We start from the raw sequence: 72,089 nt of genomic DNA, 5'->3' as shown, positions 1-72,089 counted from the left end.
GGGGGGTCCTCCCGCCGGAGTAAAAAACCGTGCGTTAAGGGACTGTGCCCGATGCGGAGGCGAGTGAGGAGAACCTCATCCCACCTGCATGACTGGTAGGACGTACGCCATGGCCGCGTGGTGGCCTTGACCAGACGCAGCTTATTTTCACCGACTGCCAGCCACTCCTCTTCCCATTGACGCATAACACAAAAACGCAAAAGGGAGGTAACAGCATGGAGGGGGACGGCACATTCAACAACGTGAGGGAGGGAACATGCATCTTTGGCAGACACATCTGCCAATTCGTTTCTGCTAATTCCCACGTGCCCCGGCACCCAGCAGAAAGAAACCTCCTTCCCCTGCCGTTGCAGGTGAAGTAGGGCATCATGGATGTTCTGGACGACTGTATCCGCTGGGTACAAGTGTTGCATGGTCTGAAGGGCACTCAGGGAGTCAGAACAGATGAGAAACTTAAGACTGGGAACACATCTCATCTGCTCCAATGCCCGCAAGATCGCAAACAATTCGGCATCAAAGATGGTAAACGCTGCAGGAAGCCGTAACTTGACGACTCGATCAGGGAAAACAACAGCACAACCAACAGAGTCCTCCTGTTTAGAGCCATCCGTAAATACTGGTATATGGTCGGGATGCTGGTTTAAAATATCATGAAATAAGGAGGTAAAAACAAACGCAGGAGTGCAGCTCCTCCGGTACCCTGACAGGTCTAAAAGGACGCTGGGCCTCTGGAGCAACCAGGATGGCAGACGGGTAAAACCCTGGAGTTGGGGTGCCACACGCTCCACATCAAGGGACTCAAGCAAATGCTTGGCACGAATCCCAAATGGTCTCGTTGCCCTTGGGCGACTGGAAAAAAGAGACGTTCCATAGGCAGTCGGGCAACAGTAGGGTATGCAGGGGAGGTAGGACAGGCAAGGAATTGACACACCCGTCGCACCATGAGGAATTTCCGCCGGATGGCAAGCGGTGGTTCCCCTGCCTCAGCACACAGGCTGGGGATGGGACTGGTACGGAAGGCACCAGTAGCCAGCCTGATACCCTCATGGTGTACTGCGTCAAGAATCTTCAGATACGAAGGCCTCGCTGACCCATACACAGTGTATCCCCAGTCAAGACGCGACCGGACGAAAGCCCTATAAAACTGCAGCAAACGCGCCCGATCTGCTCCCCAGGACCGATGGCTCAGACACTTCAAAATATTCAGCGCCTTCAGGGCCCGCACCTTGAGGTCTTTAAGGTGCGGCAACCACGACAACTTGGAATCAGAAGTGAGGCCCAGGAACCTCACAGTGTCCCTAAAAGGAAGAATGGTGCCCCTCAGACGCAATTCAGGGGAGGTAAAAGCATGTCGAGAACGATTAAAATGAACACACACACATTTGTCTGCAGAAAAGGTAAAACCCGTCTTCGCAGTCCATGCCTCTAATCGCTTTATCGTAAGCTGCAGCTGCCGACTAGCAGTGACAAGACTGGAGGAAGAACAGAAAACAGCAAAATCGTCCACAAACAAGGAGCACTGGGCAGGACTCCGGATAGTGGACGTGATACTGTTAATGGCGACGGCAAAGAGGGTGACACTTAAAACGCTTCCCTGAGGAACACCATTCTCCTGCACGTACAAATCAGATAACACATTACCGACCCGGTATCGAAAGAGGCGGCGGGAAAGAAAGGACCGAATGAAGATGGGGAGATGGCCACGAAAGTCCCACTGATGGAGTTGATTGAGGATAAGGTGGTGCCAAGTAGTGTCATACGCCTTATTAATGTCAAAGAATACACCTAGACAATGCTGGTTACGTAGGAAGGCCTGCTGGATGGCCGCCTCAAGCAGGGTCAAGTTGTCTATAGTTGAACGACATCTCCGGAAGCCACACTGAGAGTGGCTAAGGAGCTGCCTGGTCTCGAGCAGCCAAACCAGGCGACGGTTGACCATGCGTTCCAATGTCTTCCCGACAGCTCGTCAAAGCAATACTCCGATAACTACTGGGATGCATTCGGTCTTTTCCCGGTTTGAGGAGGGGAATCAGAATCGCCTCCCTCCACGAGTCAGGGAATGTGCCGGATGACCATATCATATTAAAACAATTCAGGAGAACTTCCTTGGATGGCAGCACCAAGTGCTGCAGCATGCTGTACAGGATTTGATCATCACCTGGCGCAGTATCATGAGCCACAGACAGCGCTGAATTCAGTTCCCACATTGTGAAGGGGCAGTTGTAGGGTTCAGAATTTGGAGACCGGAAGTCCAAGTGATCCCTCTCGATGGCAGTGCGGTAGCGGCAGAAATCTGGATCACAGTTAATAGTGGCAGTAGATTCGGCAAAATACATGGCCAGTGTCTGGGCAATGTCTCTCGGCGCCGTGAGTAGACAACCCTGATGCAGCAATGCCGTGACAGGTAGTTGGCTGCGTTTCCCGGAAATCCTCCTGATGGCTTCCCATACTTTTGTAGAACTAGTGGAGCGGGAGATGGAGTTCAGGAACGATTGCCATGACCGTCGTTTACTCTCTTTAATCACTCGCCACGCTTTGGCTCTTGCCACCCGAAAGGCCGCAAGATTGTCAGCTGAGGGACGGCACTTGAAGCGGCGCAGAGCTGCATGGCGGGCTCGGATGGCTGAGCGGCACTCAGTGTTCCACCAAGGGACAGGGCGCCTCTTGGGAACTTGACTAGAAGAAGGGATCGGTTGGTAGGTCATGTTCTGAGACATAAAGGGATCACCAACTTAGTATTGGAGGGCAGGGTGGAGAGTAAAAATCGTAGAGGGAGACCAAGAGATGAATACACTAAGCAGATTCAGAAGGATGTAGGCTGCAGTAGGTATTGGGAGATGAAGAAGCTTGCACAGGATAGAATAGCATGGAGAGCTGCATCAAACCAGTCTCAGGACTGAAGACCACAACAACAACAACAACAACATCAACAACAACCAATCCTGTTCAAGAAGTGACCTGGTGAGCATGAGCACTTACATTTGTTTGCCACCTGGGTAGTGAGTGCTTGCGGTAAAATGTGCTGTCAGACATAAATACATATTGCAAGGGAAGTGCAAATTGTGTGCTGTCTTCAGAGGAATGACCGTGTGTTATGTCTGCCATAACCTCAACTGCAAGTGTGTGTACTTAATGGTGCAGTGCTGGAAGTGGAGGATAGCTCTTTTTAAATGGATGAAAAGCAGTACAGTGGGCAGGTTAGGAACTTCAAAAGACATATCAACGTCAATTTACAACAATCTGTGTAGGATGTCTAGCTACAGTGTGACAGGCAGATGCATGATATTTTTTCTAATAAAGTAAGTCCTGCAGATTCAAAGTAAATTTCCACAACTTCACGAATTCACAGCTGCATTTATGTCGATGTCTGGAACTACATAATTGTGAGAAACAAAACTTTTTCTCAGTGAAAAGAAAGAAATCTACCCACAGGAGCCTGCTCATAGATTGCAACTTAAAATTTTACCTTCAGATAAGCAGGGCTCAGAAAGAGGGTGCTGACACTGATGTTTTAGTAAAAAGCTAAATAAACAGAATTCACTGATAATGTTTTTATGATTAATATGCGAATAAAATAGTCATGAAGTAGAAGTTTATATCAATTTGAACTTTGTCCGAAAATGACACTCCATTATAAGGCTGCATTAGTAATAAGAAATATCATGTTTCCTACTTAGCTGCCCCATATACTTTGCTTCATCAATTAAAAGAAATATAAATTTCATTTTACTGTCATTTTTCAACTGTGTAACTGTCTTGGGAAATAAATTTGCTACAAAAGGCATTAATCAGCCACAGTGAAGTGATATCTCCACAGAACTAATAAAATGCCATAGAATAGACTCGTTGACAGTAGTTACTCGTGACAAGCTACCTTGTTTAGATTTCTTCTCCCCTCCCCGCCGTGTTCTCCCATCCACCACCACCACTACATGCCATGAACCAGTCAGTTGTTTATTTCTGAGGCCTGGGCATGAGCCAGCTTACGAAAGCAGATCAGTGAACAGGTTCAGTCTCTACTATCAATGGCTGGTATACTTTTCACACCTTCATGGGTATCAAATGTATCATCCAACCTTCAAACCTCCTAATCTTTAAAGGAATCCAGATGTCTAAATCAGCTCCATCTGCAAGAAAAGTAGGTTACCTAGGTGTTATGCAACTTCATGTATTTTAAAATAAGTCAAGCAATGCATTACAGCAGATTACTGTACAACACGATCATTTTCATCCCATATGATGGTCGAAGTAGAGAGGAAATAAAATGGAGACTGGCAATGGCAAGGAAAACATTTCCGAAGAAGAGAAATTTGTTAACATTGAGTATAGATTTAAGTGTCAGGAAGTTGTTTCTGAGAGTATTTGTATGGAGTGTAGCCATGTATGGAAGTGAAATGTGGACGATAAATAGTTTAGATACAAAGAGAACAGAAGCTGTCTAAATGTTGTGCTACAGAAGAATGCTGAAGATTATATGGGTAGATCACATAACTAATGAGGAGGTATTGAATAGAATTGGGGAGAAGGGAAGTTTGTGGCACAACTTGACTAGAAGAAGGGATTGGTTGGTGGGACATGTTCTGAGGCATCAAGGGATCATCAATTTAGTATTGGAGGGCAGCGTGGAGGGTAAAAATCATAGAGGGAGACCAAGAGAAGAATACACTAAGCAGATTCAGAAGGATGTAGGTTGCAGTAGGTACTGGGAGATGAAGAAGCTTGCACAGGATAGAGTAGCATGGAGAGCTGCATCTAACCAGTCTCAGGACTGAAGATAACAACAACAACGACATATTGACGCCCACCTTACAAGTTACAATGTGAATCTCTGGTAAGTGGCTCCACTTAGTGTAATCCACTGTCCTAGTGCCAGCAGTTCCTAAATGGAAGAGAATTATGCATTCTACTAATAATACAATGATGAAAGATGGGCTGTAGCTTTCTGGTCATTCATTAATTCACCACAATGAGACTACAAACTAGTTACATGGCTTTGCAATTTGGAGTAACATGCCACATTTGCCAACACAGTCCCTTTCCTACCACTGTTACATAGGTCAATGACAACTAGCCTTTATTTATAGGGACATATTTTACATAAATATTCACTTAATGACAACAAATAAAAATTCAGTGAACCAAAAATAACTTCATTATATAATCACGGGCTCAGTGGAGTTATTTTGTCTACCCATAGAAGAGGAGAACTGGACAAGAAATGCTGGGGTGGTATAGGCAGTCTGTGAACTGAAAAGTGTGCAGCACTTGTGGTGGCAGAAGTTACCTTTCTCACAAGAATGCTAAAACTGCCATACAGAATGACTATAAATGAATTTCCCAAGTAGAATTGTAGACCAAATTGTAGCTATTAACTCAGAATCAGTCCATGTTCATTTTTTGTGTTAGTGTTATTAGTAACTCGTAACTGTATTCCATGTAATGTTATTTAATGCACTTTGTGGAAAATAAACACCCTATGGGTATGTGTTCACACTGCATCTACAGTGATTCATAAGGCAAGCTGTAGGCAAGTCAGTATAATTTTGTGAACCATCATGTTGTTGCTTCTTGTGACATAGTGGGGCACAGAGAGCTGAGAAACACATACTCGCTCTTCAATTTGTAGACCTATGAAGGAGGGAAGTGCACAACCCGATCTGGTGACTACACCTCCTAACTCTCCATACTGTTACAACCACAATTTACACCATAATACAGCTCTACTGAGCTTAGACATAGCACACATATTTAATATTTGTCCTTAACCACTTGATTTACAAGAACAACATTTTAATCCTCTTAAAACACAATTTTTAATACTAGCTGTGACTGTTCCATCCCTGCAATTCAGAAGCTAGAGGAAAAATGAATAGGATCTTTCTTGTAGAAAATATAATGTACTTCAATTTTATACTTGGAAACATTTTTGCTACAAGCTGTGGTTTTTGACTTACGCAAGAAGAACCCCCATGCACCCACCCCACTGGTCAGGACTGGTTGTTGTTCATGGCACTATCTCCTACCACTGTACAAAAATTATGACTATTGAGTATCATAATTCTCAACTGGATTTTCCTTTGTTAGAAAAGTGCCATATAATGTAGATGCAAAGAAATAAAGATGACTTTCAGGTACCAGAAGTAGACATCAATAGGGGTAAACTACATGAGCCACACATGTCAAGATCCTAGACACATAATAAACTGGGGTGGTACGAGAATGCAGACAATGTAATGAAAAAATTCAGATCTTCCTGCTTTGCATTTAGAAATTCCTTTCACTGTGTCAACAACATTCAACAGGATTGCTACCAACCTTTTTTTCCATAATTTCACTTGATGCTTTCCTCTGTCAATCTTCTGGGAAAATGCAGCTAAGTTAAAAGACATATTTGTTCTACAAATGGGTACAAAGTGAACTTTGTATAAAGCTGATAACCATGTATGTTGTGGAAGCCTCTTTCAGGGAACTACAGATACTTACACATATGTGGCAATACATCATACAGTCCTATTCATAATTGTAATTAATAACAAGAGTTAATTCAGGATGAACTCTGCAACCTACAATCACAATACCAGGTATAACACAGCTTCAGTAGACTATGCATTGCTGTCTTGTAGTTTGAATAGTTGGTGTAAAACTTTTTTAACAGGCTGCCAGTAGATATCGAGCACAAAATTAAGTGAAAGATGCTGCATAACTTCACATTATACAAATTTTTAACTTAAGCAGTTGGGCCTCAGTAGACACCTGACAGTGATATGTGTAAATCTATGTAAATGCTTTGTCTCAAGTTTCAGATTAAAACAGCTGAGTAATATAAAGCAGTATAAGAGAAGGGGCAATAGCTTTTTTTAAAAAGTACATAAAGAAAATAATCAAGTCAGTCCCTTAATTGTCTGTATCAATAGGTTAGCACTAGTCATCTGTTGCCAGTATATTTTGCAGAAGTGGCCAGCAATAGGTGATTCTGTTTGGCACATTCCAGATTCTTGAAGTCTCTCCATTATGGCGGGATTTACAGAATGTGATGGGTGAATGTATGACTTGGCATAACACTGCTTGTATTTTTATCAAACATTCCCCACAATTGTAGAATTTAAACTCTCATGCATGAACTATGACCATTTACATTACAGCTAGGTAAGTGTACGCAGGCCTATTCTTATGTAACAATCTGGAATGTAAAATGCCACTTGACATTAAACCTTATATGCTAGAGGAAATGCCACGGTTCACGAGATTCAGCACAGCAACTCGGTAAAGGGCTGCTCAAGAAGTCACCCACAGTTACCAAAGACCTTTCATTGTGAATGATACCTTTAAAGCCTATAAATGCATTGGCAAATTAGAATACAAGGCTTCTGTAACAAATATTGGCCTCCAAAAACGAACTGAACTGACAATGTCATTTCCACCATATCCTTTGAAAACTGCAATTTAAAATGACACTTATTTTAGGAACTTTACAATACGTTTGTTTGCATGGCCATCTTCCGCAGCAGCTGTTAAAATCAGTTACTACTGATTATCTGCCTTGAACTTACTGCAATTTAATTAAAGAGAATTACACCAAATGTGTTTTGCTGTTATTTATAAAACATATTCCGTGGTTATTCTGCAAATTGGATACATATATTTGTACATTTTTGGTTTTTAGGTTAAAAACAAGGTTTTATTTATAAAGTTAGTGTGCAAGTTACTTACGGTGTTTCTTTACACATTCTGCTGTTTCTCTCCTTGCTAGCAGAGGTTTATGTCAAAAGACTGATTCACATATGCACTTGGCAGATTTTGCCACACATTTGACATATATTGAAAACTGACAACAACAGACACAATCACACATGAGACATCAACACCCCAGTTCTCAAAAGCAGGCAGCACGTAGATACATGCTCCATTGACTAAACACAGTACCATTTGAAACAGATAATTACAAAAAAAGAAATTAATACCACAAAACAAATAGCCATGAACAATGGATACAAAGAGAACTTAGGAACAAAACTGAACAAGAAAATTGAGAAACAAAAAAGAACAAACATCCAGTTGTCACCAATACAAGGATGAAATCTTACACAAACACACGCAAAATATAAGAACAACAGAAAGTGTGAAAGAAACAGAAATGGCACACAATGACATACAACCACAAAGACACAACAGAATATCGAATATTTCCAACACACAAGGTGTAAAAACAGCTCACCAAATCAACAACTCACTCAATCAACAACTCACCCAATCAACAACTCAATTCAGAAATACTTCCCAAACACAATAGGAAAAACTGATCTGTACCAGAAATTAGGGCTATACCAACTGAAATGAAATACATGTGATGGAAGATACATAGTTAAAACCAGGAGGGTATTTAACATCAGATACAAGGAACATGTAAGAGCAATCATTCAACTTTTGCAGAACACTTGCACCAACACCAACAAAAAATTACCACCAGAGACACAGACATGGAAATCACAAGGATAAACAACAACAAAAAATACGTCCTCACCTTACAAGGAAACTACCATATTCAAAAAACCATGGCAGGAAAAAAACAAACGATAAGACCAAATTGGCAAACCACACATTCTTTAAACTGGTTGACCCTTAATACAACATCAAATGTACACGTATTATCACAGGCTCCATTTACCACTACTATCTATCCTCCCAGATTCTTTCCTATAATCACCATCCAGGCCCATCCACTCCCCCCCCCCCCCCCCCACCAAAAAAAAAAATAAATAAATAAATCTCCCCTCCTATCTCTAACGTACAAGACGATTTCACTAATTTACACTACAGCACACACACACACACACACACACACACACACACACACACACACACACACACACACACCAACACAAACAAACAGCTTCACAGGTTGGCAACACTCACAGTGTGAATGAAAACAAATGAACAGACATAAACAATGTTACTGTGTAGAGTGATAAACCACACAACTTCAGTTCAGTTTACCAAAGTGAAGTGTAAATAATGCAGCACCAGAAATACTGCAGCATGGGAAAAACTGGCAAGTGATTACGTGAATCGAAGTCCTGTGATGTCAATCCACTGCTGGCAAGGAGTGAAGAAGCAGAATATGTAAGGAAACACCATAAGTAGTTTGCACACAACTCTACACAAAAAAAAAAAAAAAATAAAAAAATAAAAAAAAAAAATAAATAAATAAATAAATAAATAAATAAATAAATAAACTGTTTTTTAACCCAAAACAATAAAAATGTACAAATGTATGTAGCCTATCCAATTTGCAGGATAACCATTGAAGATGCTTTATAAAGAAAAGCAAAACATGTCTGATGTAATTCTCTTTAATTAAAAACTGCAGTTGGCTGAAGACAGATAACCAATAGTAACTGACTTGGGAATTTTGTTTACAGACTCCACACTTGTACGAACATGTATGTTATTCAGAGCGCTAATAGCAGTTTTACTTTTCTGTGATTAACACACAAGAAAATAGACTTAAGTGGTTGCAAAGAACACACTTCTTGTATTCGCCCACCTCCAAAATGACTTGATGCTGTCCTCTGATCTTGACCACACGTCAATCTCTGGATACACACTATGACTAATATTCTTGATCATGTTATTTCATCTGACCCTACAATTTAGACCCTTACTGCTCAGTCCAATTCCTGGTTAACAATTCCCAGAAGTGTTAGCAGATGTCCCATAAACAAGTATCTTTTTTACTAATGCAGAGATATTAAACAACAAATCACTTAAGAGACTGCTTAAAGTTCTCTTGCAAGATACTCTTACCGATAATCATTCACAGAATGAGAGTTTGATAGCAAAGGAGGACAAGTTATGGAGAACATGCTCTACATTTCTTTTTAATGTGCCAGGTATAATTTAGCTAAAGATGAGAACATCACAGAAATTGTTACTTCATAACCATGACCCAATATAATAATCAAAATGCAGCTACAAATACTATTCACACAATTCAACCTGAAGCAAAAGTTATGTACTTGAGCCCCCATAGCATTTTTCATTATAGTATGGACATAAACACTAAGACTTCAACATCGGTCAATATGTTACCGCAACCAAATTTTTTGCTTTCACATTTGGTTTCACCAACTCACAACTAAGCTGTCACCTTACAACCTAACTTAGACCTCAGGCTGCACTCTAGATCAGTCTGTCACCACAATCAAGATTGCAGGGAGGAGGGGAGGTAAGGTCCAATATGTAACTTTAGCCCAAGCAGACACTCGGCACATTAGCTGATGGGAGCAATTGTAAATGGGAAAAGCCTTTACGGTTGTTCCCATTGGCCACTGCTCCTGAACATCAACTTGGAGTTGCCAAGTACCATAAAATGCCCTTCCATTACATACAAAAAAATGTTTACATTGTTTTTACTACCAACTCACACACAAAATGAAACTAATGAAGAACAAATATTTAAAACCTTAAAAGATTCAGATAAAAATAAAAACCAAGCTTATTAGTTTTCTTTGTCCATTGCAGTAAAAATAGGGAAGTAATAACATGTTGCATTGGAACCATATGTTTCAAACACAATATTCTCTTCAGATGTAACCACAATGAGAAACATTGCATTATACAGTGGATCTCATTAACAAAATAACTAATATGTATGGCATTTAAGGAGTATTTGGGTAGCACAATAACACTGCCCCTGTTGAGATTAATACACACAAATGTAATTCTTCTTTTCCCAGTTTGTTATTAGTAATCCACTTGGTGTTATGCATCAAGTTACAAATTTTAATGTTTATCATACATGTGGAGCCAATCAGATGTAACTATTATGTTTGCAATATCTATTTTTTTCTTCCCTCTATTTGCAAACATAAACTCGGTGTAGTGGTGAAATAAATAAAACCTGTACAAAAACACATCAACATTTTTTTTTCCTAGAAGACGCAAGATGACTGACTTCAAACATATTCCGCATGTATGTGATGGAAACACATTCCCACTTTCTTTTAAGTGCCTATTTGTTTAAGAAGTTCTGGCCTCCAGAATAAAATGCAGGCTACACAAGAATAAATGCCTGGCTTATCAATGAAGTTTGTCTCTGTTAAATTACAATAAAATGGTCCATGTTCAACAAATTAACCAGAAATGATCACTATCATAGGCAGATTCTGATGGATACATTCCTGCCTTCCATAATAAACTCATAGTAATAATGTATCCAAGAAATCGAAAGAGTAAAAACTTTAATCACCTTAAGACAAAGACTTACACTACACACCATCAACACAGCAAATCTTATTTAAACAGACATCTTTCCAGAACATTTTTCCTTGTTTCTGTGACCAGTAACACTAAGATGTTACTTCACGTCCCTCACAGTTGTTCTGATTATTGGCATAATCTTCAATCATACAACAGTCTTGCGCTTTTCACACTACGAAACTAGCATGGTTAGCAAATCTAGTCACTCCTTACTTACCACAACCAATTACATCCCATACATGTACACACATTACATACATATTTAACTGTTTTCAAACTGCTGTGCAAAAGTGCTATTTGTTAGTACCAAGGCCCACATGCAATACATTCACTGGCATGCATATCACACATTGCTTGTTAAAACAAAGCTGGCCATCACAAGACCTGTCAATACAAATTACCTAATTCAGTCATATGGAAGAGTATTTTCTTTCAATCCAAAGATGGAAGCAACTGTGTTTGAGTGCATCAACCAAATAACCTCCACCCTACAAAATAATAATATTCGTTAATATTTCTGTCTATGATTACCCATGGTCAGAGGTATTCATGTTTCCTCTTCAGAATGTGTACAAGGGGTGGTGGTGGTGGTGGTGATGATGAAACGGTATCTGCAGTAACAGCACAGACAGATGCAAGATGCCTGGGTAATACATGAAAAATTACAGTGAATATTCACAAAGTCTGCCTGTGACTAAACAAGCATGAATTGTAATACGTCTTTAATGACGGAATTCAAAACAATGTGCTGGAGCTATCAAACCTAACGAATGTTTACATTAGCAAGACAAACAGCCTATACCGCAATGTACTTTCCAGTCCGCACAAAGCAAGTATTTTCTCATGCTCGTACTTAACAGAAAGCGACAGGACGGTAGGCTGACATAAGCTCGGTTTTTATTTAACAGACAAAAACATTCTTAAACAGGCATATCTTTACAAGAAGTCGCCTGCAATGACAGCTTATCGCTCATTACTTCATAATAAAAACATACGTCTTTTCCTAACTTCCACTTGTAACGGCAACACTTACTGTTAACAATGTATGTATAGTTGTACTAGTAACCACACTTCAAGGAAAACTTTTCACAGATCATTCCTCCGGTCTCAGCTGGTCTAACCACTAACCACATACACAAGATGGCAGTCACTCCCAGTGACGTAGTCCTAAACAACACACTGTGTGTATAGACATCTTAGCATGAAAGTATTTTACTACAGTTTTCAGCACAATGTGGCATTCAAAAATATGCGCCTACATTTATAACTGTAATACAAATTAAGACATTCGCAAATCCAATATTTCTGTTGACTAAAGTTGTCCTAACACTTTCAAGTGTGACCTATCTGCCACAGAAGCGTCTTACGTAGTATCAAGCGAAGGTGTGCGTAGCGCTTTTTCTGCATGGATGCAGGAAACTGTAGGTTTCAAAAATCGAATGTTTATATTAACATGACAAACAGCATGTAATGGGTTGTATTTTCAAGTCCGTACAGAGCAAGTGTTATCCCACGCTCGTAACGGTGCTTCAAAGAATGCGACCGGACGGTAGGCTGACATAAGCTCAAATTTTATTTAACAGATAAAAATATTTTTGAATGTCCACATGTTCCACGAGAAGTCGCCTGCAGTGACATCTTATCGAGGATGGGGAACAAGCCCTTGAAGCTGTTATACAATGCTAAAACAAAACAAAAATGACTATAATGGCTTGAACGGGAAGTCTGTAACGGAGCACTTCATACTATGTACCTGAAATGCAAAGCCTCCCGCGTCCGAAGTCAATACTAGTTCTTGACAAGAGGTATCTTACCTCCTGTTCAACTCCGGAGGTAGAATGCCAGGTTCCGTCTCGTAATACGCCCACATCACGAACTTCTTTCTTACACGCGCAGACTACATTGAATGAACTCCAGTGCTATTCCAACGTTTAGCAGATTACCGATTTATCGTCTATCGCTTATCAGTATACTCTTTTATCTCTGTTATCTACCTCACAGCTGAAACAGGTGTCCGTACAAGGTAGAAAGAAGAACGCAGGAATCGCGAAGTGCATTATGTTGTTCAATCGCATTGTGTCAACACATCGCAGCAAATACACATCGGAAAACGCAATCATCAACTCATAACACAATACATCAGTTTGCAAAGAATCATCGATCCTAACTAAGCTTCAAACTATGGCCAAAACATCGAAATTTTAATCACTGTTTTGTGTGAGTAATTATTCAGATAGAAAGTAAAGCACTGAATCATCATAGCTACAAGTACACATCATAAAGTACGATAAATTTATAGTGATAATTTAATTATTCTAATGCAGCAGTTACGCAGTGTAGTTCAGAGAACGAGCGAATGCTTGGCTGTAGTCCTTTATACGATGATTTTTAACGCGTATCTTACGCATTCTATTTCTCATCGTATTGAAGCCGACGTGTGCGTGAACGCGCCCATGCGTGTGTGATATGTGTGTGTGTGTGTGTGTGTGTGTGACACCCGTCGGTAGCGTCAGTAGATAAACGTGGTAGTTTCTTGTTTAAGGAACTGCTGTAGTGCTTTCCAAAAATTTTTGTGGTCACAACGGCAAAATTAAATCAGGATAGCTTAAATGAGATTTGGAAGTCATTTTTCGAACTTCAGATTGCCGTAAGAAGCATTTTTGTGCTACTTAAATTGACTGAATGAAACCTGCATTTTCCACAAGCTTATTGTCACTGCTACCTTGATGAGTAATTATCATCGTAACTTTCCCCCTTTTTTCTTTACTGTTGCATCCAGTAAAAAAGGTCTACTTATTACAAACGTGATGATTTCCTTTCATGCACAGTGTGATTAACATTATATTGATTCAGATTTCTACATACTCCGAAAGGAATTTCTTTTCCCATGGGTAATTCTATTCATTATCAGCAAGGCACTCATTATTAACATCCCTTTGTGCGTGAACTGTTTACAGTTTTTAGCAAATTTTCATAATCTGCGTTCTCTCGTAAGAAATTATCTAATAAGAACGGAGCAAAATTCGAATCTGCTGGCCCATTGATATCGATGTCGAACGGGCGAAGCGACATAAGCCGATGCAGTGGTGAGTGTAATTTGTGCTCAATAGGGACGAATCAGTTACCGATAACATGGAGAGAAGGAACTGAGACACGAAGCTAAAGATTCTGTGCGAAAACCATGACTAAGATGCCAGGTCTTTGTCTACGTAGCCAGTCAGCCAGAATTCTTATGGTAACAGATTCTCATACAACGTAGACCATCCCGAACCACTCTACGAAAAATGTAGATTTCTTAAACAGATTCTTACACTTGGATGGAAGAGTAGATAATATCTTAAATACACTGTGCGTCGTGCGTCAATAAGATCATCTATTAGTAGTTCTACAGCAAATGCTGCAATTACATTCGCGACAACTGATTTCGTTTTAGGCTGAGCGCAGGGTGAGTAGCGTGTCAGTGATGCAACACATCAAATTATACACCTGTTGTACATCACAATGTGATATGCAAATGTAGCTATATGTCTTGCAAGTTTTTTCCATGTCTATAGATCACAGATGGGAGTACTGAAACCAACTATATATTGACTGTAGCATAGGACTTCATGCACGCCAAAGTCCGAACGCTCCACATTGGTGACAGAATCTCGAATCCTACGAATTTCTGATAAAATCCGAGTTATTTACAGAACTTTAGGCTTGACATTACTTAAATTTTCTTCAGATTCTTCAGATTCATGCAATATTTGAAATAACGAAAATTTATCAAGTGTTCTGGAGGATCGCATCCTATAATTTCAGAAGATACGTTTAAAAATTACGAAAAAAACAAAGGCACGCTGCATAAGAAGAAAATGTGCGACATTTCGCGCATCCTGAAGGATATTTGGGGACACAAGGACAATTTGAGTAATAAGGGACTTTAGCGGAAAATGCAGGACGGGTGGAACCCTCGATTTAATACAAAAAGCTACTACAAATCTCTAGTTATAGCTAATATCATTTTTATATGACTCGGCGGTGTATGTTCTTTGGGACATGTCCGAAAGAATACACCACACATTCATATGACTGATTCGCCTCCCTGGGCAATGACTCCACCACCTTTAGTGCGGATGCACAATTGCGTCCGTCCCCCTCGGGGAATCTGTTAATGTGGAGAGAAAGAGCCAAAACAGGAAGCAGAAGATTCTATGCGAAAGCCATAACAGATGCCAGGTCTTGGACGACGTAGCCAGTCATTAGTAAGAATTCTTATGGTAACAGAAGCTCATGCAATGTAGACTTTCCCAAATAACGCTAATAAACACACAGATTCTTCCACGTGGATGGATGAGTAGACAATATCTTAAATACACTGTGCTTCTTTAAAATCATCGATTACTTGTTCCACAGTAAATGAAGCAATTACATTCGCGATAATTGATTTCGCTTTAGTCTAAGAGCATGTTGAATAGCGTATCAGTGATGCAAAACGTCAGCATCGAGGACATGGACAGGGATTGCGGATATGTGGCGCTAGGTGGGAGTGTGGGTTGGACAGGGTGCCGTAGAGGTCAACGCAACTGCCGAGTAAGCAGGAGACCCTGGATTCGAAGCCCAGTCCACCACACGTTTTTACTCGTCGCTGATGATTCCACAAAAAGTCCCAATGCAGGTGACATCAATAGTCCCTTTCTTTTCCTTTGCTTTCTCCTCTGCTCCTCTCTGGCTGGACATGGGGGTTGAACCCCTCTACCATCCTCCACACCTACAAATCCATAATCTGTCCCATCCTCTGTCATGTCAGTCCCACCTTCCCACCTGGATGTCCGCCCCCCCCCTCCCCAAATTTTGGAAGTCTCTCCAGATCCTCGAGCACCATGCACTCTGCCTCGCCTTCCGTACACACCTTCCGTCCCCCACGCGGATCCTCTACAACCTGATTCCTTTCCCCCATCTTCTCCTATTCCTCAAACATATCTGCGTCCTCTACACCTCCTGCTGCCTTGATCCCCCTCATCCCCTGATTGCTCCTCTCCTCTCCAACCCCTGCCTCTGTTGCCCCTTCACTGTTGTGTCCCCCTACCCTCCACATCTACACCCTTCATCTCCTTTCCCAAGGTGGCTTCTGTCGACTCCCCCTCCTGGATGATGCCCTCTCTCCCTCCATTTATCCCTCCTATCAACTCTGATCCTCACCCCCTCCCTTCCTCTGTCCTTTTCCTGGGCTCCTTTCCCCCCCTTTCCATCCTGTTTTTTCCCCGATTACCCTCTCTCTGCCTCCCTCCTCTCCCCTGAGTCCTTTTGCATTCCCCTCCTCTGCCTTTCCCCACTCCCTCTCGCGACTGTCCTGCTCCCCCCCCCCCTTTATGAGTCCTCTGTCGGTCCCCCCTCCCCACTTCGGTTTTCCTCTCCTCCCCCTTTTTTCCCCTCATCTGTCCAGGTTCCTCCCATCTGCCCTTGGCTGTGGTGTATCATCTTCGTGCCAACTTTTTAGTGCAGTGTTTCAAGTGAGTGTTAAGTGTTGTGCGTCTTTTCCGAAGTGTTGCGAACGGAAATCATACTGTCGCTGGGTGTGATTTTTATATCTCTTGCGAACAGAAACCAGACTGTCGCCATGTTTTTTTAATTGTCTGCCTACTATTTTACCTGTCTGCTTCCTGTGTATTTTATTAGCATCGCCAACCCTTTGTTTTATGTTTTAACTTCCACGATTTTCCACCATTTTACATTTAAGCATCCGTTTTTATCGCCTGCTTTTATTGTTTATTATCTTCTTCTTATGTTTTAAAAATTCTGTAGGCTGAAGAGCGGCATACTAAGCTGCTGCCAGCCCGCCCCCTTCGGGGGAATCGAAACTCAATAAAGGAAAAAAAAAATCCTCTGCTCCACCTTCAATTTACAGAATATCATTTTTCTCCACATGTCCCGTTATCAGTCCTCTGATGATGCAGAACATTATGACCATTGCCCAGCGACAGATTATATAGCGACAATGAGGCGTGCAATCGGGACAATTCACGGACATATGGAACTTTGGAAGAGAGCAGATTCAAGATACGAAGGAATTAAAGACATTAGTTGCCATGGGTATTTATTTATATGTATGGGACAAGTTCAAAATTTGTGGTCGACCAGGATCCGAACCCGGATCTTGTGCTTACTAGACAGATGCACTGACCACTACGGAATCTGGACACAGTGGTCACCACAACCGTATGATTTGCCCTACTACGCCTCCTGTCAGTCCCAAATTCTCAACGTACGTCACAGACTACTGATGTAGTGCACTACGTCATTAGTGTGTGGTATAAATTGAGAATTTTGGTCTGGTGGGAGGCGTGGTAGGATAGTCCATGCTGCCGCAGTGACCACTGTGTCCGGAGGCCCGGGTTCAAATCCCTTTCCAGCACAAATTTGCAACTTATCCCAATGATATAAGTCAACGCCTACTGGCAACTAACGTCTAATTCCTCTGTATCTTGATTCTTAGTGGCTGCACCATCAAAGTGGTGTCTGTTCTTTCTTCTGAAAGGAAAGACACCACGTATATAAAGGGCATGTTGTTATGGGCGAGTGCCTACGAATGAGCATCTCGAAAACGGCGAAGCTGTTCGGCTGCTTGTGTGCCATTGTCGTGAGAATTTATGAAAAGTAGTTGAAAGACAGTGAAGCTACAAATAGGCGATATGATGTGGGTCGACTGTGCCTCATTGCAGAACGTGGAGGTCGGAGACTTGCCCGTTCTGCAAAGCAGGATAGGCGCCGATCTGTAGCAGATCCGACAACACAGTATGATTCTGATGTTGGCGTAAGTGTTTTAGAGTGCATCGTGCAACACCTTCGTTAAATATGGGGTGCTACGACAGACCACCCGTACGTGTTGATTCAGCGATATAGTCAATTACAAATGCTGTGGTCACTAGATCATCGAGATTTGACTGAGGATTAATGGAAATGTGTCACTTGGTCGAATGAATCGCGTTTCTTGTCACAAGAGGTTATGTGTCTGGATACGTCATTATCCGGACGAATTGCTGCTCAAAGCGTGCATCGCATCACGTATGCAAGATGGTGAGGGCAGTACTATGCTAAGGGGTAAATTCATCTGGGCTTCCATGGTTCTTGTGGTAGTAATCGAAGACACCATGACAGCTGTGGACTACGCAAATGCGGCTGCGGACCACTTAATTCCTTCCACGCTTGATGTCTTCCTCGTTTGCGATAGCAGCTACCAGCGGGATAAATGTGCGAGCCACACGGACAGAATCGTGCCAGAGTAGTTTGAAGAGCATGACAGTGAACTCACTTCCATGTTTTCGCCACCAAATTGGCATGATCTGAACTCGGTAGAACACATTTTGGACACTGTCTGACACCAGCTTATGACACACTGAGCCAAAACGTTATGACCATCTGCTTAACAGCGTGTTGGCGCAACTTGGAACGGAGTACAGCGGCGATTCTGCGTGCCATGGATTCGACGAGTCATCGATACGTTTCCGGAGGTTGAAATGGCTCCAAGCACTATTGGACTTAACATCTGAGGTCAATCAGTCTCCTAGACTTAGAACTACTTAAACGTAACTAACCTAAGGACATCACACATATCCATGCCCGAGGCAGGATTCGAACCTGCGACCGTAGCAGCAGCGCGTTTCCAGACTGAAGCGCCTAGAACCGCTCGGCCACAGCGGCCAGCTGTTTCCGGAGGTATGTGGCGTGAGGTGTCTACGCGCAGGTCGCATAATTCCCCTATTCTATGGACCAGTGGTTCGTGAGTGCGAAACTGATGCCCGATAGCGTCCCAGATGTGTTCCACCGGGTTCAAATCAGGTGAATTTAGTGGCGAAGATATCGAAGTGAGTTCACTATAATGTTCCCCAAACCACTGTGACTCAACTCTGACCTTGTGATTCGGACAGGTATCCTGTTGGAAGATCCTGTCACAATCGAGCAAGACATTAAGCATGAAGGAAGGCATGCAGGTGGTCCACAATCGTGTTTACGCTCTCATGATGCCTTTGATCTCTACCAAAATACCAGCTAGTAGAAAGTCTCCTGAGGCACAAAAAAATTTAATGAAATTCCTGTTATCACTGTAACTTTGCTAACACGGCCCCAGAGTTGGATTTGTGTTAGCATCGCTTTCGAGTTGTCTCTGATTTAAATTGGCTGAGGGAGCTTGTACCAGAAAGTGCAGAAGATTGCGGTAATCCCACTTCGTGACAGGCGAGGTTCTGAGAATAGCGAGTCTATAGTTACGACGCTTTAAACGTGAATTTCATTGCGCTTTCTTGTGCTGTAAAGATGGACGCAAGAAACTGTGAGACCTCCTTTAAAAAGACTTTTATGTTAGAATTTAAAATGTTTATAACATGAATTTCAAAGATATATTTCGTAACTTAATAAATAAAATAAGGCTCAGCCTTCATATGTTTTCGGAGGCAGCAAGACGAGTGCTTGGTATCCTTCCTTCTCTTCTGCATGTGATCTGCCATGTGTAGGCATCTCTTTGTTGTACTGCTGTGACTTAGTTATTAATAATGGTATTTGAAGACAGTTTCTTACTGTACTCATTACTTTACCGATCCAGTCATTCTCTCTTAAATTTTGATGTATTCACTTGCCAGTTTCAGACAATTTTTCAGATCAATTGTGGAGAATACGCTGAGGACTGATATGGCTTCCGATTCGCAACTGGCGAGATTTGTTAAACTTGTTTAAAATTCTTCTTTCCTTGTACAGCCGAACCTGCATCTTTAGTGAGGAAATTCGAACACGTATCACGATTATTACAATAATGAACGATTATCATGTTGGGATTTGTTATTTCCGTTAACAGCATTCGATATTAAGACGGATCACATCAGGAGCTTGCTTGTTGTCGAACAGCTATCTGGAACAACCACTGGCGAGAAGGTAAAACTTTCATATACAGCTCTACCAGAAAAGGATAATTATTTTATTTTATTGGCAGGTAACGTACAAAATCCAGCCATCGTCGCCAACAGCTGCTTGATGTCCACATCGCGCTGTCGGAGCAGAAGGATAGCTGCAGAAAAACTAGTTTCTTTCAAAGATTAAGGGAAAAACCACTCCTGTCAAGTACAGCTTGCTTTAGTCATGCAGGTGTATCAGCATTCTGCGTCTTCCTAGATTTTAGAAATGTGTTCAGCACTGTACTGCTCGCACATAGCCGACTATTAACAAAGATACGATCGTACGGAGTACCTTTGCAAACATATGACTGGCCCGATGAATGTTTGACTAACGGAATCAACTACGTTAGACTGGAGAGGTCATGTTTCACAGAAACGAAAGTAGCATCGAATATCATCCACGGAAGAGTAATAGTACGGTACCTCTAATGTTCTCAATATACATAAAGAGTTTATCAGATGGGATCAGCAGCACTATGAAATTGTCAGCTGATGATACTATCGTCTACAAAAAGTATCGTCGTTGGTCGATCGTAAGGAAATGCAGAAAGACTTGGACGAACTTTGCACTTGGTGTTATAAATGGCAGTTCTCTTTAAAAATAGATAAATGTACGGTAATCTTCATTGAAAGGGAAAGAACTCCATTACAAGATTAGTGGTGAAGATCTTGAGCACTTCGCAGCCATACACTGGTGGGGAAAACTTAAGGACGAAAGTAAATTTCGCATTATGTATGACTGCCAAGAAATATTGCTCTATGAGATTTGGATCACACACAGAAATAATTGGTACAACATAGTAGGGGAGATAAAAACAAGAAATACGCAATGAGACAAACAGAGACCACACTTTTATTCAAAGGCAATAATTACACCGAAGTCAGAGTGATTCATGATAGCCTCCTCGGCATTACATAAGACGGGGCATGGTTCTTAATAGGGCGTGTGTTCACCACGGCTGGTAGTGCGTGCTTTGCAACACGCTCTCGTGCTTGCCACAAGGTCGGTAAGGAGTTCATGTGGCAGGGCGTTTCATTCTTCCACCAACACTGTTGACAATTGCTGGGTGTTCGTTGGTGCATTTCAACATGCTGCAATATCTCCCCATCGTATCCCACACGTGCTGGATGGGATGTAAGCCGGCGGAACGGACTGATAGGCCAATCCATTCGCCGAATATCCTCTCGTTGCAAGAGCTCTTCCACAGCCGCTGTTCGACACGACCGCGCATTATCATACATAAGAATGAAGTCAGGGCGCATGGGGGAGGAGTATCGTATCACAATAACGTTGACCAGTGAATGGACCGTGTTCAAAGATTTGGAGGCAGTACTATGCCTCACCACACCCTAACACCTAGATCATGCGGTAGCGTTCTCGCTTCCCACGCCCGGGTTCCCGGGTTCGATTCCCGGCGGGGTCAGGGATTTTCTCTGCCTCGTGATGGCTGGGTGTTGTGTGCTGTCCTTAGGTTAGTTAGTTTTACGTAGTTCTAAGTTCTAGGGGACTGATGACCATAGATGTTAAGTCCCATAGTGCTCAGAGCCATTTGAACCATTTTTGAACCCTAACACCTAGAGTTCCAAAATGGTCATGTTCGCCAATGTTTCTGGGTGCTTTACGTGTTCCTACCTCTCGCAATTTGGGTGTACGTCCAGGATCAATACTCATACTTAATCTCGTCTCATCCGGGAAGGGAACCCGACCCCATTCGTCCTCGGTCCACAGCACATGGGGCCACCCATGTGCGTCTCTCAACGAACATAATGTACCGGTCGTCGGGCAGAGACTGCCCCCAGGGTGTCTCCCTGACACTGTGGAGCCGGCCGCGGTGGCCGAGCGGTTCTAGGAGCTTCAGTCCGGAACCGCGCGACAGCTACGGTCGCAAGTTCGAATCCTGCCTCGGGCATGGATGTGTGTGATGTCCTTAGGTTAGTTAGGTTTAAGTAGTTCTAAGTTCTAGGGGACTGATGACCTCAGATGTTAAAGTCCCATAGCGCTCAGAGCCATTTTTGACGCTGTGGAGCGTGAGACTGCATCCCTTGCAGCAGTGTTAAGTGTGGTTGCAATCGTACTCGCTGTTCGACGTGGATCACTTCCTACATCCTGCCTGTCGCACAGTGGCGCGCCTCGTCTGCTGCCGTAGTTGACCCCGGTCGACCATCTCTTCTTCGGTCAGCAGCGCCTGTAGTTCGGTACGCTACCCATGCACTTGAAACATACCTTTAACTAATACCAAACGCCTGGCCTACACTCGTCACACGTCGTCCTATTTCCTGTTTTCCGATGATTCTTCCCCGTGTGAAGTTTCCAAATGTTATCTCCGTGCCATATTGTAATGAACATCACCACCACAGTGCACCGTAACTGCTCACTGATTGACACATACAGTTTTTTCCCGGTTCCTTCGACTGCCTCGTGTTGCGGAGCCAGGCCCGTTTGGCTGACTTCACACCATAAGACATCCAACTTCATGTGCTCCACTGGCAACGCGCTCCCGTACACACAATCGTGGAGAGCCTGGAGGCACTCAGTACAAAATTATTGGCGAGAAAACTGAATGTGTTTGCGACAACGCTCTTGCAGACCTGGGTAAGAACCATTTCGCTCTTCAGATAACGCCAACAATGACGACGGCTTTCGCCATATGACAAACTAAAGTCGTATAGCATCTGGAGGGAAGACGATAGGGCTTGGTTCAGCCCCCTAATTGGAAAAGTTTTCTTTCTCCGAGACGAATGGCATATTCGCGAAGTGCAGGAGTTGCGATCGTTGCGTATCTGTTAACTTTTATAGGCGATCGTCAACAGCTGTTAAAAGCTTTCTGAAACTCAAGGTTTAGTCATCCAGCTGCATGCCTAGAAACTGATTATTACCAAGCACTTTAATTACGTCAATTTTTAGAAACCTGACGATGATCCACTCCGAGATTAAAATGGTTGTTAATGAAGACACCCGAATGTAGGTGACAGTGATGAACGCACATGGAGTCTTCGTATTATACTGGTATTCTTCCTCTCTTCCCATTTCTGACCAACTACTGGCGATGAAAATTTCTTCCGCCGATGAGATTCGATCTGATTACCATCAAATCGAGTGCTACCAAACAACTATGCGTTAGTAGCCTCTTCTACGGAGGCGGGTGCATAATTAGCGAATACCGCGGGGGACCATAAGATTCATAAACGTATTTCTGACAGGAAACTAACAAACCAAAGAGTGGCGAACTAATGGAAGAAATTTCGTTTTGCACGATGTTCCATACTGAATGAAGACTCACAAAAAAAAGGAGACAGATGATTCAGGATGGAAACTCTCAAAAGGATATGAATACATATGGAGCAACGAGAGCAGTCACCACAAGTAAGCAGCCATTATAAACTACAGATAAATAGAATATGCTAAAATCAAGAAATGCAACACTTCATTTATTATCTCCAGAAACGATAAAGATCCAAATATGAAAAAAACAAAGATGTTAATAAAGGGAGTGTGAAGACTATAAATAATGCGTTGATGTAAACACAAAGACTAACTACTGGCGACACAAAAACGAGAACAATTCCTAATCAAGAGAATTTGTGAGGCGTGAAAACTATTAGAGTAAAATAATTGTCGTGTGACTAGGGCCTTCTGTCGGGTAGACCGTTCGCGGGTGCAAGTCTTCCGATTTGACGCCACTTTAGCGACTTTCGCGTCGATGCGGATGAAATGATGATGATTAGGACAACACAACACCCAGTCCCTGAGCGGAGAAAATCTCCGACCCTGCCAGGAATCGAACCCGGGCCCTTAGGATTGACATTCTGTCGCGCTGACCACTCAGCTACCTTTTTTTTTTTTTAATCTCATTTTGTTCGTTTCGTTCGTTGTATCTGCTCGGGGAGGACGTCGCAAGACATCCGTTTCAATTCGTCGTTGATCCATTAACTCAGTTTTTTTATTACAGAGGGCAGCTAACCCTCTGACCGAACACGCTGAGCTGCTATGCCGGCCTACCGGGGGGCGGACAATTATTAAGTCATCTGATTAGAATTCAGTTGACGACATCGACAAACGAGATCTAGAAAAGAGAATTAAATATAAATTTAAAATGGGACCTTAGTGATGAGAGGTTTTTCGCTATGTCGTTACGTATATCCGTCCACTGAGAAACTGTTGCCATCTGTGAAATGAGCATACATCGGCTACAGGGCGTTCTCACTCAAAGATAATCTTATCTCCGAGTGTCATAAACGTCAGCATCTGCCACATACTAGAAACCAAACCCGCCCGCATTGCAGAGAAGCAGATCATCTGAAGAAAGTCTTTTCCATATCTCAAACCCCGCCTCGTTGCATCCCATGTTCGTCTAGAGCCGCGATTCTCAACCTTCGTCCCCAACGATTCGTCACAACACCAAACGGGGGACAAGCGCTTCTGGAGAAGAAAAAGAATATGAATTCAAAAATTGATTAATTTACTGAAAGGAAAGCAAAACAAATTACATTCTGACGTAATAAAAATTTAAAATTCACATTTCCACTGATGTAGTACACTTATTAATAGGTCAATGTCAGTGATTTACACTGCATTTAGTGCTAAGTTAAAACAATGTTTTTAAATTATTAATGACATCCTTGGGATTGGTTTGCAGAGCAAAGTTTTTCGAACGTGGGGCTTAGTATTATAAATACACATTGAGTTGTTTTTCTATGTTCAACTGTGATTGATATTTTGTCTTCAAAGCATTCAACGCAGAAAATTGGGTTTTGAAAGTACGAAGTTGAAAATGGTAGTAGTAAGCGAAATTCTCTTGTTTTCAGTGCAGAAAACTCATCAATCCAGCCTCCCCAGAACTCGAAGAGCCATTTATCACTAAACTGTCTTTTCATTTCGCCCCTTGCCATGAAATCTAAGAAAAGAATCGATAGACCTTCAGGAGTATTTTCGGGCTTTATCTGTAAGACAGGGAACAATAGAGTGCCACCGATTTAGAGTTTGTTAACGCAGCAGGTCGATGTTTCCAAAGAGCAATAATTTACTTACTCTCGTTAATCTATAAGATTTGTAACATTGTAGCTTTAGCTTCAAAATACTCAAAATTCAATATATGTTTACAAGGTGATTCTTATTAACATTTAAAAACCTCCGAAGCGATGTAAATGACGCGGAGACAAGTAATTTAATACAAGACACATGGGGAGTTGATGACAAATGTACAACATGTGACGTCACCACGTGACGTACCTCGCCGCATATGCGTGGTTGGGCTTGTCGATCATACCCTCGCCCGTAGGGGTCAGTGCTACACATTGTGGTGTCACCACCAGACACCACACTTGCTAGGTGGTAGCTTTTAAATCGGCCGCGGTCCGCTAGTATACGTCGAACCCGCGTGTCGCCACTGTCAGTGATGGCAGACCGAGCGCCGCCACACGGCAGGTCTAGAGGCACTTACTAGCACTCGCCCCAGTTGTACAGCCGACTTAGCCAGAGATGGATCACTGACAACTACGCTCTCATTTGCCGAGACGATAGTTAGCATAGCCTTCAGCTACGTCATTTGCTACGACCTAGCAAGGCGCCATAGCATTTGATATTGAGATTATAACATGTACCGTCAAGAGCGATGTACACCAATTGTGGATTAAAGTTAAGTATTATATCAACTACGTACTTTATTTGCTACTATTAATTCCCTTAACTGTTCCAGACCTCACGCCAGCCTGCGTGTAATTAAACGCGTGCATTTCGGCCTCCTCTAGCAACACAGTGTTGGCTCTTCTGCCAACACTTCACACATCACTCCATTTGGGTACTCTGCTTTGGATCCTGCATTATCCGATGTGACACGGTAGTGTTTGTAGTGTGGTAATACAATATACGATGAACTGGTTTACATTTACGAAAGCACATTAGTCTACCGGAGCGATTTCTAGCACTGCTCACTACCAGCAAAAGTAGTATCGGTAAGACCAAACGCTAGACGTGCGGCGATGTACATCATCTGGTGATGTCACATATTCAGCATTTGCCATCCACTTTTAGTGTATTTTCCGACATTTGCGATCCCGTGTGTCTTATATTATTCGTCTCAGAGTCCTCTACGTCACTTCGGGTTTTTTTAAACATTAATAAGAATCATCCTGTATATATAGTCGTCATATGAGGTAAAGGGGAGTGGATGGGGTGATGAAAATTATAATTAAAAACTGGGTCACGAATACTGAAAGGTTGAGAAACGCTTGTCTAGGCGGAAACAGTACTTGCAAACCGGCAAGGAATGTGCTTCACACTTACTGCTGCTTAAATAAGAAATACGAGAAACTCATTGCATTCAAGAGATGCACAAAACCTATGACAGGAGTAAGTTGATAAAATGCAAGCTACTATAATGTTTGGGAGATCACGCCAGCATACTTGTGCCATGGAAGTCGATTTTGTAGTACAATATCAGTACTGATGACCGTGGTGTAGAATTGCAGCAATTAATTGAAGAATTAAATCTGCAGGTCGACAACAAACATGGAAAACATTCAATACACCACAACAGAGCCGTTGTGCACACCATTAGCGATGTGATCTTGTGTTGTCAGAACGCAGCTCAGCCAATAACATCTTGGAGGGTAGAAAGCAGTATTAGTTTTGGAGACCACAACGCCTTCACCTTTTTACTGACGAAAAAAAAAGCAGAATTTAAAACGTAATCGAGAAAGGCCAGTTGAGAACTGTAGTAGTTAGGGGTTCAGTCGAAATGGTCAGAAGTTTCCGCACAAATTGATTGTAGCATCAATGCAAATGAGTCTATGAATAATACCGCTTAATCAAAAAAATGCCGTTTCTATACGCTTCCAATTCCCAGAAACAGCGACGCCCTGAAGTGCAACACAAAGTGCGTTAAAACGCACAGTCCAGCTATCACGAGATCCTAAGAGAGAAAAAGAACGTTCCAGTCTCTTGCAAATCTACAGTGAAATTAATGACGTCTCCAAGAAAGAACTGAAGGAGAGCGATAGTGGAACAAAGTGGACAATGTGCTATACCAAGAGAGTCAGATCAAATATCTGGGAAGTCACATTAAACTAGTACCGAGAAGAACAAGTCTCTCTTTTGCCTGCCGACCATGCGCATCGTATAAGACAACAAGTGTCTGGCACAGTTGTTACATCGGTTACTCGTGCTACAATGGCAGATTATCAAGACTTTGAACATGGTGCTATAGTCGGCGTAAGAGCGATGGGACATAGCATCTCCGAGGTAGCGATGAAGTGGGGGTTTTCCCGTACGATCATTTCACTAGCGTACCGTGAATATAATGAATTCGGTAAAACATCAAATCTCCGACATCGCTGAGGCCGGAAAAAGATCCTGCAAGAACGTGACCAACGGCGACTGAAGAGAATCGTTCAGTGCGACACAAGTGCAGCCCTTCCGCAAGTTGCTGTAGATTTTAATGCTGGGCCATCAACAAGTGTCAGCGTGCGCAGCATTCAACGAAACATCATTGATCTGGCCTTTCGGAGCCGAAGGCCCCCTTGTGTACCCTCGATGACTGCACGACACAAAGCTTTACGCCTCACCTGGGCCCGTCAACACCGACGTTGGACTGTTGATGGCTGGAAACATGTTGCCTGGTCCGTCGAGTCTCGTTTTAAATTGTATCGAGCGGATGGACGTGTACGGGTATGGAGACAACCTCATGAGTCCATGGAATCTGCATGTCAGCGGGGGACTGTTCAGGCTGGTACAGGCTCTGTAATGGTGTGGGGAATGAGCAGTTGGAGTGATATGGAATCCCTGATAAGTGTAGGTACGACTCTGACAGGTGACACTTACGTAAGCATCCTGTCTGATCCATGCGTCCATTCATGTCCATTGTGCATTCCGAAGGACTTGGAGAATTCCAGCAGGACAATGCGACACCCCACACGTCCAGAATTGCTGCAGAGTGGCTCCAGGAGCACTCTTCTTAGTTTAAACACTTCCGCTGGCCACCAAACCCCACAGACATGAACCTTACTGAGCACATCTGGGATGCCTTGCAACGTGCTGTTGAGATGAGATCTCCACCCCAGCATACTCTTACGGATTTATGGACAGCTCGGCAGGATTCAGTTCCCTCCAGCTCTACTTCAGATATTAGTCGAGTCCATGCCACGTCGTGCTCGCGGTGGCCCTACACGATATTAGGCAAGTGTACCAGTTCCTTTGGCTCTTCGGTGTGTGACAGCGATCTGAAACTAGGAGGCTAGGTGTTTCGTAGATACCTCATCCCCAGCAGACTGTAGCGACGATAACGACGAACGAGAGATTCGGAGATGGCGAGTGAATGAACTGTTTAACAATTAGAGAGTAGTGCTTCCCTTGCACAGAAGGGGATGCGACAAATCAGTACATCGTTAGAAACCTTTAAGGCACCCGGTCCAGATGGAACAAAAAGTTAAAAGAGCAATGACAATATTGAACGAATCTCTCATACGCGGTATATTTCTGCATACAGTATCTGATGAAAAGTATCCATACATCTATTAGAGAACATTAATATGTGGTGCGTCCTACCTTCGCCTTTATGCTGGTTTGAACTCTGCTAGGGTGACTTTCAATGAGATGTCTGAATGTCTATGGGGGAACTGCTGTCTATTCCTCCTTAACAGCCGAAAGCAGCGAAGGTGGTGATGTTGGAGCGAAGTCGGCGTTCTGACTCATCCCAAAGGTGTTCCACTGGGTCAAGATCGGAATTCCGGGCAGGCCAGTCCATATCAGAAATATTATTGCCGATAAACCACTGTGTAACAGATGCTGTTTTATGACACGGTGCATTGTCATACTGATCCAATCATCGTCTCCGAACTGCTCCTTTGCGGTACACAGTACTCTAAAATGTGTTCACATTCTTCCGCATTTAGCATTTTCTTATTCTCAATAAGGGGTCGACACCCTAACCTCGAAAGCAAGCCCCATACTGTAAGACCCCATCCTTGGCACTACACGCGATGGTAGTTAACATTCGCCAGGATTCGCCAAACTCATACCCTTCCATTGGATTGCCACAGGGTGTAGCATGATTGATCACTCGGGTCCACTGTCCAGGGACATCGCTCTTTACACAACCTCCAGCGCCTCATAGGACTGACCACAGAAATACGAGACTTATGAGGAGCTGCTCGATCACTTTAACCCATTTTTTAAAATTCCAGATGCACAGCCACTGCGTTAGCTCGACTGCTGGAACTAACGAGTGATTCCTTCTGTTGACTTCGTGCGGTTTTTTCACAAGCACCATTCGCAATGTTAGATGGTCCAAGGTTCGTCTGTACATAAGTTCTGTATGGTCTTGGTTTAACTGTGGTGGTTCCTTCGCGTCTCCGGTTCACAATCACGTCACCAACAGTCGACTTGGGTGGCATTAGAAGGCTTGAAATGCCCTGATGATTTCTTACTCAGGAGGCATCCGATGACTAGTTGACGTCCGAAGTTACCGAGCTCTCCTGACCGATCCATTCTGTTATCGCTGCTTCTCTACTTACAATAGGCAGTCCCCACTTCCCTTCGTAATGGCAGGCTCGCATCTCGTGGCATCACGTGGTCAGTTCCGCACTACATAGATGTGTCCAGATACTGTTTAGTCAGATATTGTATAGGTGTTTGTTATAATAACGGAAGGGGAAGACAAATACCCAGCTGTTGTACTATCGTAAAGCGCAATATATTTTCTGAACACTTTCGACAAAGCACATGAAACTCTCATCTGCGGCCAACATCATACTGGAAACTAATGGTATGGAATTCCAACTAGTATGATTTCAAAAAACGGAGATAACTAAGAGAAGCCATAAGCATCCCGAGCAACTGTGTCGAAAAATGAGCAACTGGTGTGATGACTGATATAACTGGCGTTTTCGACTATATATGTTGGCTCATCGAATTCGCCATACTTCAAAACCTGAATGATCCAAAGTGCTATATCTAAATTTCAAGGACTACTTGTGATGTTATGTGAGCCTCACTGCCCCCCCCCTTTTTTAAATAATTGGCACCTGATATTATTCTGAAAAGCTCAGTAATATATGTAAATACCGTAAATGTAAATTTGATTCAAAAAGTTCTTGAAGTGAAGTGAAGCGCAGCTGGACAGCAACAAACTCTTTAGCGCGCAATCCCCGCAACGATAGTAGTTGTGAATCTTTGAGTATGGACTCTAAAAAAAAAGACAATTGATTTATTAAAAAAAAAAAAAAGAGGACGGTTAATCTGTATCTTGTGGAAAGAGGACATGTTGCTAGGGCGTCGCTCAGAACGTATTGTTACATTTAATGAAAATTGCCAGTAAAGTATGTGTAAGAGTTGCCAAACACTGACCAAGTTTGATGCAGCAGGACGTGTAGTTTGAAGGAAGTTTGTGTGCTAAGCAATGTCCTTTTCTCACGAAAAGCAGATTGCTGTTTGACCTTATTTACTTACAACAGTGGTCCCTTAGGTATGAAAAGCTACGAAAACTTGGGCTCAAAGCTATCCGCAATACGGCCAAGTAACTAACAGAGTCGTATTTTAAACCTTAAAGAATATTAACTTCCTCCAAATTATAATACGCCACCAACTGGTGCAGAAGGTGATCATTCAAGGAGGCAGCAACCAAAATTCAGGTACCAGTTACGACTTAAAGTAAAAATCTCAATAAAAAATCAATATCTCTCTCTCTCCAAACACATATATAAATATTCATATTATTAAGATAAAAGTCATTTTATATGATTTACTGGTAAAATGGTAAAGTCGATGAACCGTGAAACAACTATCAAGAGAAAAATTCTAAAGGCTGCGCACAAGGATCGATCAGTGGCGCTATCTTTTGAAAGTAGTCGCAGTCATTACTCAGTGTGTTGCTGGACAGTGAGAGCTGGAAGAAGTCGTCACGTATGTTTGATCTAATGACAGCCATTACAGGGCAGCTTACAGTGAAGCCGGGACAGAAATGAAATTAATTTTTCATCTTTCCACACAAATTATGGAATCAATTTAACTCGAAGTGGCAGCGGTAAAACAGTCTATTTGATACTAAAAGGAAGTTCAGAAACCGAGGTACGTAACTATATGGAACGCCACTAGGAAAAAGGTAAGCCGATACCCAGTCATCGCCGTAGACGAGCGCAGGCACTTCAGTGCTTATATTACAAATGTATATTACAAGTGTCCTCTCTGATGCACAGAACTACGAACGTTGCGTTCAGAGAAAATACCGTTAGACTGGATACATGAATATCATGGAGCGAACGTAAAAAAAGGAGGTCGAGCAGTCTACTGGCTCCGTAAAGGAAAAGTGGATAATGTAGAAGAGATCACAGGACTCAGAATAAGGAACAAGAACATATTCAATATTTCGAAGAACAACGAACGGCAGAAGATGTGGAGCACCTGGAAATTGGCAAGACAATACATTAGCTGCTTCCGGATGTCAGGCAATATAAAAGGGTGTAACATTTAAAAACGACACGAGGAATAACTCAAGAAAGGTACAGGTTTTATCTCTTAGTTTTAAAAGGAAACGAGAGAAAATATGCCGTTTTGTTGTTGTAGTTAATCCAGGACAAGTAGTGGACGAGCGCAGAGAAAAGAACGCCAGAGACAAAATAAAGTGCAGACGCGCTACAGTGTATGTTTACCACGCACTTAGAAGTGAGATCTCATGTGCAGTTGTAGTAAAAGCCACCTACAAACATTCACTGACTGAGAACAATACCTACATCTCGCGCATGCGAGATATGAAATGCAATACTCAAGTGAAAATCTAAACGCAGATGGATGTAGTTAAAAACGAGGATACGGTAGTAATTGTGATACTAACAATTTGTTTCTAATCTCCCCATTCTCTTTGCCTTTCTATCTCTCTCTTTCTCACCAAGCCGCAGCAGAAAATAATCGTATTAATGGGGGTAGGAGCAGAAAGACATTTAAGTGTACAGCTTGCAACCACAGAAAAATATATTTCTAACTTTTCGAAACTATGTACTAGTATTTATTTTTTAAGTATGTACGTTCTAGACGGATTTTTAAAGAGCAATTTATTTAAATGTAGAAAGCCGTAAGTTCAAATTGTGCTGAGAGAATTTTGTACAGTACGATGTTAGTTATTCCCTGGACTACAGAATACAAAAGTCACTCAATAAATATACAAAATAAGTTCTCATAATTGGAAGACAAAACACAAATTCAGGTTTTTTGTGTCCTGTGCAGACGTTATATCAACAGTGTAGAAGGAGAGAGCAGACAAAATTCACCGGATCATTCAGAATATACAGGGAGACAAAAATCTAATATCAGTGGAAATTGGAACGGTGTAGTAGGGGAATTTTACAGGTGAATATGGGCTCAGCAATGAGAGCGAGAGAGAAGAAAGATTCCTTGAGCGCCACAATAGCAGGCAAGGCGGGAAAGAATGCCAGTGTGCAGTCGGTATGTTTGCCGCGGGGTCTCGTCCGTGATGTGAAAAAGGCCCTGCAGGCGGCTATCGAGCGCACTGGGTGCAACCGGTTGCATATACACTACTGGCCATTAAAATTGCTACACCACGAAGATGACGTGCTAAAGACGTGAAATTTAACCGACAGGAAGAAGATGATGTGATATGGAAATGATTAGCTTTTCAGAGTATTCACACAAGGTTGGCGCCTGTGGCGACACCTACAACGTGCTGACATGAGGAAAGTTTCCAACCGATTTCTCATACACAAACAGCTGTTGACCGGCGTTACCCGGTGATACGTTGTTGTGATGCCTCGTGGAAGGAGGAGAAATAAGTACCATCACGTTTCCGACTTTGATAAAGGTCGGATTGTAGCCTATCGCGATTGCGGATTATCGTATCGCGACATTGCTGCTCGCGTTGGTCGAGATCGAATGACTGTTAGCAGAATATGGAATCGGTGGGTTCAGGAGGCTAAAACGGAACGCCGTGCTGGATCCCAACGGCCTCATATCACTAGCAGTCAAGATGACAGGCAACTTATCCGCATGGCTGTAACTGATCGTGCAGCCATGTCTTGATCCCTGAGTCAACAGATGGGGACGTTTGCAAGACAACAACCATCTGCACGAACAGTTCGACAACGTTTGCAGCAGCATGGACTATCAGGTCGGAGACCATGGCTGCGGTTACCCTTGACGCTGCATCACAGACGGGAGCGTCTGCGATGGTGTACTCAACGACGAACCTGGGTGCACTAATGGCAAAACGTCATTTTTTCGGATGAATCCAGGTTCCGTTTACAGCACCATGATGGTCGCATCCGTGTTTGGTGACATCACGGTAAACGCACATTGGAAGCGTGTATTCGTCATCACCATACTGGCGATCACCCGGCGTGATGGTATGGGGTGCCATTGGTTACACGTCTCGGTCACCTCTTGTTCGCATTGTTGGCACTTTGAACAGTGGACGTTACATTTCAGATGTGTTACGACCCGTGGCTCTACCCCTCATTCGATCCCTGCGAAACCCTACATTTCAGCAGGATAATGCACGACTGCATGTTGTAGGTTCTGTACGGGCCTTTCTGGATACAGAAAATGTTCGACTGCTGCCCTGGCCAGCACATTCTCCAGGTCTCTCACCAATTGAAAACGTCTGGTCAATGGTGGCCGAGCAACTGGCTCGTCACAATACGCCAGTCACCACTCGTGATGAACTGTGGTATCGTGTTGAAGCTGCACGGGCAGCTGTACCTGTACACGCCATCCAAGCTCTGTTTGACTCAATGCCCACGCGTATCGACGCCATTATTACAGCCAGAGGTAGTTGTTCTGGGTACTGATTTCTCAGGATCTATGCACCCAAATTAAGTGAAAATGTAATCACATTGAATCACAATGAATGCCCGTTTATCATCTGCATTTCTTCTTGGTGTAGCAATTTTAATGACCAGTAGTGTAGTTAGTGGCACTTGCTGACACGAATGACGTCTGCCGCTCGGGTCCTTTCGGCGGCTGGCTGATTTGGTGAAGGCAACTAGCATCGCAGGTGGGGTGCGGCTGAGCTGTCTATTTGTAGCATCGTATCCAGGGCTGATCGCGGTTCTCTGGTTTGGAGCAGAGTGGAAGGTCTAAACCAGAGGCTTAGCCGATTCTGCAACGGTATGGGATGCGAATTCCTCGACCTCTACTATCGGGTACAGAATTGTAGGGTTCCCCTTAATAGGTCAGGCTTGCACTACACCCAGGAAGCGGCTACTAGGGTAGCGGAATACGTGTGGCGTGCACATGGTTCTCTTTTTATGTTAGGGAAACCCGCCGTTGGGATCAAAGACGATTTGCCTGATAAATTTGCCACAATGTCCTCAGAGAACTTTCGTCGTCTCAGATCTGAGATAGTAAAGGTTAATATGATTTTAGTAAAATACAGGAGAATCCAAGGAAAGGTCCTCGAATTAGTATCGTTTACTGAAGGTTATAAAGCACAGATAGTATTAGGAGTGGAAAGTTGGTTGAATAGGCCGTTAATGACAACGAAATTCTACGTTCATATTGGAAAATTTGTAGTGGCGGCGTGTTTATTGCAGTAAATAATACGATAAAATCTAGCTATGTTATCATTGATTCCGATTGTGAATTAATCTGACAGAAGTTAAGTATCAAATATGGTCAAAAATGGCAATCGGATGCCCTTATAGACCGCCTCGGACAGGAGCCCTAGAGGTAGAGCGCTTCAGACAGAACTTGGAGAATATCGTAAATAATTTTCCTGATCATGCTGTTGTAAAGTTATGGATGGCTTATCCGAAAATTACTTTCAGCAGATAGTTAGAGAACCAACTCGTGAGGGTAACATCTCAGACTTCCTGGCAACAAACGGACCTGAACACTTAACGCAGAGGAAGGTATCGGTGATCATAAGGCTGTGATAGCATCTATGACAACGGATCTGACAAAGAATGCTAAGAAATGTAGAAAGATATTTTTGATTAGCAAGAGGGACAGGATGCAAATTTCAGAGTATCTGAGCAGTCAGCATCAAATACTCGGCGATGACGAGGAAGATGTGGATAACAAATGGAAAAAATTCAAAGGAATAGTCCAATATGCGCTAAACAAGTATGTTGCGAGTAAGGTCTTCAGGGATGGGAAATACTCACCATGGTTTAAGAGCCCTATTAGAAAACAGAAGCGTAAACAAAGGGACTTCATTTCAGATTCAAGAGAAGTAAACACCTAGGTGACAAACAAAAGCTGAACGAAGCAAAAATGAGCGTAAGGAGAGCAATGAGAGAAGCTTACTGACTCTGAAAGTAAAACTTTGTCAACCGATCTGAGTAAAATCAGAAAGTGGGTCAAAATCATTTGTTCGTTCACTCAGTGACCACACTGGCACCGAAACGGGAGGTAACAGAGAGAAGGCCGAAATACTGAATTCGATCTTCCGGAACTGTTTCACCGCGAAAGATCGTAACACGGTCCTTCCTTTCAATCGTTGTACTAACGTCGAAATGGCTGAGACAACCGATGGAGGAATAGAAAAATAACTGCCATCGCTCGGTGGTGGAAAGGCTACGGGACCAGATGAGATACCCGTAAGATTCTAAAGATTATGCGAAACAACTTGATCCCCTTGTAGCAACAATTTATCGTAGGTCGTTTGTGCAACGAAGGGTACCTAGCGATTGGAAGAAAGGGCAGGTCATTCCCGTTTTTAAGATGTGCAGTAGGACGTATATCGTTGACGTCAATGTTGTAGAATTATGCAACATGTTTTAGGCTCGATAATTTTGACGTTCTTGGAGAAGGAACAATTTCTCTACGAAAATTGACGTGGGTGCCGCAAACAGAGATCCTGTGAAACTCAGCTCGCTCTGTTCCTCCGTGAGATCCACAGCGCCGTAGACAATGGCGCTCAGGTTCAAATGGTTCAAATGGCTCTGAGCACTATGGGACTTAACATCTATGGTCATCAGTCCCCTAGAACTTAGAACTACTTAAACCTAACTAACCTAAGGACATCACACAACACCCAGTCATCACGAGGCAGAGAAAATCCCTCACCCCGCCGGGAATCGAACCCGGGAACCCGAGCGCGGGAAGCGAGAACTCTACCGCACGACCACGAGCTGCGGACTGGCGCTCAGGTTGTTGCCGTGTTCCTTGACTTCAGGAAGACATTTGACACCGTCCCGCACTGCCGTTTAGTGAGAAAACGAGTTTACCATGTATCGGAGCACATTTGCGACTGGATTCAAGATTTCCTTACAGGTAGGACTCAACACGTCGCTCTTAATGTGACAAAATCGACAAATGTAGAGGTAATTCCGGAGTACCCCAAGGAAGTGGATTGGACCGTTGCTGTTTACAATGTATATCTGATCTAGTAGAAAGCGTCGCCTGTTCACAGATGATGCTGTCGTCTATAACAAAAATAGCAACGCCGAAAGATAGTAACGATTTGCAGAATGACCTCCAGATAATTGATGAATGGTGCAGGCTCTGGCAGTTGACCCTGAACGTAAGTAAATGTAACATATTGCGCATACATAGAAAAATAAATCCACTACTGTATAACTAAACTATTGATAACAAACCGCTGGTAATAGTGTCTGCCGTAAAATATCTAGGAGTAACTAGCCGGAGCGACCTTAAGTGGAATGACTACATAAAACAAAAAATGGGAAAAACAGGTGTCAGACTCATATTCATAAGAATAATTTTAAGGAAATGTAACTCATCGACGAAGGAAGTGGCTTATAAGACGCTTGTTCGAGCGATTCTTGAGTATTGTTCATCTACCTGGGCTCCCTACCAGATAGGACTGATAGAAGAGATAGTGAAGATCCAACGAATAGCAGCACTTTTCGTCACGGGATCGTTTAGTGGGCACGAGAGCGTTACGGAGATGCTCAACAAACTCCATGGCAGACGCTACAAGAGAGACGCCGTGCATCACGGAGAGATTTTCTATTGAAATTTCGAGTGAGCACTTTCCGGGAAGAGCCGGACAACTTCCGCTCACATACGTCTCGCGCAATGACCATGAGAAGAAAATTCGAGAAATTAGAGCCAGTACAAAGACTTACCGACAATCATTCTTCCCACGCGCTATTCGCGAGTGGAGCAGGGTTGTAGCGCTCAGTTAGTGGTACAAAAATTACACTGCGCCGCACACCATTGTGTGGCTTTGATGTAGACGCAGATGTACAATAAGTTTCAGACTTCAATAGGAAACTCATTGCCCGGAAATCACAAAAGGTAGAGGTATACTAGGAAAACAGCAGCAGGCACAGGAAGATACCAACTGGATTAAATGATGGAGAGACATAGATTCCGAAATCAGATGTTCAGTTGTGTGGCATACCGCAGTTAATGTACGAGGAAGTGCTGAAAAGTAATGCCTCGATACGTTTTTTTCTGTTCTCAATACTGATTGAGGTATTATATGTCATGTGTATTACTCAGTTGACTTTCCCGCTTCGGTGACGCAAGTTGCAACGTTCTGCCGCTGGATGGCTCCGGTTTGTAGTGTGAGTGATGTCGGTGCGTGAGAAAACTGAAAGCTTGATTTCGAAGAGTTCATCTACATCTGGAGCACTCTCTGCTTCAGCATGAAAATGCCAGACCACACAAGTTCTCTGCGACATCTGCATCAATCCGACGCCTTGAGACCACTGTCGTCGGTCATTCTCCATACAGTTCCGACTTGGCCCAATCCGATCTTCATCTGTTTCCTTCATGTAACACTGATCTAGATGCAAGAAATCCTGTTAACGCATGTCGTGTAATTAATGTCCATTTTAGGGTTCCGTACTGCAATCGGTAAAAACAGAACCGTTGTAGTCCGTCTGTCTGTATGTCTGTCCGACCGTCAAGGTTCCTTTTTCTCAGGAATGGGTAGAGGTACGAAGTTGAAATTCAAGTCAAATACTAAGGACTACGTTCCCTTGGAGGTGTAAATAATTTAAGCTCCTAAGTCAATGCAACAAAAAAGAAACGGCCTTTTATATTAGGTATTTTGATATTCGTAAACTCACTCATTGAAACCTATAGATGAACTATACGTATGTCGGGCCTGGAGGTAAAGCGCCTGCATGGAACCCGAAAGGTCACGGTATGAAATCTCGATCGGATCACGGATTGTTCAGCCTTTGTTTTACCCAGCTTTCACTTCTCATCGATGTGAGAACTCGGCAGAAACAAAATACGTGGTTTGGCTTCCACGTTCAAGTCTAGGTCCTTTTTCCTCTGTTGGACAACTGGGATTGATTAGGGGCACGGGAGTCGCCAAAGTGGCGTCCAAAAAGGAGGTGCACCATGCCGTTGAGCCACACGAAATTATTATTATCATCTTTACACGTAATTAAGCTTGTGTACGGAACCCTAAAAGCACGAGTCCTACTCAGGTTTCCTTGTCTTCATTATACACTTTATTTCGGGAACGTTCTGTAGATAAGTGATCATTATTCTGAGTTTATGATCACTGGGCTTAATTATGGTCTTTTTCATTTCATACAGATACGTGAGGATGCTATGTTGCTTGGCCGAAAGTGGTAATTTCATTATTATTCATATAATTCATAAAATTATCATAAAACCCTTGTGACGTCATCCCTCTTAAAATATCGCGTTTATTCGGTACGCTGCCAGTGTGGAGGTGGAGAAGTGCATCTTCAGGTCCACATCCGGTCTTTTCAGCAGTGGGACTTTTTACAAATGCGAGGGCGATGGCCTTAGGCCCCCCCCCCCCCCCGCACTAGGCGACAGGAGTTTTTCATCAGCGTTTATTCCCCTGGAGGGAACCACTTCATCTCGCTTACGGAGTTCCGCATCTACTCGCAGGACGCATTTAATCAGAGCCCTGGCGCTGCGCTGTCCGGCTGGGGTGACAGTGGGAGTGGCCGCGCTACTGCCGGCACAACATCTCTCCTCATCAGGTCACTTTTTTCTCTTGCACTGCCTTCTTCGATAGGATACCGCAGAGTAGCAAAATAGTGCGCCAGCTGAGCACGCAAAACTCGATCCTACAACACGAGAAGCTCAGCGTGGCGACAAATAACTGGGTACGTAGCTAACGGAAAATACCAAAGAGTAACCATCCTGAGCGATCTAGCGTAGAACGTCCACAAAAAAGAAAAATCTAGGAAAAACAGATGCCAGGTTGACATACATTATCAGAATTTAAGCATATGTAATTCATCCACGGAACAAATTGCTTACAAAGCACTCGTTCGAACAGCTCTTGAGTATTGCTCGTTAGTCTGCGACCCTTACCAGGTTGGATTATGCAAAGAGTGAAACACGTACAGGGTGTTTCAAAAATGACCGGTATATTTGAAACGGCAATAAAAACTAAACGAGCAGCGATAGAAATACACCGTTTGTTGCAATATGCTTGGGACTACAGTACATTTTCAGGCGGGCAAACTTTCGAAATTACAATAGTTACAATTTTCAACAACAGATGGCGCTGCAAGTGATGTGAAAGATATAGAAGACAACGCAGTCTGTGGGTGCGCCATTCTGTACGTCGTCTTTCTGCTGTAAGCGTGTGCTGTTCACAACGTGCAAGTGTGCTGTAGACAACATGGTTTATTCCTTAGAACAGAGGATTTTTCTGGTGTTGGAATTCCACCGCCTAGAACACAGTGTTGTTGCAACAAGACGAAGTTTTCAACGGAGGTTTAATGTAACCAAAGGACCGAAAAGCGATACAATAAAGGATCTGTTTGAAAAATTTCAACGGACTGGGAACGTGACAGATGAACGTGCTGGAAATGTAGGGCGACCGCGTACGGCAACCACAGAGGGCAACGCGCAGCTAGTGCAGCAGGTGATCCAACAGCGGCCTCGGGTTTCCGTTCGCCATATTGCAGCTGCGGTCCAAATGACGCCAACGTCCACGTATTGTCTCATGCGCCAGAGTTTACACCTCTATCCATACAAAATTCAAACGCGGCAACCCCTCAGCGCCGCTACCATTGCTGCACAAGAGAAATTCGCTAACGATATAGTGCACAGGATTGATGACGGCGATATGCATGTGGGCAGCATTTGGTTTACTGACGAAGCTTATTTTTACCTGGACGGCTTCGTCAATAAACAGAACTGGCGCATATGGGGAACCGAAAAGCCCCATGTTGCAGTCCCATCGTCCCTGCATCCTCAAAAAGTACTGGTCTGGGCCGCCATTTCTTCCAAAGGAATCATTGGCCCATTTTTCAGATCCGAAACGATTACTGCATCACGCTATCTGGACATTCTTCGTGAATTTGTGGCGGTACAAACTGCCTTAGACGACACTGCGAACACCTCGTGGTTTATGCAAGATGGTGCCCGGCCACATCGCACGGCCGACGTCTTTAATTTCCTGAATGAATATTTCGATGATCGTGTGATTGCTTTGGGCTATCCGAAACATACAGGAGGCGGCGTGGATTGGCCTCCCTATTCGCCAGACATGAACCCCTGTGACTTCTTTCTATGGGGACACTTGAAAGACCAGGTGTACCGCCAGAATCCAGAAACAATTGAACAGCTGAAGCAGTACATCTCATCTGCATGTGAAGCCATTCCGCCAGACACGTTGTCAAAGGTTTCGGGTAATTTCATTCAGAGACTACGCCATATTATTGCTACGCATGGTGGATATGTGAAAAATATCGTACTATAGAGTTTCCCAGACCGCAGCGTCATCTGTTGTTGAAAATTGTAACTACTGTAATTTCGAAAGTTTGTCTGCCTGAAAATGTACTGTTGTCCCAAGCATATTGCAACAAACGGTGTATTTCTATCGCTGCTCGTTTAGTTTTTATTGCCGTTTCAAATATACCGGTCATTTTTGAAACACCCTGTATGTATTCAGTACCAGCGATGGCGAGCCATGAGAGAATCTCTGACCAGAGAGTTATTTATCGTTGCTAGTCTGCGCTTAACCGCGCGAGTGTGCAGTTCCGAGTTGGACGCAGTTGTGGTACGTAGCGAGTCGCGAGAGCATGTAGTTCAGTTGCAAGTGGCACTCTGTCTGCAGTAGTCAGTCAGTACAGTAGCGTGTGAGGAGTCGGCGGGGGTCGACATGCGTCTCTGGTCACGATTCAGGACGAGGTATATTGTTAAATAAGGTAATGAAGCAGCATTGCGTTCAGCTAATAATGTGTTGTAATTGTAATTAATTTGTTCAAGAAATGCCCCAATAATAATTCTGTTTTCAAAGCAATCGTTATTAGAAAGAAAAAAATCATTACAATTGAATGTTCATTTCTCAATTTTTGTGTCGAGTTTACATTGGGCCATTATTTTTCAATATTTTTGTAGCGATGGTACAGTCGCTTTTATTTCAATTTAACGATGTTTTGTGGGAGCTCAACAACATTTGGGTCATTATTATTCAGTAATCTTGTGGGGAAATAACTTTTGGCACGTTTTCATTATCATAGACTTTTCTTTTATTTTTGCTGGGAAATCACACTTGACTCTATTCACATTTTCATTAGTATTGCCTTTTTATATTTTTACGGGAAGGTTATTCTTGGCTCCATTTATATTTAATTAATATCTTTAATTTCTGTGGGGAGGTTACAAGAGACAGACCGAATCACCGTCGTTTTTGACTAGTAATCAGAACATCTTGAGTTCTGAGTTCGGTAAAGAAATACAGTCACTGCAAAATACATTCAGCACCTTAGGCACTGAATCCTATGGCCCTGTTCAGAACTAATAACTTTGGTCCCTGTGCACATAACAAATAAATTAAACTGTCTTACCTCTAGAACACCAACGGTGGAACGCGATATATTCTGGTCTCTCATAAAAAAATATAAGTATGCTAGCTACAGGCTCAGCGACGTGCAATGCTGGTTGTAATACTTGGAAATGAACATGAAATTGTTTTGGCTGCAAAATCAAAACATTTATGAAAATCCAATTACTTTGAAAAACATATGATCGGAACAGGAAGGCGGTACTGAGTGTGGTGAATTACTAACACTGTGTTGTTTTAGCAAAATTGAATTGCAAGTTAGTCTTTTCAAAAACATCTGACAATCGAAGTTGCAGTACTCACAACTGATTTGCAAAAACAATGAGATTTTAACAGCAAGTATTATATAACCTCATTAAACCAGTATAAATGCAAATTATCAAATTGCATACAGCTCTGTTAACAAATCTCAGAAGCATTAGAAAAAATGAAACATCTAGCTAGCCTTTTTTATCAAAATAGTTTACTTAAACTGTTTTTATAAAAAGGCTAGTTAGATGTTTCATTCCGGGATTAATCAACAAAGACAGATTATCAGCCAACTCATCTATACTAATGCACTGGCAAAAACAGAATTAATATTTATTAAACATCTTTACCTTGCTTGCATGAAGACTTCTGCTTTCATGTTCAACAATACTGACATACCTACATTAATCTAACTCTTGGTGGCTTCACACAGCACACCACAAAAACTGCCTGCTCCATCGTCTTTTCCTCGCAGACAGCTATTTAAAACTGTGCACCAAAAGTTCTCTTACTCCAATACTATAATAATCTCAGACCAGAAGCAGTATCTTTGGCTCTGCGGTCGTGCATAGTCAGCGATCCGCATTATAAAGCCTGTCAGAGACATACGTCGTTTGTAAAATCATTTTCGGCTGCCACATGGAAATGTGGCCCAGTAGACTCCTTTCACAACCCTCCAGCGGGGTTTAACAAATTTGACACATATTTGGAAGTACCTTGTATAGCAAATGTATGGTAAATTTATCTAACTCTGTAACATCATTAAACTTGAAAGAATAGTGCTCAGGTGCACTAGTATAACTCATATTCTGCTTATATTATGAGTAAATTGCCTCATAAACAAGGTTGCTGACAAATAAATCATGTTAGGCAGATCAGTATACAATCGTAATCGTCATGATAATGGTACAGGATTTGGCAAGGGAAAGGAAGAGTCATAGCTGAAGCCTATGAGCATGTTGAAATGACTGCATCATAAAGTCCATTTCTCTTTGTTTTGTGCAAGTTCAACAACTTAGTAGTGACCAATGTGCATTGCATTCAGTGTATCAATACATCTGAACTCCATATTATTTTCCTCAGTCATGTGCAGAGATACAAGAGGTACTCGGTAACAGATTACCGACAACCGTAGTTGACGATTATCATAATATCAGTAACGTGATGACCAGCATCGTCACTGCTCTTTATACTAGAGATTCTTCTGAGATCCAAACAACATATATAGTCACTTATGTTGATGTATGAATAAATTGCTCCAAAACCATGAACACAGGTAGAAGGCCGGATAATGGAAGGTGTGAAAAGGTACCAAAGTAAGGTAGTGGAACATGACCATTTCTGCCTATATCAACATCGAGTAATCTATCTGATCAGAAAAAATTCAGTATCCTAATGAAATTACAAACTGGACGGAGCAACAATGCTTTACATCAGAGTGAATAAGCAAAATTAAAATTGAACCCTGAATAAGACAACTTCAATAAGTGTGGCATCAGGCTGCCCATTAGAAATAGAATAACCAAACATTACAGAGAACATCACTGGTACATAATTTTATACTGTGGCTCTCAGTGGCCTCGCATATGCAATATTGTGATATAATTACGTAAGAAAACCTAACAGTAAAATCAAGAATTGATTGTCTCCAGGTGGCCTCGTACTTGGAATACATGCAAATCTTAATAACGAAAACAATTATAGCGAAAATATCAGTCAGAGACTCCAAGTGGCCTTTCTACATACATAAATGTTGATCTTAACAGCTGTAAAATGATTGGGGTTCCAAGTGGCCTAGTACATGAAATACATGCAAATCTTAATATATAAAACAATTGTAGAGAAAATATCAATCAGAGGCTCCAAGTGGCCTTTTTACATACATAAATGCTGATCTTAATAGTTATAAAAATGTTACAGAAATCATAATTATTTAACATCTTTACCTTGCCTGCATGAAGACTTCTGCTTCCACGTTCAACAGTACTGACATACCTACATTAATGTAACACTTGGTGACTTCATACAGCTCACCACAAAAACAGCTTACTCCATCGTCTTTCCCTCACAGACAGATACCTACAACTGTGCGCCAAACGCTCTATTACTCCAACCCTATAATAATCTCAGACCAGAAACAGTATCTTTAGCTGTGCGGTTGTGCATAGACAGCGATCCACATTATAAAGCCCATGAGAGACATACATCGTTTATAAAATCATATTCGGGTGCCACATGCAAAAGTGCTCCAGTGGACTCCTTTCATTATGATGATTTCTCCATTGAGAAAAAAAATTCTGTTTAGTCTCCGGTTCGGATCTTCGGGAAGAGACTGCCAAGGGGGATGTGACGATGAGAAAATACTGAGTAACAAACGACGGGGTAATATTATAGCAGTTGAGCGAGGAATGTCAGAAGTCTGAACGGCTTAAGGAAGCCAGAAAATCTGAAAAGGGAAACTCAAGATCTCAGTCTAGATATACTGAGGATCAGTGAAATGAAATGGAAAGAGGTTAAAAAGTTCTACTTAGAGGAATGTGAGCTAATATAAACATCAGCAAAGAATGCTGTAACTGGAACTGCATTCGTCATGAATAGGAAGGAGTGGCATGGAATGAGTTAGAGTGAACAGTTCAGTGGTAGAATTATTCTCACCAGAATCTACAGAAAACTAACGCCAGCAACAGTAGTTCAGATATACACCGCGACGTCACAATCAGAATATGAAAAGAGCTATAAAATATATGGGGACATTGAATGTGTAATTCAGTATGTAAAGGGGGATAAAAATTTAATTACCACTGGTGTTGGGACGCTATAGTAGGGGAAGAAATAGAAGACGGGAGAATGTGGACTCGCTAGTAGGAATTTCAGCTAGTAATAGCCACTTAATTCTTCTAAAATCACGAGAGGAGGAGATGTGCTTGGAAAAGGCCTGAAGGCGCGGGAAGATACTAGCTGGATTACATCGCGGTCAGAAAGACACCCCGAAATCAGATAATGGTTTGCAAGATGTGCCTAGAAGCAGATATAGACTTCGATCACAGTGTAATGACCATAAAGGGTAGACTGAATTTTGAGAAAATAGTTCGGAAATAAGTGGGTTAATGAAGTCCTGAGAAATGATGAGATGCTTTTATAGCTAAGGATACAGATACTGCGATAATGAACACCACAGAGGGCAGTTCGGTTGAAGAGGAGTGGACATCTCTGAAAAAAAGGCAACAGGAGATTATGGACAGACAAATATACACTGTCGGAACAAAAACTCACAGTGTCAAGAAAGGGTTGTGCGACATAAAGGAAAGTTGGTTGATTTTTTTTTACATCTGAAAGATGATGTCTATTCAAATTTCACGTCAGTCGCGTAATAGTGGAGCTAGTAGCTGTAATGGTCGTGAGCGCTAGTTACCTTTAATGTCGGACGCGGTGAATTGATGTTAGTCAATAATGTCTTTAAAGCGACAAAGACGCACTAATCAACACCTTACTGAGTTTGAACGAGGTCGTGTAAAAGGCTGAATGTTCCTTCAGCGATGTTGCAGAAAGACTTGGCAGGACTGCAGTCACTGTACATGACCGCTGGCAGCGGTGGTCACGCGAATGTACTACCGCAAGAAGACTGGGCTCCGGATGGCCACATGGCGTTACTGAGAGAGAAGTCCATCGTGTTCGGCGTATGGCTCTGGCGCATCGCACTGCATCTTTAGCAGCGATTCGAGCGCCAGTTGGCACCACAGGGACACAACGAAGAGTTACAAATCGGTTACTTGAAGGAAATCTCCGAGCCAGACGTCCTGTAGCGTGCATTCGACTGACCCCAAACCAAGACTTTTGCGACTTCAGTGGTGTCAAGCGAAAGGTTATTAGATGACAGGTTAGATGTCTGCTGAGTCTTCCGATGAAAGTTGATTCTGATTCGGTGCAAGTGATGACCGTGTGTTGGTTACAATGAGGCCATATGAGAGCCTGCAACTAACCTGTCTGCGTGCTTGGGCCTGTAGCTGGAGCTACGGTCTGGCGTGCGTTTTCGAATGACAGCAGGAGCACTCTCATGGTTATCGTACGCAACTGACTGCAAATTTATACATCAGTCTGGTGATTCGACGTAGTGTGCTGCCACTCGTAAACAGGCTTCCAGAGGGTGTTTTCCAAGCGGATAACTCTGGCCCACATACTGCTGTTGTAAGCCAACAGGCACTACAGAGTGTCGACAAGTTGTCTTGGCCTGCTCGATCACCACATCTGTCTCCAATCGAGGACATATGGGATATCATCTGGCGACAGCTCCAGCGTCACGCACAATTATTATTAACTGACCAAGCGTAACAAGCAAGGAACTCCAACCCACAAAAAATGACATCCGGCACTTGTGCAACACGATGCACGCACATTTGCAAGCTTGCATTCAACATTTTGGCGGTCACGCCGGTTATTAATGTACCAGAATTGTACATTTGCAACGGCTTTTCTCACGCCTGTTTGAATCTGTGATATTGCAACATTGATCTCATAAACATATTACTTAGAAAAAATGTAGTCCCGAAATATCACTACTCTACACTGCTTATTTTTTTGGTGTTGCCGTTTTCTTCCCGCCATTGTATGAAGAAGGAAGCTAACTGTGAAGAAACTTTGGGTAACAAAAGAAAATATTTCGACTGAACGACGAACAAAGGTAGTACAAATACACTCCTGGAAATGGAAAAAAGAACACATTGACACCGGTGTGTCAGACCCACCATACTTGCTCCGGACACTGCGAGAGGGCTGTACAAGCAATGATCACACGCACGGCACAGCGGACACACCAGGAACCGCGGTGTTGGCCGTCGAATGGCGCTAGCTGCGCAGCATTTGTGCACCGCCGCCGTCAGTGTCAGCCAGTTTGCCGTGGCATACGGAGCTCCATCGCAGTCTTTAACACTGGTAGCATGCCGCGACAGCGTGGACGTGAACCGTATGTGCAGTTGACGGACTTTGAGCGAGGGCGTATAGTGGGCATGCGGGAGGCCGGGTGGACGTACCGCCGAATTGCTCAACACGTGGGGCGTGAGGTCTCCACAGTACATCGATGTTGTCGTCAGTGGTCGGCGGAAGGTGCACGTGCCCGTCGACCTGGGACCGGACCGCAGCGACGCACGGATGCACGCCAAGACCGTAGGATCCTACGCAGTGCCGTAGGGGACCGCACCGCCACTTCCCAGCAAATTAGGGACACTGTTGCTCCTGGGGTATCGGCGAGGACCATTCGCAACCGTCTCCATGAAGCTGGGCTACGGTCCCGCACACCGTTAGGCCGTCTTCCGCTCACGCCCCAACATCGTGCAGCCCGCCTCCAGTGGTGTCGCGACAGGCGTGAATGGAGGGACGAATGGAGACGTGTCGTCTTCAGCGATGAGAGTCGCTTCTGCCTTGGTGCCAATGATGGTCGTATGCGTGTTTGGCGCCGTGCAGGTGAGCGCCACAATCAGGACTGCATACGACCGAGGCACACAGGGCCAACACCCGGCATCATGGTGTGGGGAGCGATCTCCTACACTGGCCGTACACCACTGGTGATCGTCGAGGGGACACTGAATAGTGCACGGTACATCCAAACCGTCATCGAACCCATCGTTCTACCATTCCTAGACCGGCAAGGGAACTTGCTGTTCCAACAGGACAATGCACGTCCGCATGTATCCCGTGCCACCCAACGTGCTCTAGAAGGTGTAAGTCAACTACCCTGGCCAGCAAGATCTCCGGATCTGTCCCCCATTGAGCATGTTTGGGACTGGATGAAGCGTCGTCTCACGCGGTCTGCACGTCCAGCACGAACGCTGGTCCAACTGAGGCGCCAGGTGGAAATGGCATGGCAAGCCGTTCCACAGGACTACATCCAGCATCTCTACGATCGTCTCCATGGGAGAATAGCAGCCTGCATTGCTGCGAAAGGTGGATATACACTGTACTAGTGCCGACATTGTGCATGCTCTGTTGCCTGTGTCTATGTGCCTGTGGTTCTGTCAGTGTGATCATGTGATGTATCTGACCCCAGGAATGTGTCAATAAAGTTTCCCCTTCCTGGGACAATGAATTCACGGTGTTCTTATTTCAATTTCCAGGAGTGTATTTTCAGGAAAAGACGAAACTACAATAATATAAATCACTCGGGAATGAAATAAATAGGAAGCGTAGGCAAGCCAAGGCGAAATCTAAACAGAAATGATTCAGCATGTGAAAAGTCAACTCGACCTTCGATGAAATTAAAAGTAAAGATGTCAATATTAAGAGTGCAAAAGGAATTCCAATGTTTAACGCTGAGCAATAGGTGTAAATGAAATGTGCATATGGCTACATTGGCCAAGAGATCCCGTCTGAGATTTTCGGCCGCCTGGTTCAAGTCTTTTTACTATAAGCCACTTCGGCGACTTGCGCGTTGGTGATGAGGACAATACACACTCACTCAGTCCTGAGCAGACAACAATCCCGATCCAGCCGGGAAACGAATCTGGATCCCCTTGATGGAGCATCAGCAACTCTAACCACAAGCTGCTGACAGACAGATGGAAAGATTACCTTGAAGGCTTATACGAGAGGGAGCAACTGTCTGATGTGAAGCAAGAAGAAACGGGAGTCTATGTGGAAATACACGGAATCCAATACTAGAGCCAGAGTTTAAAGCAGCTTTATAAGACTTGCAAACAAACAAGGCAGAAGATATGGATAAAATTCTTTCCGAATTTTTAAAATCATTGAGGGATGTGGCAGCTAAATGACTATTCAAGTTGGTTTGTAGCATACATGAGATTGGGACAGATCATCAGACTTGTGGAAAAATCTCATAATCCCTAAGACTGGAAAAGCAGACATTTGCTACAACTATCGCACAGTAAGCTTAACATCTCAAATATCCAAATTGCTGACTAGTATTATATACAGAAGAGCGGAACAGTAAAATGAGGATCTGTTGTATGATAATAAGTTGGGCTTTCGGATAATTCTGACATTGTGATTGATAATGGAAGCAAGTCTCGCAAAAAAAATCAAAACAGTTTCATAGGGTCATTAGCAGCAAGGTCTCAATGAGGACTTTACAGACCGAAATTACGCTCCCAACCTTGTTTCTCCAGTCACCTACCACCTCCCATATACCCACCGTCCAGCCACAAAGGAACACTCCCCTCATAACGCAGTACCACCCAGGACCGGAGCAAATGAATGACTACCAGGCTTTCGACTACCTCTAGTGGTGCCCTGAAATGGGGAATATCCTTCCCACCATCCTTCCCATCACTCCCACGGTGGTATTGCACCGTCCACCAAACCTATGCAATATCCTTGTCTATCTCTATTCCACACCTGCTTCCAACCCTCGTCTCACGGCTCATATCCCTGCAATAGATGTAGATGCAGTGTCTATCCTATAGATCGTCACACCATCAACAACTCAGTCCAGTCACAGTCCCATCAAAGACAGCACTATCTGTTTAAGCAGTCATGTGATCTATGAACTAAGCTGCAGCCATTGTGCTGCCTTCTACATGGACATGACAATTAACAAAAAATGGTTCAAATGGCTCGGAGCGCTATGGGACTTAACTTCTGAGGTCATCAGTCCCCTAGAACTTAGAACTACTTAAACCCAACTAACCTAAGGACATCACACACATCCATGCCCGAGACAGGATTCGAACCTGCGACCGTAGCGGTCGCGCGGTTTCAGACTGTAGCGCCTAGAACCGCTCGGCCACTCTGGCCGGCGACTACTAAGAAGCTGTCTGTCTGTGGGATTGCAATGAGACAGCTGGACCACCTAGTTGCTGAACATGCTGCCTAATACGATGTGCTTCACGTCAATGACTGCTTCAGAGCCCACACTATCTGGATTCTTCCTACCAACACCAACTTTTCTGAATTCCACAGATTGGAACTCTCCAAAATACATACCCTTCGTTCCCATAACCCACCTGGCCTCAATCTTCTCCAGTCCCTGTCCTCCACCTACCTATCCCCTTCCCTACAACCATGCAGCACAACACAGCCTTCTATTTGGCTAATGCATCCACTAGCCCTTTTCCCCTTCTCTTCTTCTACACTCCCCCCCCCCCCCCCACCCAGCCCCATCCCTTCCAAAATCTCCTAAATGCCCTCAGAAGCCCTGATCTGTCCGCACAACTTCCCTTTACTCTGCCACAAGCAGCACTACACCTTCCTGCACCATATCCCACTATCCAACCGTTCCCACTCCATGCCTCTCCACCACCCGCACTGGACTGCTGCTCCCATCAGGCGCAGTTTGGCCACAGCGACAAGAGATACTGGCCATGTGTGTGTGAGTTGTGCTTATGTGAATGTGTGTATGTTTTCTACTTCAGCAGAAGGTCATTTGGCCGAAAGCTAAAATGTATTTCAGTCTTTTCGTTGTGCCGGTCTGTGACTCAGTGTCTCCTCTATAGAAGCCGCCCCTACCGATCCATTTTATGCAACCCATACTTCGTCTTTATCAGGAACGTTATACTGACAGTCGACAGCCACGTGATCGATATAAGTTCCCTCTTACAACTTTGGTAGACTGTCAGCGAACGGGATCATACTGTAAAAAATGTGAGGATTGGTCATGAGCTACGCAGTATTTTTGGATCAAGAGATACCTTACTCTTGCCGTTCTTGCCCAAGTGTCACCAATCTTTCATTGTGTAAGTAGCGGTGTAGTCACACATATTCTGGATGTCTCTGTAAGTTTTGTGTCGTTGACAATCCTTGGAAGACGAAAAGTGACTTTGTCGCTAAAGATTAATTTTATTGCGAAGTTGTCATTTTCAAGATGGTTCTGCAGATCAATGCAGAACCGCAGTTTGTCATTGTGGCTTTTGGTTTGCAGGAGCTGCAGTTTGTACAGCTTCACTATTAATCGCTTACAAAGGACTTGCCACACTTTTTTGGCTGAGGGGTCATCAATTCTGCACTAGCTCAAATAGGTAGACTTACTTCCCAACATCACGTCCCTCTCACATTCCATTCTCTGTCCTGACGCAGGCTGTCGGCCCGAAAGTTTTACATCTCACAAACAACCATCCTCCAAGAATTACGTGTACGATTTCACTATGCTGTTGTAAACTGGTGGTATATTGTGAAACTAGCCACGGAAAGGTCTTTGCGCTCTCACTACCGATTGGCAAAACAGGCGAATTCTAGCACGAAAATGATTTTTCTGCTTGACTCGCCGCCAGTTTCAGAAACTACGCCCTGTTGGCGGTTTTCCGAACTAACTAACCGGCACCACGATAAAAAAATTGAGAGTTTGTGTTTCATATTCTGTATCATTTTGCGTTATGTTTAATTTTTTATCTACACCGATTTTTAAAGTGTTTCACAGGCTTTATAATTAGACTGTATAGTAATGATCTAGTGAATGTTAGAGGCTCAATGAAGCTTTCAGTGGACGATTATTCTGTTCTCTATAGGAAGGTTGCAACGTCAGAATTCTGTAGCGAAATGCAGGAAGACCAGCAAGGGATCGGCGATTGGAGTGGGATCTGAAAATTGCACCCTAAATGTAAATGAATGTAATATTTCAAGCATAATTGGGTGAAGAGATCCGCTACTGTTACACTATTGGCGACAAACCACTGGAAACACTAGGAGTAACCCATCCGAAGTCATCTGAAGTGGAATGGCAACATAAAACAAATTACAGGAAATGCTGATGCCAGGCTAAGATGCATTATCAGAATCTTAAGTAAACGTATGTCATTCAGGAAAGAAGTAGCTTGGAAAATAATTGTTCGGCCAATTGTTGGCTATTGATCGTCTATCTGAGACCCCTGACAAGTTAGATTAGTAGAAGAAAGAGAAACTCTAACGAAGAGCGTAAGGTTTCGTAAGGGACAGTTCAGTCGGCGTCAGAGCGTTGCACAGATGCTCAACGAATTCCAGTGGCAGACGCTACAAGAGAGGCTTTGTGCTTCAGGGAGGGATTCACTGCTGTAATTTAGAGAGCGTATGTTACAAAAAGACTCGAGCAGCATTTTATTTCATTACACATACGTGTCGTGTAATGGCCACGACGAGAGAATCAGGAAACTTGGAGCTCATGTGGAGGTTTGCCGACAATCGTTCTTCCTACGCTGCATTCGCGAATGGAACACGGAAGTGGGAATAAATACTAGTACTAGAAGCACTCTCTGCCACACAAAGTAAGGTGTCTTGGGAAATATAGATGAAGATGTAAATCAGGAGCTGCAGTGTCAGCAATGGTTTCCAGAAATGGTGAAGGCTACACGGCGGAGGATTCATATATACAGTGTACAAAACCCTTAGGATCCTAATTATACACGTGGTACAGGATCCTAAAAATGAGCACTCTGACGCAAGATATTAGTAGTCGAAAATGGATATTTAATGTTTTATTACCATAAAAATTTCAGAACTTAAATCGTCAGCCTAACGCATTGGCAACTGCTTAAAGTGACGACCGTTAGTCTCAATGTATATAGTATAATCGTGCATAAAAATTTTCCATGCTCCATTAAAAATGCTAATTGTGTGTTAAACAGACAGTTAGGGTTCTGTCTGCTAGATCCTTGTCAGTTTCTAATGAGTTTTCGCGTACCAGCATGGTTTTTACGGTCGTTGTCGCTTTATCCAGCATATTGTCTGTGCGTGTTTTTTTTTTTGTTTTTTTTTTACGTTTTTCTCGGCATACGTCATGTCATCTGCAACTGTATGAGTGGCTGTTAGTAAACAAATACGAAAACGTGAACTTATGTATTCAGCTTTATACAATTCAGATTAAGGTAGTGTTGCGGATACAGTTTTCACAACACTACCGCAATGCCAACTGCATAACGCTGGCATACGTAAGTTCAAGTGTTCAATAGGACCGCGCCTAGTAAAACCCTGTGGCGTTAATTAGCCTACGTACAAAGGAGAAGAACATAACTAGGTCAATAGTACCAAGCTTAGGCCAGTTGATAAGAATTGTAGTTACGGAGAATGATGCGCAATACACAGCCTCCCAAGATGAGATGTTCCACGTCCGTATTGGTGCACACCATTGGCTGCATCTTGAAAGCTAGTTAATTTAAGCGATATGTTAGCGACTGAATACCTTGATGGGCCTCTTTTCCGTCTCGAGCTATACCTCTTGGAAGCTGGACACAAAATGAAGACACAAGTAGAACATGTGCCCCCGTTATTTTCAGCGTAGTGATATTGTATCAGGCAGCGGCCTTGCCGCAGTGGATACACCGGTTCCCGTCAGATCACCGAAGTTAAGCGCTGTCGGGCGTAGCCGGCACTTGGATGGGTGACCATCCGGGCCGCCATGCGCTGTTCCCATTTTCCGGGGTGCACTCAGCCTCGTGATGCCAATTGAGGAGCTACTCGACTGAATAGTAGCAGCTCCGGTCATAGAAAACCTCATATCGACCGTGAGAGCGGTGTGCTGACCACACGCCCCTTCTATCCGCATCCTCAGCTGAGGATGGATGACACGACAGTCGAATTGTCCCGGTGAGCCACTTGTGGCCTGAAGACGGAGTGCTGCTGCTGCTGATATTATATCAGCTAGGTTTCCTTCTCACGTGTGGGCACGAATAATGGCTGGAACAATCAGTACAACTACTTTCGCCAATGCTCATTCCGTTTTCAGCAACTTCTGCGGGTCTGCACACAGCAGTTTTGGTCCGTTAGCATCTGCAGCTGAGTTCTAACGTAATGAAATGTCTCAGGCTGCATACGATCGCTGCAGGGCGGAGAAACCCGACACACTATCCTTCGTGCAGAGAATACCACGAGCCCATAATACGTATCGGCGATACCTTCAAGTATTTTGGGCTGAAATACTCTGCAGCTTCTGTGTGCCTGCTCAGTCCTAGGCGTCGCATAGCATCACTACTGGAGATAATCTGCTGTGAAACTTTCAAACCACGCAGCTACATGCCCTCAAGTACCAGCAACTATATGCCCTCAAATACGTCATCCCCTTTGGACTAGTCCGCAGCTCGTGGTCTAGTGGCTAGCGCTGCTTCTTCCGGATCACAGGATCCCGGGTTAGATTCCCGTCCAGGGGGGGGGGGGGGGGGTATTTTCTCTGCCCGGGGACTGGGCGTTTGTGTTGTCCTCATCATTTCATCATCATCATCATCATTCGTGGCAGTGGCGAGATTGGGCAAAGAAAAAAAATGGACTTTTTTCAACATTGGGACTTCTTATGGGCGCAGATGACCGCGCAGTTGAGCACCCCACAAACCAAACATCATCATCCCCTTTGAACTGTGGCAAGTTTTCTTTGGGTCTCTGACATTTTTCTTTGGATGTGTGTTGCAGTGCATACATGGCTTCAACTCCCCAGTGATGCCCCACTGGGGTTCTCCCGCGTGTCAGTTTTCGACCAGAACTCGGGCATGTACTATTTGTTGGCTTATGTGAGGGAGTTCTTCTTCTGCTTTCCAGGTGGATCTCATGCTTGAGATCCGCAGCGCCCAACAACAAGTGATATTTGATTAGCGAGTGGTCCAATAATGCGTTCAAAGTGCCTCCACAGCTCCATATAAGGCAAAGTCATTACCGTGTGTAGACTGTGTTTCTACACATTTGTTCGCTTTGAGTATAAGGATGTTTCTTGCACTGGAGAGTGACACCAGTTGCCTGGCAGGTTTTAATAAATCTGAAAACACCAATCACATCATCCAATAGTGTTTTCCTAACTGGTGCGAAGGTCAAACTTCATAATGCTGTGGTCAAGCATTCGGTCCGAGAGCTCTCTCAGTATGACTATGCCTTGTAGCTTCGGACAACTGAAGGCGGATATCGTAGCCAATCGAGGTAGCACAACCGGCGACGTCAAGGCTCTCGTGGTTGGCCCATATTGACATGGACTCGTGGCCTTGAGAAAGGCACGATACCGATATTCCCGTCTAACAAAGCACTTGTGTATTCGTGTAGAAAACGTCTGCACGAAATCTGCGACAATAAACTGGAAGGAGTATAGACACTGTCCACGCGTGCGCCCTGCTGCTACTTGCCGTGATCTGTGCGTCGCTCATTACAGCAGTGGCGACACGCATGTCCGTAGGTTGTGTGACTACTGCAGGAATCTTCGATCGCGTGACCTCGATCATACGGCTGGACAGAGCCGCTGGTGTTAAATAATGCGCTAGACTAATTTCTTCTACCTGGCACCTGGGAGCTCTCAGATAATGCTACAACGGTGTTCACTTGTTATTGGTTTTTCTTCCTTAAACTGTTTTCTGAGATTATATATAGCACTGCGTCTGTCGCTTTTGATCCTATTTTGTCTTTCACATGCGTTATGAGTTGTAGAATGAATAGAAAATTTCATAACTTCTTCACTTACATACAAGGAATGTCAGTTTAAAATTACTGTCATAGGACTGCTAGAGAAAAGAGTTCGAAAACTAGTAGAAATAAATTAGAAAGTTAACAAAGAAACCCGGAAACATTTCGAGTTACGCCTCTGGAGTAGGCGTCGCATCAGATATCGAAATAAACTTTGCTAAAGAAAGAGTTGTAAAGATAATAAAAGATTGAGGGATGTAACTGAGCGTCATTCCTAGTGACTATAATTTACACGTTTTTCTTTTTTTCAACCAAAAAATCCCATAGAAATGGTGGTAAGAAATATTATCAAATCCAACTGAAAAATTTTGGGAAAAATCGTTGGTGTGATATGAAAATGAAGGAAGTAACGGACAACACACTCAAGTTAAGAGAGGCGCAACAATATACGAAAGCCGTAGGCACTAATAAATGCTAACAGTGAAACAAAGAAGTAAAGACATTTTATCAAAGCAGCGTAAACTGCGCAGGAGATTACAAGGAAGTCAAACAGAATTTTTACCAAACACTGTAAAACCAAGAAATAGTTGGAGGCATTTTGATGAACAATATCCGTTTACATATCCTTGATATCTAATATGCAAAATTATTTGTTCAGGCCTGATCATTCATGCCTAATATTTCCAAACTATTTCTACTCTTCTACGTTGTCCTCTCGTATTCCTATGTTTAGCTGTTTGGTTTTCCACTTCCTAGCTGAATTCTTACTTCATGTTACAATAATAATATTTAAAACCATTAATGTTATTGCTATGTGTTCAGGCTGACGTCAGGTACCGAGACACAGTTTTTGGAAAGAAAGGTTTAATCCTCTTCCAGAACTGATTCCACATGATCCTATTTGCTGCCACGGATAAGCACTTGGAGAAGCTACATTCTGTATAGTTCCGTATATAACTATAATACCGCGACGCACGAGACGGTGGGCTGAATAACCGACAGTTCACAGATAAAATGAGCTGTGAACTTAAGTAAGCTTCGCTGAAACCATTTCCCGAATATCACTACTGCTTTCTTGGTACGCTTGGTCGACAGGACTTTTTCCTTACACAGATATTCATTGCCCTGGAAAGGACGAAACTACCGTCAGATACGCTTCAAAAGTGGCTTCGGTGCATTATGATACCTCCAGCATGCTGCAGTGTGACGGCAGAATTCGTATTTACGAATTCGAGAAACTTAAACAACGTATCCTGACTGCGAAATGTCTTTCCAAGAACCACCACTGACACCAAAGCTACAGCTTCCCTAGAAACTGGTGACAAGGTTGGAAGGAAGGATCACAGTTTGCAGCATGAGCCGCATATGTTAAAAATTCTTACATTGTGTACCTGTATGGCAACAAACAAAAAGTATCAATATAATATGTGTGACGTCGTTGGATTTCTGAAGTTCTTTCTCTTAATGAAACAAAGTTTCGTGAAATTGACGCATTAATGATGAATAAGCCCGTATTAAACCAATTAGAAAAGAAAGAGGGGTATTATTGAGCTATTGTTATGGTCTCAGTCCAAAGTTTAGTTTCATGCAGCTCTGTATTATGCTCTGTCCCGAGCAAGCCTTTTCATCTCCGAACCTTCTTACTGTACTCATCTCTTGGTCTTCCTCTACGATTTTTGCCCTCCCCCTCTCACCCTCCGCCCCCCCCCCCCCCCCACACACACACACTTCCCTCCAATACTAAATTAGTGTTCCCTTAGTGTCTCACAAAGTGTCCTGTCAATCAGTCCCTTCTTTTAGTCAAGTTGTCCCACAAATTTCTTCCTTCTCTATTCTTTTCACTACCTCCTGATTCGTTACATGACCTACCCATCTGATCTTCACGAGTCTTCTATAGCACCACATTTCAAAAGCTTCTATTCTCTTATTATATAAACTGTTTATCGCACATGTTTCACTTCCATACATGACTACAATCGATACAAATACTTTCAGAAAGGCTCCCTAACACTTAAATCTACGTTCGATGTTAACAAATTTCTCTTCTTCAGAAATACTCTTCTTGGCATTGACAGTCTACATTTTATATCCTCTACTTCGACGATCATCAGTTATTTTGCTGCACAAATAACAAAACTCGCCACGCGGAGTGGCCACGCGATTATGGCACCATGTCACGGATTGCGCGGCCCTTCCCACCGGAGGTTCGAGTCCTTCCCCGGCAGTGTGTGTGTGTGTGTTGTTCTTAGCATAAGTTAGTTTAAGTAGTGTGTAAGTCTAGGGAACGATGACCTCAGCAGTTAGGTTCCTTAGGAATTAACACATATTTGAACAAAACTCATCTACTACTTTAAGTGTCTCATTTCCTAATTTATGTCCCTCGGCATCACCTGATTTATTTCGACTACATTCCATTATCTTTGTTTTGCTTTTGTTGATGTTCATCTTATATCTTCCTTTCAAGTTACTGTCGATTCCATTCAAGTGCTCTTCGATGTCCTTCGCTGTCCCCGACATAATTACAATGTCACCGGCAAATCTCAATGAGGTTTTAATTTCTTCTTCCTGAACTTTAATTGCTACTCCTAATTTCCTTTTGTTTCCTTTGCCGCTTGCTCGTGGTATATATGGGATAACATCTGGTATAGGCTACAAACCTGTCTCACTCCCTTCTCAACCACTGCTTCCCTTTATGCCGCTCCACTCTTGTTATTGCTGTCTGGTTTCTTTACAAGTTCTAAATAGCCTTTCGCTCCCTGTATTTTTATCTCTGCTACCTTCAGAATTTCAAAGTAGTATCGTACTGAAGTGAAAATTATCTTGTCATAGCTGAATGAGAAATTGTTTTCATTCGCAAGCTGTGCGACCCACAGCTGTTTATTTTCTAAGCATATGACAACGGGGCAAGAACTTTGATACTTTAATACTTTTGAAAAAAAATAGTTATAAAAATTTGAAAATGGGTTGCTTGCATTTACACATCGTACTGACCTCTTCAGTTTGTGTGCATTATTATTGAATTTGAACGAGGCGACGCACTGTTTGAAACACAGGTGTTATTTTTGAGACGAAAACCCTCCGATCCCCGTTAGGCTATTCACATTCAGGTTTTCCATAATTTCTCCTCAAGTTAATGCTAGAATAATTATTTCGACAAGGGCACGGATGATCCCTTCCACATCGTATTCCAAAGACAGCTAGTGCTCTAGAATGAGATTTTCATTCTGCAGCGGAGTGTGCGCTGATATGAAACCTCCTGGCAGATTAAAACTGTGTGCCGGACCGCGACTCGAACTCGGGACCTTTGCCTTTCGCGGGCAAGTGCTCTGGCAACTGAGCTACCCAAGCACGACTCACGACCCCTCCTCACAGCCTTAATTCCGCCAGTACCTCGTCTCCTACCTTCCAAAATCCGCAGAAGCTCTCCTACATACCTTGCAGAACTAGCACTCCTGGAAGAAAGGATATTGCGGAGACATGGCTTAGCCACAGCCTAGGGGCTGCTTCCAGAATGAGATCTTCACTCTGCAGCGGAGTGTGCGCTGATATGAAACTTCCTGGCAGATTAAAAAGTATCTGCAGGACCGAGACTCGAACTCGGGACCTTTGCCTTTCGCGGGCAAGTGGAAGGTAGGAGACGAGGTACTGGTGGAATTAAGGCTGTGAGGAGGGTCGTCAGTCGTGCTTGGGTAACTCAGTTGGTAGAGTACTTGCCCGCTAAAGACAAAGGTCCCGAGTTCCAGTCTTGGTCGTGAGTCGTGCTTGGGTAGCTCAGTTAGTAGTGTACCTGCCCGCTAAAGGCAAAGGTCCCGAGTTCGAGTCTCGGTCCGGCAAACAATTTTAATCTGCCAGGAAGTTTCATATCAGCGCATACTCCGCTGCAGAGTGAAAATCTCATTGTGGAAACATCGCCTAGGCTGTGGCTAAGTATCTCTGTAATAAAAAAAAAAACTGTGTGGAAGGTTCAACAAACGAACTGGAACGAATGTCTTGTGACGTTCGCAACCACCAAACACAAAAAAAAAGTTGGTAGAGCACTTGCCCGTGAAAGGCAAAGGTCCCGAGTTCGAGTCTCGGTCCGGCACACAGTTTTAATCTGCCAGGAAGTCTCAGCTAGTGCTCTGTCTATAACGGGATTGGAATCGTCAGAACATGACAGTCTGTTCTTTTTGCTCTTGGGGAGAAAGCAAGTGAGGCTGATTTGGCCATTATGTATAAGTATGGATGCCGACCACCTTGCTGCAGTGGTAACACCGACTACCAGTGTAGGAAATGAACGGTATTACTGACAGAGTTCATTTCTTTTCCTAACTAATATAATACAGAGGTAAATAGACTGATGAGATAAAATATTATGAGCACCTCCAATTGCGAGATTAAACGAAAAATGTTTTGAACATGGCTGCACTTCAGCAACGGTCATTGAATGGCAGGTGAATAAGACAGCCAACCAGCTGCAGTAAATGGTAGTTTTCAATGAAAAAAAAATGAAGAAAAAGAAGGAAGGTTGGGATTTAACGTCCCGTCGTTACCGACTTCATTAGAGACGACGCACAAGCTCAGATGGTGTCAAGATTGGGGAAGGAAATCGGCCGTGCCCTTTAAAAGGAACCATACTTGTACCGGCATCTGCCTGGAGCGTTTTTAGGGAAATCACAGAAAACCGAAATCTGGATGGCTAGTCGCGGATTTGAACCATAATCTCCCGAATGCTAGTCCAGTGTGCTAAGCACTGCGCCGCCTCGCTTTGTGAGATTAAATGCCACTCGGTGGCGGTGTGAGAGGGGTCCACGAGAAATGCAGGCCCCGCAACGAACTCGTGACGTCATACTGTTCGCCTTGTCCGCTACACTTCGCGAACGCTCGGCTCCGAGCAGGACCCATGGTAAATTAATATCTAATGAAAAGGTACCCACTAAAGATCTTACCTTTGTCGTGTGGTATCGAGAGCTTTCACGCATTTAAAGGCGCAGTCAATAATTATTAAACTTGTCTGAAATACACTATGTGATCAAAAGCATCCGGACAATTCATTGTCGAAGGCATTCGATACTGAATGATACCTCCAGCTCAGCTTAGTATTCCGCGCATGTCACCAAGTAACGTTTTTGACAGTTCTCTCGCTGCCAGCACACAGCTGCGTAGATATTGTTCTAGGCACGCTACTGAAGCACCCGTCACCTGTTCAAATATGACAAAGTGTTTTGTCAACATTCCGGGTCATTTGGAACGCCTTAGGACAGCATTTTTCTTTTCCTCTGTTCCCTCTCGTTTCTCAGCCCACGCAGGTGAGTCATAATTCGAAGAGAACGTATCTGCTTCTGTTCAATAAATTCAGTGAATCCAAGAGATATTCGTTCGGTGAAATCTCACATCGATTGTCTTACCGGATTGTACAATATTTATCAAATTTCTCGTTGTTATCGTCCAGAATGATTTCTTGAACAATGTCGCAGTCGATACGCTTCCCTATCGAGCCAGTGATCGAACTCTAATGGTTTTGGCGTCGAAAGGACTTTAGACTCTAGCTTTCCTTTTCCTCCTCAGCCACGTTACGCAAACATAATGGAAATTCCGCCTTCACCTCTCCGTCTACCTTACCCTAATTTTTAATCGTGGTACGCTGCCAAGCCTGTTTTCCGCCCCCACCGACACAACAATTACGCGCCCTACAAATCCGCTCCCAAACAAATAATATTTCCCTATCACAAAACTTTCATCTACATCGTACTCCGCGAGCCACCTGGTAGTGTGTGGCGGAGGGTACCATTAACTGATCCCCCTCCCCCCCCCCCCCTTCCTTGTTCCACTCGCGAACGACTCGTGGGAAGAATGATTGTCGATTAGACGCTGTATTAGCTCTATTTTCTCTAATTATATGCAATACTTTCTCTAATTGTATGCAATACTTTCACCACTTCCCTCTCCTTCCCTTTCTTCTTTTCCTCTCCACAACCCTGACACTACACCAGTTTCATAAACTCTCAGTTCCGGTTTTCCTAAACATGAGCATATCACGTTGTGGATGAGTCTACATAACATCTGCTTCTGTAAGCGATCGGGAGAAGTTTGATAAACCCTGTAAGATTTTCTACATGAGCGTCCGTTCGGTGACTACACGTTAACAGACGTGGAACGTCGTATACTGAGGCGTATTGGCAATCGTTCTTCTCGTACACACCTGTAAGTGGATTATGAAGGAGAGAGTAGAATTGTAGTAGTACACTGCACGTTTGCAAAGATCCGCCTTCTGATCCAGACGGGCCAATGGGGACCGACCGACCGCCATGTCATTCTTAATCAATGGCATCATTTGGATGGAGTATGGAGGGGCTTGGGGTCACCACACCACCATTCCGGTCGTTGTCGGCTTTCTTGGCCACTACTTCTGTATCAAGTAGCTCCTCAGTTGTCTTTACAAGACTGAAATCATCCCGTTCCTGTCCTTCCACCAAGGAAACATCCGTGGCAATACCGGATCCTCAGCAGAGCAGCCAGACACTCTGACCATTGAGCTATAGAGAGGACACGCTCTACATACTTCGTCATACATCGCGCGATGTTCTTTTTTCCGTACTTGTAGTTCTGAACACCTAAAGGCGGAGTGGGCTGCTTGAGTTGTAACCCACCTGTAGGCTCATGGACATCTCAACCAAATAATACACGAGCTGATTATGGGACAGAGTCCCAGTTGAGAATATTTTGAAGGAGATCACCAGATATGGCTTCTGTCTGACAAGCAAGGGAAGCCTCCCGAAAACCTTGCTCAGAACCTAAGGATAAGATATATTTTTAATTTTGATACAAACATATAAAAACCAAGCGTATTTGTTTATGTGAAGAGTGAAGTCGATGAGTTGTTCGACATGTGTAGTGTACCTATCTCGCAAGTGGTAATGTTCCACTGTATCTTGCGGTTAGCAGATGTGAGCATCAAGAACAGCACCCGGTTTCAGAAAATGGTGGCATTTTCACGATAAGTAGAAGACACACCAAGCGTGAATCCTGCACTGTATGATGTGTTCTTAAATGTAATTATGAATGTAAATAAATGCATAAGAAAATAGCAATGCGTGGTCCTAAAGTTAGATTTTATTCGAGTACGGCACATTCGCGTCGTGTGGTGTTGCAAATAGAAGCACGTGAGTGAGAAGGTTTGTTCAGAACATGTTGTTAGCAAAATCCCAGGTATTACGGAACAGAGAGCGCCAGAGCCTTCGACGTGAGCTCCTCAAATACTGGGTGTTCGCATCGCTAAAGACAGATTGAGATAACAACGGCAAGCATGCATTAGCCGTAAGTAACTGTTACAAGTAGTGCTTCAAACAGAAAGATAAGCTAAGAACAACGTGTACACAGACAGTAAATGGATTTTCTCCCTGCGCTGCATCCTGAGAACGAAAGACGGCGTTATAGCTGGTGCAGATGGTGGTGGTTTACTCTGGACACCAATATAGTTTCCTGGTGGACATCCTCATCCAGATGATGGCAATATATTAATATTTTTATAGCCGTATTAGATAGTTACATCTCTCATAGATAATTTGTACAATTCCTTTATCGAAATGACTTGGAACGAGTCAGTTTACAGTATTTTTTTCTTTTTTTATTTGATTTATTTATGTATGTTTGCACGCTAGCAGTTTTTAAATATAAATTTGTCTATGAGATAGAAGTTGTCCAGGAGAAATGGTTTTAAGTTAGATTTAAAACTGAGCTATGTGTTAGACATTTTTTGTTATTGGAAAAACGATAAAATTTTTATTGCTGCATATCCGACTCCTTTAATAATGGGTAATAATGGTCATTTTTCCTCTAATCTTCTCAAATTGTGATTTATTACTTTTGACGAATTTCGTTAGCTAATATATGTATTGTGGTAGTGCAGTTGAAATACCTAACTCCTTGAAAAGGGTACCTGCATGACGACTGCAGGTGAACACCAAGAATTATTCTTACTGCTCGCTTTTGTGCAGTCAACAATTGCTTTCTAAATGATTTTTGTTGGTGCATATACGACTCCATTCCATAAGACACTGTCGAGTGGAAATCTCCAAAATATGACAGGAGTTTCATCCGTTAGTTTCCAAGACTTTAATTTTACTAAGAGTAAAAGTAGCTGTTTGAGAAGCTCAGTAATACGTTTCTTCCAGTTCAAGTTTTCGTCAGTACACACACCCAAAAATTTTGAGCGTTCTGCCCTATTTACTGCCTCCTGTTCACAAGCTATATCAATTGTTAGTATGACTCTATTTGTTATACATAACTGAATATAGTGTGTTTACTGAAGATTTAGGGAGAGTCCGTTTTCAGAGAACCACTTAACAATTTTTTGAAAAAACATTATGAACGATCTCTTCTGTTGCTTTCTCTGTAATAGGATTTATTACAACACTAATACCACCTGCAAAAAGTACAAGTTTCGCTTATTGAATGTTAATTGTGTAATGGTACTTTAATTACGTAACCATTACGGCACCTCATCTGAACCTCTCGATACCAGTAATATTCTACTGTGTTTCTGTGTTTACATATTTGTGAGACAACATTCACATTTGATTTCATTAATGTAGAGGTACTTTGATACATCGATATGTTAATATTGCAATTATATTATTCTTACGTGTATTCTTCCTTTTGTCACTATGATCTTTGTCGCACTTGTAACTCTGATCTTTGGGCGCGTAAGCGGTTAGCAGTTGTTAGAGAGTCGGACCTTGAAAAGGTCAAGTCTTGGACGTCATGTGGGAAAGACGTATATTGTAGTTAGCTTATAAAATGTGAGGAAGATGTTTTCAAGTAAGTTTTGTATTGTGAAGTGATGTTTTGCGTGTTACGCGATATTGCGACAAAAGCAATAAAAAGGAAGTGTAACTTAAATTCGGAGTGCTGATTATTTTTTTACATCACCATTGTGCTAACTTTCAAAGGTTGAATCTTCAAGAATGGTTTGTGAAATACATCTATAAAACTTTTGAATATAGCAGAATAAAACCTAGTTTATTTATTATTACATGAAATGACTTTATTAACAGTGCTCTAATGACACCGGCCACATAATAACTTTGTTGTTGCCCGAAAATGCAGTATTTAGCAGCGTGAGCAACACCACAATCATTATTAAATTTTGACCTTTGTTGTGGTATGGTTGTTAGAATTGGAAGGTCTTCCATATACATAAGGAATAGGAGTGGATCCAAAATTGCACCCTGTGGTACTTCCTTTCTGTTTCTTATTAGTCACTATAATTTTCTACCTTTACAACATTGCTTGTTATTCAACACAACTTTTTGCACTCTGCGTGTGATTAAAACCAGTTGAGCGTAGCCGCGCTGAGTGACCGCGCGGTTTGAGGCGCCGTGTCACGGATTACGTGGCCCTTCCCGCAGGAGGTTCGAGTCCTTCCTCGGGCATGGGTGTGTGTGATGTCGTTAGGTTAGTTAGGTTTGAGTAGTTCTAAGTTCTAGGGGACTGATGACCCCAGATGTTAAGTCCCATAGTACTCAGAGCCATTTGAACCATTTTGAACCTCAGCACTTTGGTCCCTTAGGAATTCACACACTTTTGAACATTTTTGAGTGTAAAGCCATCAATTCCAAAAACGCAAAGTTTTTCTGTGAGTGTAACTTCTAAATTTTCATCTATATTCCGCAAGCCACCTTGCGGTGTGTGGCGGAGGGAACTTTGTGTACCACTGCCACGTCCCGCGTTTCCTGTTCCAGTCGCGAATAGTAGTCTTGATGTGTTTCACTTCTTTGCTGCTGAGATACATTCTGCTTCACTTTATGGTGTAGCTATTATACTTCGTTTCTTGGAATGACAGCACTTGTATAAAGAATAACGCATGCAGTTGTAAACTTCCTGTCTCTTAAATCTTATGCACTATCAAAATCAACAAAACATTCAAACAAATACACTACGTGATCAAAAGTATCCGGACACCTGGCTGAAAATAACTTACAAGTTCGTTGCACCCTCCATCGGTAATTCTGGAACTCAGTACGGTGTTGGCCCACTCTTAGCCTTGATGACAGCTTCCACTCACGCAGGCATACGTTCAGTCAGGTGCTGGAAGGTTTCTTGGGGAATGACAGCCCATTCTTCACGGAGTGCTTCATTGAGGAGAGGTATCGAGGTCGGTCGGTGAGGCCTGGCACGAAGTCGCCGTTCCAAGACATCCCAAATGTGTTGTATAGGATTCAAGTCAGGACTCTATGCAGGCCAGTCTTTTACAGGGACGTTATCGTCGTGTAACCACTCCGCCGCAGGCCGTGAATTAGGAACAAGTTTTCGATTAATATGCAATCGCTATCGCCTAATTGCTCTTCAACAGTGGGAAGCAAGAAGGTGCTTAAAACATAAATGTTGGCCTGTGCCGTGATAGTGCCACGCAAAACAACAAGGGGTGCAAGTCCCCTTCATGAAAAACACGACCACACCATGACACCACCACCTCCGAATTTTACAAACGTTTGTAGATGACGTTCACCGGGCATTCGCCATACCCACACCCTGCCATCGGATGGCCACATTGTGTGCCGTGATGCGTCACTCCACACAACGTTTTCCCACTGTTCAATCGTGCAACTTTTACGCTCCTTAGACCAAGCGAGGCGTCGTTTGGTATTTATCGGCGTGATGTGTAGTTTATGATCAGCCGCTAGACCATGAAATCCAAGTTTTCTCACCTCACGCCTAACTGTTATAGTACTTGCAGTGGATCCTGATGTGTTTGGAATTCCTGTGTGATGGTCTGGATAGATGTCTGCCTTTTACACATTACGACCCTCTTTAACTGTCGGCGGTCTCTGTCAGTCAGGGGACGAGGTCGGCCTGTACGCCTTTGTGCTGTACGTGTCCCTTCACGTTTCCACTTCACTATCAAATTGGAAACAGTGGACCTAGGGATGTTTAGGAGTGTGGAAATTTTGCGTACAGACGTATGACACAAGTGACACCCAATCGCCTGACCACATTCGAAGTCCGTGAGTTCCGCGGAGCGCCCTATTCTGCTCTCTCACAATGTCTAGTTACTACTGAGGTTGCTGGTATGGAGTAGCTGGCAGTAGGTGGCAGCACAATGCACCTAATATGAAAAACGTATGTTTTTGGAGGTGTCCGGATACTTTTGATCACATAGTGTAGCATGTTCTTCATCTTCTTTCTTCCGTACATATAAGACAATAATTCATAGAATCTTGTAACTATATGAGTCCTTTTGATATTTTAGAATACATGACACTGCCACTTGTCCGTCCCAAAGCGCGACCTCGGTGCGTCACCTTGACTACGCAACGTAACGTAAAATCCTGTCCTTACCACAAGCCATTTGCAAAACTGTGCAGCCCCTTTTCTCCCAGTTGAGTATAGGCATTTATCCTACACTATACAAACGCATTATTAATCAAAATTTTTAACAACTTTTACCACATATAGATAAAACTGAAACTATTCTTTTTTAAGGTAATCGACTGTTTCTTTCCAAAGTGTAAGGTGGATATGGGGTTCGATCGTAATCTACAATATACATAAATATTTCACTTCACTGCCTACCTTAGTTATGCTTCAGGTAACTCGATTCTCCAACAGTGGTTTTGTTAGAAGACTTATTGAGAACTAGTATCAGCTTACCTTACGACAGTCCATCTGAAATAAATATTAAACTAACATCCCGAATTTCGCTACAATTTTCTAGCTTCACGACTTCTGTTTGTACAAAAGCATCACCAGCGAAAAGGCTCATGGATATTCCCACGTTATCTACTAGGTCATCTATACAGATTGTAAAAAGTAATGGTCCCATAACACTACCCCGGGGCGCGCCCAAAGTTACTTTTACGTCTGAAGACTTCAGGATGACGTGCTGTGTCCTGTTTGCTAGAAACTCTTCAGTCCAATCACACAGTTAGTGTGATATTCTGTGCGTTCGTATTTTGTTCATTTGGTGGCAGTGTAGAACTGTAGCCAATGTCTTCCGAAAGTCAAGGAACATGGCATCAGTCCGGGCCCCTGTATTTATTGCTTTCTGGATCTCATTAACGTCGTCAGAAATATAGGCCTGTAGTTTTATGCGTCTGTTAGAGGACCATTATTGAAAACGGAAATGGCCTGTGATTTTTTACCAAACATCAAAACACTTCGCTCCTTCAAAGAAACACGGTACTCTGCTGCTAGAAGATGATCTGGTTCTTTCACATACTCTGTGTAGAATAGTATTGGGATCCCGTCAGGCTCAGTGGTCTTCCCTCTGTCGAGCGATTTCAGTTGCTTTTCTATTATAAGGTCGCTTAGAGCCATTTCGTCGTTCGTACCACTGTTTAAACGAGGCACTACAGTGCGATATTCCTCTGGAAAAAGACGTTTAGTATTTCCGCTCTTTCTGTGTCGTCCTCCGTGTCAGGTCCATTGTGATCACAGAGTGTCTGGAGAGACGGCTTTTATCAGTTTACTGATCTAATGCAAGAACAGAATTTCTTATGATTTTCTGTCAAGTCTGTAGGCAGAATTTTACTTTGGTTTTCGTTGAGCGCTTCGCGCATGGGCCTCTTTACATTAATTTTGGCTTCGTTTGGTTTTTGTTTGTCTGTGAATCTTTGGCTACGTTTGAATTTGCAGTGAACAGTTTTCTAACGTGGCTCGGGAGATAGCCGTCACAACTTTGCTCGACCCACACCTCTCTAAAAGTATTGTTGATATGGGGGAGGGGACCAAACAGCGAGGTCATCGGTCCCATAGGATTAGGGAAGGGTTGGAATGGAAGTCGGCTGTGCCCTTTCAAAGGAACCATCCCGGCATTTGCCTGAAGCGATTTAGGGAAATCACGGAAAACCTGAAACAAAATGGCCGGACGAGGCTTTGAACCGTCGTCCTCCCGAGTGCGAGTCTAGTGTGCTAAACACTGCGCCACCTTGCTCGGTCTGTCTAAGGCATATTGTACAGTGGTCTTGTTATCCATTAATGTTGTTGTTGTTGGCTTCAGTCCTGAGACTGGTTTGATGCAGCTCTCCATGCTACTCTATCCTGTCCAAGCTTATTCATCTCCCAGTACTTACTGCAACCTACATCCTTCTGAATCTACTTAGTGTTTTCATCTCTTGGTCTCCCTCTACGATTTTTACCCTCCACGCTGCCCTCCAATGCTAAATTTGTGATCCCTTGATGCCTCAGAACATGTCCTACCAACCGGTCTCTTCTTCTTGTCAAGTTGTGCCACAAACTCCTCTTCTCCCCAATTCTATTCAATACCTCCTCATTAGTTATGTGATCCACCCATCTAATCTTCAGCATTCTTCTGTAGCATCACATTTCGAAAGCTTCTATTCTCTTCTTGTCCAAACTATTTATCGTCCATGTTTCACTTCCATACATGGCTACACTCCATACAAATACTTTCAGAAACGACTTCCTGACACTTAAATCTATACTCGATGTTAACAAATTTCTCTTCTTCAGAAACGCTTTCCTTGCCATTGACAGTCTACATTTTATATCCTCTCTACTTCGACCATCATCAGTTATTTTGCTCCCCAAATAGCAAAACTCCTTTGCTACTTTAAGTGTCTCATTTTCTAATCTAATTCCCTCTGCATCACCCGACTTAATTCGACTACATTCCATTATCCTCGTTTTGCTTTTGTTGATGTTCATCTTATATCCTCCTTTCAAGACACTGTCCATTCCGTTCAACAGCTCTTCCAAGTCCTTTGCTGTCTCTGACAGAATTACAATGCCATCGGCGAACCTCAACGTTTTTATTTCTTTTTCATGGACTTTAATACCTACTCCGAAATTTTCTTTTGTTTCCTTTACTATATCCATTGATACTCAACTTTTTTAGTGCTGTAGGTGAAATTTTCGTGTTTAGCGGTCACGTAAACTGAAATCTGTTTGTTGTCGTTCTTGCTAAGCACAAAGGTTTCTATTCAGTAATATGATCACTGATTCCCTGTTCTACGCAAAATGAGTAGAAAAGTTCCAGTCTGTTTGTCACCATCAGGTCTGTTATCTTCACGATTCGGTTCTCTGATTGATTGCTCTGGCTAACTTTCGGATAAAGAACTTATAACAATTTCACGTCATTCTCTGATCCTACTATCCATCTTAATCACTTGAGTCTCCCATTCTATAGCTGGTAAGTAAAAATGTCCACCTAAAACCTCAAAATGATCAGGAAATTTACGAGAAATATCCGCCAAGTTTCCCCTAAACTCTTCCACCACTACTGCTGCTAAGGCAGAGATCTATAAAAGTATACGATTACCATGTTTGATCCGCCTTTAACACCTGTCTTCACTCACCTATCTTCGCAATCGATATCCACGACAAGCCTTCAACCTATCTTTGCTATGTACAGGGTGTCTCACCTAACTCTGCCACTTCAAATATCTCTGGAACAACAATAGATATTCAAAAACGGTTTTCACCAGCGTGAACGTACGGCAGGGGCTTAGGAAACCAAATACTATGCGCAATTTTAAAACACAAACAAATACTATTTTCAACACAAACTTGTGTATTTTTAAATAAACACTCCCTATTATTTCGTGTGCAATCAATAGTATGAAAAATTATAAAAATAATGACGTTGATTGCATCTAAACACGTCAATTACATCCTGAGAAATTGTGAAACGAACCTGTCCACCTCTTATAATGTGTCAAACAATGCGGTATGAGAATAATGGCTGTTCTGCGCATAATGTTTGTTGTTGCGAAATGACAACTAGAGGTACAATTAGTTGTAACACACTTGGTTTCACGTTTCTAAACCTTATAAGTTCTGAAATATGTGGCTTGTAAAGGATAGAAACGGCGTCACAGTTTCTTACGTAATTTATTGCATTTAGTACTGTGCTCAGAGCAGGGGTTGCCTGCACTGGCGCCTGTATCCTGCCGTAAACATCCCAATATCATCACGGTACGCTCTACCTTCAGTGTAAAAGTGTCTCCTAATCTGGTCTGCTGAACAGCTCTTATACTGTAACATAATTCACCTACGTTGCCACATTAAAACCTGTTTTCTTGTGGCTTGTTACATTTGCCGTCATCTAGTCGATATGTCGGCCTTCAGTAACGAAAAAAGACTCGATATTATTTTAATTTATGGCGAATGTCACAGGAATGCAACCGCAGCTGTGACACTGTATACTGAACGCTACCCAGATCGGCGGTGTCCGTCACGTCGAACCATTGGCAACATCTGCAAGACATTCACGGTAACAGGAAGCTGGGCTCCCACAAAACGTCGACGTACAACGCCAGCGACTGGGAATGGAAAGGAAATTTCTGTTCTGGTAGCTGTAGCGCTCAATCCTCAGGTGGGTGTACGAGAAATTGCACGAGGTGTAGGAATAAGCCACAACAGTGAGTGCAGAATCTTGCGTCGGCATCGGTTTCATCCGTTCCGTATCTCGCTGCACCAAGAACTGTACGGGAATGGCTTTGAATCCCGTATTGCGTTCTATCGTTTTGCATTTCAGCAGTTGCAAGGTAATCCAGTACTCCTAACCAATACCTTGTTTACGGACGAGGCTTCATTTACAAATCATGGTAATGTGGATATGTGGAACATGCACTACTGGTCGGTGCAAAATCCCCACAGGATTCGCCAAGTTGCTCATCAACGACAGTGGAGTGTCAATGATTGTTGCAGTATCATTGCTAACTGTATTGTAGGTCCCTATTTCTGCCGATGAATATTGAATGGACAGCGATATGCATCATTTCTTCAACACACACTAGCGCTCCTCATGGAGGATCTAGGATTGGAAACTCGTCTATCAATGTGGTTCCAACATGATGGATGTCCCGCACACAATGCAAAAGTTTCCAAATAGGTGGAGGGGGCAGGGTCGACGGGCAGCACGGTCCCCCGACTTGGCGCCATTAGATTTCTTTCTCAGGGGCGCTGTGAGAGACAGAGTGTATCAAGAACCCCCAACGACAGTAGAGGATATGCAACATCGTATTACTGCGGCGTCTGTGGCGATATCTGTAGAAACTACAATCTGTGCAACGCTCTCTCATAACCCGTCTGCAAACGTGTATTGATGGAAACGGAGGTCACTTCGAACATATGTTGACGTGAAACAGTTTCATTGGTCAAGATGTGGGTGTATTTTCTATGCTGGATGTAATGCACAATAAATACAGTTTCTGTGGGCGACGGGGCACTAGTAAATGTATTTAGCAAAGTGAATTCAAGTGTATTATCTCAAACCGTGGCTCTAATTGTCATTTCGCTAGAATAAACATACATTTACAATTTGAAAAATGTAACTTCGCGGTGGAAGGGTTAGTTGTTTATTTTTTGGATTGTGCATACCTTATCACTGTGTGAGCCCCTGACACAGGCAGCGTGAGGTGCACGCTTGAGTCTGAGGACGTGCGCTAGCTGTGCGGTTCATTTATTTCAAGCGTCAACTTCGATTCGCAATTTTTCGGGACGTAATTGGCGTATTGCGATGCAACCAACGCTATTATTTTTGTGACTTTTCATGATATTGATTTCATACGAAATAATAGGGGGTGTCCATTTAAAAATAAAAAAAATGGTTCAAATGGCTCTGAGCACTATGGGACTTAACTTCTGAGGTCATCAGTCCCCTAGAACTTAGAACTACTTAAACCTAACTAACCTAAGGACACCACACACATCT

The 72,089-nt window shown here is 43.1% G+C and overlaps 1 protein-coding gene and 1 pseudogene across 8 annotated transcripts in view; one reads left to right on the top strand and one right to left on the bottom strand.

The window, feature by feature from the left end:
• The window catches only part of LOC126176248 (AP-1 complex subunit gamma-1), a 191,794-nt gene extending 179,368 nt beyond the window's left edge, over positions 1-12,426 (bottom strand). For 5 of the 8 annotated variants that reach the window (XM_049923397.1, XM_049923413.1, XM_049923405.1 and 2 more), the window contains exons 1-2: positions 12,293-12,426; positions 11,791-11,902 (exon numbers count right to left, since the gene is read on the bottom strand). In XM_049923397.1, the coding sequence (XP_049779354.1) occupies positions 11,791-11,810 (20 nt within the window). In that variant the 5' untranslated portion in view covers positions 11,811-11,902; positions 12,293-12,426. Of the gene's footprint in view, positions 1-11,660; positions 11,748-11,790; positions 11,903-12,292 lie in introns of all 8 variants that reach the window. The other 3 variants (XM_049923442.1, XM_049923435.1, XM_049923428.1) reach the window with 3 other exon arrangements.
• Positions 12,427-53,352: 40,926 nt separating this feature from the next.
• On the top strand, positions 53,353-53,470 carry LOC126099206 (5S ribosomal RNA; annotated as a pseudogene).
• Positions 53,471-72,089: the final 18,619 nt, after the last annotated feature.

This window comes from Schistocerca cancellata, chromosome 1 (genome assembly GCF_023864275.1).
Source record: "Schistocerca cancellata isolate TAMUIC-IGC-003103 chromosome 1, iqSchCanc2.1, whole genome shotgun sequence".
Taxonomy (NCBI): Eukaryota; Metazoa; Arthropoda; class Insecta; order Orthoptera; family Acrididae; genus Schistocerca; species Schistocerca cancellata.
This window is presented reverse-complemented; position numbering and strand designations above follow the sequence as displayed.